This window comes from Myotis daubentonii, chromosome 1 (assembly GCF_963259705.1).
Source record: "Myotis daubentonii chromosome 1, mMyoDau2.1, whole genome shotgun sequence".
In the NCBI taxonomy this organism is placed as follows: domain Eukaryota; kingdom Metazoa; phylum Chordata; class Mammalia; order Chiroptera; family Vespertilionidae; genus Myotis; species Myotis daubentonii.
In genome coordinates this window covers 191,824,799-191,896,887 of record NC_081840.1, presented here as the reverse complement: position 1 = coordinate 191,896,887, position 72,089 = coordinate 191,824,799, and the positions used below count along the sequence as shown (strand labels likewise).

At 38.9% G+C, this 72,089-nt stretch overlaps 1 pseudogene; it reads left to right on the top strand.

Moving 5' to 3' along the window:
- The first annotated feature begins 60,223 nt into the window (after positions 1-60,223).
- On the top strand, positions 60,224-70,586 carry LOC132240151 (nuclear prelamin A recognition factor-like; annotated as a pseudogene).
- Positions 70,587-72,089: the final 1,503 nt, after the last annotated feature.

The following is a 72,089-nucleotide window of genomic DNA, read 5'->3' as shown; positions in this document are numbered from 1 at the left end:
CAAAATGTGATACAAAGTATGAGATACAGAAGGGTTTATGGCATAGAAATTAAACATGGAGGCACAACCCCTTGTGCAATGGTCTTATAAAAGCCATATACTATCCTATTGGCAAAATGAAAATAAAATGCTAATTATTTCATAAAACTGAGCTGAAATTAAATAAGATAATCCATAGAAGGTTTTCAGCATGATTTGTATTATGTACATAATAAAACCTGTGATTATCTGTAGAAAAAGGAGTAGAACATAGCATAAACCTTGATCCCTTGTAGTCAGCCAGGAATAATAGCACCTTCTTGAGAACAGCTAAAGGGGGGAAAAACAAACGAAAAATTCACACCACAAAGAATGCCAATTATCCTGTGGAATATTAATGCTCATTTTATGCTGATGCTGCTTTAACGTTAATTGGAAATCCAGTGCCTTCCCTTATGCACATAATGAATATTCTTTCTCATGCTCTACTTATTCATCCCTGACAATTACTAAATTAATTACTTCAAATCTGAGCTTATACAAGTTTTTAACCCTTTACTCTGTATACACTATGAAATTTAAATTTGGTCCTTTGAATTAGTCTTACTATTGACTTAAGATTGTAAATAAAATGTCTATAAAATATGGTTAAAGGTCTTTCAGACATAATTAGATAGTAGAGATAAAAATATTTGAAAATGTAGGTCCTACCAAAAGCTTAGTTTGATCAAAAGTTGTTAATGTGATTTATTCAATGTTGACATTCCTTGGCCTCTGTATATACAAAACATGCATCCTTGAAATAAAGTATAACTCTAAGAGATATTAAATTTACTATTTAATTGGCTGAAAACTAGTAGGAATCAATTAAATTATTATGAAAATATAAAACAATATACAGACCTAAGTTTTGGTATTACTTAGTGACTTTCATCTTGGATATCAACTAAGCAGAGAGAGATATAAGAATATGCAAATGGCTAATAAAAGTAAAATACCAGGATTTTTGATAGTTGATAATAAAATCAATAGGAAATTTTAATAACCTTGTTAAAAAGGAAAAGTCAAACATCTCTAAAATTGTTAGGTTAATAAATTGAATTGTTATTTTCCAACTACAACACAGATGAATCCTAAAGACATTATATTAAGTGAAATAAGATAGACACAAAAGGACAAAAAATGTATGAATCCAATTTCTATATCTATAGAAGTCAAATTCATAGAGACAGAAAGTAGAGTTGGGGTTACCAGGGGCTGGCATAAAAGAGACATATGGAGTTATCGTTTAGTGAGTACAGATTTTCAGTTCGGGAAGGTGAAAAAAATCCCACATTTTTTGAGGGAGGAAATAAACTCACTAACTTGAAGCAACTTTTGTTTTTTTTAATTAGGAGAACAAAATAAATGTAAAGGCTAATATAAAACTCCTGAAGGAACTTTAGTCCTCACATAAATTCTATTTAAATGTGGTGAGATTAACCAGCCAGTGTGCCTCAGATGTTCAGCATCAACCTAGGAACTAAAAGGTCACAGTTTGATTCCTGGTCAGGGCACATGCCCAGGTGGCAAGCTTGATCCCCAGTAGGGGGCATGAAGGAGGAAGCTGATCAATGATGTTTCTCTCTCATCCATGTTTCTATCTATCCCTCTCCTTTCCTCTCTCTCTAAAATCAATAAGAACATATTGATTTTCAAAATTATATTTTTTCAAAAACAAATAAATATGATCAGTCAATATCTAGAGGACTTTAGTAACAGATATAAAACTGGAACAAAAGTCAACTAATTTCCAGTCTTGTGGTCCTCATTAAAATACTAAACATGTTCTTGATTAGCTCCCATTCCAGATCTACTCAGCATCAACCCAGGAACTAAATATCTTACAATATATATTTGTTAAAATATCCTATATAATAAAAGGGCAATATGCAAATTGACCCTAATGACAGAACAACCAGAATGACCGGTTGCTATGATGCACACTGACCACCAGGAGGCAGACACTCAATGTAGGAGCTGCCCCCTGGTGGTCAGTGTGCTTCCACAGGGGGAGCTCTACTCAGCCACAAGCCGGGCTGATGGCTGCAAGTGCAGTGGTGGTGGCGGAAGCTTCTCCTGCCTCCTGGCAGCACTAAGGATGTCCAACTGCACCTTAGGCCCACTCCCCATGAGGAGCAGCCTAAGCTGTCAGTTGGACATTCCCCGAGGGCTTGCGGGCTGCCAGAGGGATGTCTGACTGCTAGCTTAGCTCCAATCTCCCGGGGAGTGGACCTAAGTCAGCAGGTGGACAACCCCCTAGGGGTCCCAGACTGCGAGAGGGCACAGTCCAGGCTGAGGGCTCAGTGGTTGAACATCACCCTATGAACCAGGAGGCCACAGTTCAATTCCAGGTCAGGGCACATGCCTGGGTTGCAGGCTCGATCCCCAGTGTGGGGTGAGCAGGAGGCAGCCGATCCATGATTCCCTCTCATCATTGATGTTTCTATCTCTCCCTTTCCCTTCCTCTCTGAAGTCAATCAAAATATATTTTTTAAAAAGGTGAGGGCAGAGAAAGGATGCCCTGTCCCTGCCAAATGGCATCTCAGGACTGGTCATCCCCGAGTGCATGAATTTTCATACACTAGACCTCTAGTATATTATAAGTATTAAAATAAATGCAGATTTTAAATCCTTTATCAACAATGCCATTATGAAAATCTCTTGAAATAAAGAGTTTTTTCAGATGTTTACAATAAAAGTTTTGTTACCAAATTCTGATCTGAAATAAAAGAAGATATTTATAGTCACACATATTGTGAATATTTATATCTTCCACTGCATAAATATGATTATGGGGTGTTTTCCCAGTTTCTGATTTGAGTGTAACATTAATAAGTATATACACCACCTTATCTTTGTCAAAGAAAAATGGAATTTTTAAATACATTTGATGCTATGTATTTTGAATAAGAATTTTGGATCTATGCTAAAACCAATTTTTAAATATTAGTGGTTATAAAGAAACAAATAAAAAACAATTATAATCATGGGGATAGACATACAAGTTGTGACTGAGTATGTAAATCATTTCTTTTAGCTTAGAGATGAAATTATGTTCTATTTATTGCATAAATAACATAATTTCTAGGTTGTTGTACTGTTTAGGTAAGTACTCATTTTGTTTTTGTTTTTTGTTTTTTTAATTCTATCACTGCTTTTGGTTTGACAATGTAAGGGAATTCATTTTCTTAGTTCATTTCTTTTCTCAAGTGGCCATCCAATTTAATCCTCATATGTATAAATGACAGAAGTGCAGCCTATTATAGAAGAAGGAAAAGGACTAGTTTGTGTTTCTTACTACAATAATGGCAATAGATTAAAATGAAAAGTGTTATGACATACGGCATGGTATTAACAAAGACTATAATAATCCCCATTTCCTAATAGCTTGAATATAAAAACAGGAGTAACTAAAGTTAATAGGGCCATTATCCTAGAACAACAAAAAACCTCTCAAAATACTTTCTCATGTTTTACATCTCTCCAAACAATACCATCTTTATTATGTAGCATGAGGAAATTGAACAGGTAAATACAAGGAATAATATGCTCAGCTTCACAGAGTCATCCTGAGACCTCTTGGGAAAATGTGCCCTTGTAATAGATATCCCTCCTCCCATTTACTGACAGGCCATCAATTCTCTAAAATTGATTAAATTAAAGAAGCATGTTCCCACATGATGCCTACTAAAATATAATCAAGGAAACTAGGTTGGATATATTAATTATGAATTTTCCCATATTAAAGAAGCAGTAAAATGGCCAATATACTAGCAGTAATCTCTGTGGATTTGAGGAAAGCTTTTGTTCTCTTATACAAACCTATTGATCTGCGAGAACAGCAGCACTGGGGTAGAAGGAGCAGAGACCTATTGAGATGGATGGGAAATAGGCTCAAGTGTGGATATAGACAATGTCAATAAAAGGATTAAAGAGCAAGCAAACAACCTTCGCCCAGCACTGACCTGCCCCCAAAATCTTGATAGCAGAGCACATCCAAGGAGAAGAGGCAATTTTACATAGAATCATCTTCACTATTATTTGCCTTTAAGAATATCTTTAAAAAAGAATGTACTAAATAATTCTATTAAATCAAAACATTGGTTATATATAAATAAAGCCATTTTATATAAAAAATATCAACATATAGTTTTTTTAACTTAGGTAATTTTTCCTAATTGTCTTTATAAGTAAGAAATTAATTGGTGGACTTTTACACTTAAAATCTATTTTTATACGTGACGATATTTTAAACAGAAAAAAATAAGAAAATCCCACTTTAAAACAGCTAAAACACCAGGAAATTTTATTTTCTCCCCAGAAGTTCCCAAATTTACCATGACTCCAGATATAATTTAATCAGCAACCCAACAATATGAGCAAAGACCTAGATCTTTCCCTCTTCCTATTCTAACTTTCTCATCATATTTTCCAAGACTGTTTCCCTTATGGTTGCCCAATATCTGCCATAGTTTCAGGGTCATAACCAGAATCAAGCAGCAGGTGCTATAATGGTCAAGAAGTCATCCCTTCCTGTGTCCTTATATTAAGAATGAAAAAATATCCATGATGCCTTGGACAGAACTAGAACATATGAGCATCCCTACCACAGTCACATTGAGATAAAAGAACTTTATTTGACTGACTACAAATAGCCATCGAAGATTATATGGACTCTGGGAAGTCTACCACCATGGACTCCCCCCTCCCAAGTAAATGTTTTATATGTAGAAACAGCTTTAGATAATTTTAAAATATTTGACCAGCTCCAGATTGATTTATGTAGTTATATGGATATAAAAAACTGGTGATACATTTTATGCTATATTGTTTATATATTTCAGGAAAAAGGCTTAAGCCAGCTAAAAGGATTCAAACATTTCTGATTTGCATGTAGTTTGAATTACTTTATGCATGTAGAACAGTCATTTATTTTTTTCATTTTTCACTGGAAAACTAAAATAGTCTAGGATCCCCATTTTAGATTTCTAACTTCTGTATGCTTACTCTTATTCACCTGAATCATTTATTATTTTTCTACTTTTAATCAACTCTTAATTCTATGATAGTAACTGTGCTGACCCCATAAGCATTCTTTTTTTTTTAAATATATTTTATTGATTTTTTACAGAGAGGAAGGGAGAGAGATAGAGAGTTGGAAACATGGATGAGAGAGAAACATCGATCAGCTGCCTCCTGCACATCTCCTACTGGGGATGTGCCCGCAACCCAGGTACATGCCCTTGACCGGAATCGAACCTGGGACCTTTCAGTCCGCAGGCCGACACTCTATCCACTGAGCCAAACCGGTTTCGGCACCATAAGCATTCTTTAGTCTGACATTTTTCTTTGCAATTATACACTCTAATTTGTCTTTTCATTTATGTAAACCTAAAGTTTCCATATTGCCTTCCTTGAAGAATCATTACTATAAGAATTTTTTAAACTTATACCCAAATAGTAAAGCATTACCTCAAAAAACTACCTTCTTAAAAACAAACCAAAAAAAAACATACACACACAACAAAAACAATTTGTATTTTATCAATATATTCCAAAGTCCAAAAAGTACAGATTTAGTATTATAGCATTTTCCCTAATTATTTTTACTTAAGTTTACTATTTCTGATCTTTTAGAGAAATAAAATGCATTGTATCTGTAGATTAAGCTATTAGCAATGATTAACAAGAGAAATTACCTTACATCTTCAATTACCCTTCCTACTTTCTATGTACTTTTATAGGATCCTCTGAGGTTTCATTTGTTTCTAAGAACTAAAGCTTGTGGAACCTCACATAGCATACAACATAGTCATTATGCACTTTATATGAATTTATTAATAGTCTATAACATTTGCTTTAAAAAAAGTATAAGGGTTTCTCTATAAAAATAGAGAATCTGGGATTATTGCTCAAAAATTCCAGATATCTAGACGTATTCTTCTGGCCTGACATTTCAGTTATTCCTGTGAAGCCGGTAAAGCTGCAATGCAATCTCCTTGTGTCCTTACTTAACGCAAGGCTGACATAGGAAGAAGAGCCACTATTAAACTGTAAAGCAGTGCACTAGGTAAAGGATCTATGAATCTTACGGAGGCCTGTCAAAATTGAGCAGCTAATAATCCGATAGACAGCCTGGATAGCATAGTGCATGTGAGCCCAGGGCGGAGAGTTTATCTTTATTACCCTTTTTAAAGTATCTCTCTATCTTGTTGAACTGCACAAGTCAGATAACCCTGTGGCTACATGATCTATTCTCAGGATAGACAAAAATAAGTAGAATCTGTAAGACTATTTGTTGCTATTGACAAAGCCAAACTTCTCAACAAGACATCACTTATTTTAGTGTAAGGAACACAGAAGCAGAAATTTAAAAACCTGAGTTTTGAGAACAGTCTTTTTCACTTGCTCACGCTGTGAGTGTGGTGTGCATATTTGCTAGGTATTCATTGGTTGGAAGGAATAGAAACCCATGCAGATAAGCTTGTTAAAAGGGAGAGAATAGGTTATTAGTAGAAACCAGAGGTAGTCAAATCTTCTAAACTATTGGGATGATTCCTTTTCTTAATACCTAAAAACTGTAACTCCAGTTTCCTTCTCAAGTCCTGTGGGAAGCCCAACACTAGGGCCACCCTTAGATCGTATGGATTCCTTGGCAAAGTTTTTTGTCGGCCTTGTATTCTTTACCATCAAGTATGTTAGTTCCTGTTTAATCTCATCTCTCTCATTATAAGAAAAAGGGAGCAATGCTGTTGTTATTCACAGGGGCATGGCTTTTTGGATCCTGTTCATAATGAAGCAATATACATCTTCTTGCCTCTAAAATATCCTAATTTTATGTATTCATGCTGACTATATCGCTACTTCTGCTGCTGCTTCCTCCATTGCCGTGAATACTGGCTTCCACTGATGCCTGCAAAGGCTGTTACTGGGCTTCATTATGACGGCCGCAAATACAAGTTTTCTGCAGAGTATGCAGGAAAAATGTGAGTAATCTGTTTTATGGTCATCTTAAATTTATAGTTTCAAAGTTTATAGTGTAAACATAGAACAATTCATCTTCTGACCATGTTGCTCTTGAACTTGTTAAACTTGTTACATATTTTTGTCCACATTTAAGCTCTTATCCTATTATTTAGTTGATTGGGGAAAGCATTAAATCTAAACTAACATGTTATTTAATCTTCAGAATAAAGAGGATAACAATCTTATTGTGTTTGGTATGTTCATTGCTTTTAAGAACTACATCTAATTTAACTTATGAGATAATACTTTATGATATAGGTATGTTATTACCATTTTGTAAAGGAAAAACTGGAACTTAGTGATGCTTAAGGAGAAAATGCAATAAAAATGGAACTATTATTAGCATAATTAAAGTTATCTGAAAATAACTTAAGGTAAAGTATGTGATATTGAGTTTAAAATTTGTCTTGTTCTCCTATACCAAATATCACATGTCAATACCTGTGATCAACAAATTCAGCATATCTCATCAAATATATAAGATTGATAATTAAAAAGAAAAATGTTAAATGTAACAATGTTATGGACTGAAGTATTCCTCCCCAAATTTCATATCTTGAATCTCTAACCCCCATTGTGACTTATTTTGGAGTCAGGTCTTTAAAGAAATCATCAAGGTTAAATAGGGTCATAAGAGTTCAACCCTAATCTAGCATGACTACTGTTCATATAGGAAAAAGAAAGGCCATGTGAGGACATAGCAAGAAGGCAGCCATCTGTAAGCCAGGAAGAGAGATCGCATCAGAAACCAACCCTGCTGGCACACTGATCTTGGACTTCTAGACGTCTGACTGTGAGAAAATATGTTCCTATTAAATATGTTTGGTTATGGCAGCCTGAGCTAATATAAAAAATAAAATGACCTTGCAATATTTCACATATTTTGACATTTTTATTGCTAAAGATTTTTAGACTGTATGTAAATAAATTTAAAGTTTCCAATTTTAGTTAAATAATTCAAATTTGTTGTTTCTATGAGTTTGGTGCTCATTGTTAATTATACCTTAATTCTTGCCCTAACCGGTTTGGCTCAGTGGAGAGAGTGTTGGCCTGCAGACTGAAGAGCCCCAGGTTCGATTCTGGTCAAGGGCATATACCTTGATTGTGGGCACATCCCCAGTGGGGAGTGTGCAGGAGGCAGCTGAATTGATGTTTCTCTCTCATTGATGTTTCTAACTCTCTATCCCTCTCCCTTCCTCTCTGTAAAAAACCAATAAAATATATTTAAAAAAACACACAACAATATTTTTACTTTTAGAGTATTTAATACCTTACCATGTCTAACTAAATTCATGTTTTATCTAATTTTATACTATTATAGGAGGCCCAGTGCACGAATTTGTGCACCAATGGTGTCCCTTGGCCTGACCTGCGGGATTGGCCCAAAACTGGCTCTCTGACATTGGGGTCCCAGATTGTAAGAGGGTGCAGGCCAGGCTGAAGGACCCCACCGGTGCACCATCAGGGCCGGGGCTGGGGAGGAATACGGGAGGTTTGCCAGCCAGGGAGGGACTGTAGGAGGGCTCCAGTGTATGTCTGGCCCATCCTACTTAGTCCCAATCAGCCGGACTCCAGCAGCAAGCTAACCTACCAGTCAGAGCATCTACCCCACCCCACCCCCATCCCCCGGTGGTCAGTGCACATCATAGCGAGCAGTTGAGCGGCCTTAGCATATCATTAGCATATTATGCTTTGATTAGTTGAATGGATGACTGGACACTTAGCATATTAGGCTTTTATTATATAGGCTGTTATAGTAATGGATTTGAAAAAACTTTAGAGATATTTAGTAAATCTGGCCAATATTTTGTATACATTTTTTAAATTTATTCATTTTAGAGAGAGAGAGACATTGATCTGTTGTTCTACCAATCCATGCTTCCATTGGTTGGTTCTTGTATGTGCCCTCATTGGGGATCAAACCTGCAACCTTGGTGTATTGGGATGATGCTCCAACCAACTGAGCTAACTGGCCACCAATCTGGCTAATATTTTTATGAGGACACCAAGGCCTAGAGAAGTTAAGTGATTTCTTAAAGGTTACACTTAAGTCCTGGCAAATATGGGATTATAACCAGCTGGTGTTTCTTTCTACTACTTTCCTAAATACATTCTTTTATATAGAATGTATTTTATATAAGAACTGGAAAAACTGAGTTAATATTTATATAGATTCAAAAATATAAGAAAAAATTATAGCTTCAAAGATGACTTATGGTAAAATAGCAACTAATTTGGTAATATCAAATCTAGATACTTTTTTTTTCTCATGCAATGTATTATACTGTACATGTAATTTACCTACTCTTCTCCTCCAACTTGAACCTCATCATTTGAAATATGTGGCCTTTTGAGTTCACCACAGGAGAGAGATTAAAGAAAAACAATGGCTCTTAATCAACTTTACCACACATCACTTTTGTTCCCACTACATTGCAAGAACCAGCTAAATGACTCAGATCTAACTATAAAGGTGTCTGTGTAAGTGCCCATAGGGGAATTCTATGAACTGAATTGTGTCCTCCAGAATTTGTATGTTGAAGCCCTAACCCCCAATGTGACTATATTCATATATAGGGTCTATAAAAGGTAATTAGGTTAAATAAAGTCCTATAGGTAGGGCCCTGATTCAATAGGACGGGTGTTCTTATAAAACAGACACCAGAGAGCTTGCGCTTTCAATATTTCTCCCTCTACATGCACATAAAGAAGTCATATATACACAATGAGATGGTAGATGCCTACAAGTCAAGAGAAGAGGCTTCAGAATGAAACCTACCTTGCCAGCATGTTGAACTTGGACTTCCCAAACTCCAAAACTATGAGAAATAAATTGATTCTACTGTTACCTAGCCAGTCTGTGGTATCCTGTATTCACAACCCAAGCTCACTAATACAAGTAATAATGAACTCTTGTTAAGTTCTCTCTCTCTCTGTTATTATTTCTGTTTCTGTCATTATTGCTTTAATTTATAGTCTCTTTCTCCAGCTTGGAAATCAGAGGCAAAGCAGGTCATATTTCTTTTACAAGAAGTTTTCCTTTGTTAAGAGCAAATGTGTCATAGATTAGTACACTTCTGCTTTAGAGAAATTTTGGATCACAAGGATGTGATGAGTCAGAAGAGGCAGTACAGTTTGTTGGTTAAGATCATGGATCCTGGCCCTAGCTGGTTTTGCTCAATGGATAGAGTGTTGGCCTGCAGACTGAAGGGTCCCAGGTTTGATTCTGGTCAAGGGCACATGCCCAGGTTGTGGGCTCGATCCCCAGTAGGGGGCATGCAGGAGGCAGCCTATCAATGATTTTCTCTCATCATTGATATTTGTATCTCTCTCTCCCTCTCCCATCATCTCTGAAATCAACAAAAATAAATAAATAAATAAATACATACATACATACATACGTAAAAAGAGATCATGGAACCTGAAAGCAATGTGTCTGAATGTGAATTCTAGCTCTACTGCATTGTGGCTGAATGAACTTGGAAAATCACCTTCTTTGTTGCATCAGTTTGCTCATCTGTAAAGTATGGATAAAAATTCACCTAAGTTATAAGACTATGCAAGATCAATTAGATAGTATTTGTAAAGTGTGTAGAACCATACCCAGCAAAGAGTGCTATTTATGTGTTAGTTACTGAATAAAAATGAATAAGTAATGGATCTATTTGAAATTAGAGTTGGAACACTATTTTATAGATTGACTTAAAACACAAAAGTATTTTTTAATATGATCCTTATTAACTTCATTTTTATAACACCTTAGAGAGTAGTAAAGTCCCATGATATGCTCCCTGTAAAGGTGTTTGATAGCCAAGTAACTTTGAGGAATTCTGCATATTACATCATTTGACAAGTCATTCAGAAGAGAAACTGTTTAAATTTGTTTTTCCAAGAGATTTTCTAACTTATTTTAAATATGGATTCATTTATAAACTCATTTGCACATCCTGGAAAACTAACGTTCTGTAGAAACACAATGGAAAATCCTGTCATAGAAAAATCCTAGCATGTACTAGAAAACAATGAGACATGGCTCAGTTAACTGGAATGTCATAAAGTAGACCATAAATTCTTGGGACCTGAAGCTATACTATCCACTGTGTTAAAAGTGCATGAAAAAGCAGTAGCAAGGCCCAACTAGTGACAGCTGTTTAGAAAAATCTTATTCTGTAGCTTATTATAACTCCAGCACATTGTCAGAAATCGGATTAGATATAAAGGTGACTGGATATTAAGTTGGAAGATTGGGTTACTATATTTTATATACTTTCTGCATTAAGTGAATATTGGCCCTAGGAATCAGAATGAGATCACAAATTAAAGCTTCAAGGCCTTATGCACTAGCACTGTCTAGCAAACTTTTTAAAGGATCAGATCGTAAATATCATTGGCTTTGTGGCTACACGGTTTTTATCACAATTGCCTAACATTGCTGCTGTAGCAGCGAAAGCAGCCCTAGATAATAAATATGTCAATGAATGAGCATGACTGCATTCAAATAAAGCTTTATTTATGATCACTGAAGTTTGAATTTCATATAATTTTCACAGGTCACAAAGCATTATCCCACTTTGATTTTTTTATTCAAAATATATAAATATAACAAATATTCTTAGCTCTCAGAATGTACAAAAAACAAACAGTAAGCAGGATTTATCACATGGTTCACTGACCTTTCTTTTAGAAGATCAATTTGAGTTTTGACATCATCTAATAGTTGTGTTTGTTTTGTTTTTTCATCAGAAACTAATTTTAATATTAAAGGAGATCTCCTTTGGGGTGAATAATGTAACTGACCTAAGATCAGGTTTATTGACCACTGATTTCTCAGGATAAGCATCAGCTATGATTCTGTTATTTTTTAAAGAGGAGATAACGCTTGAGTACGAGGACTATCTTTATGTACAAGTAATGGCTAAATTAAAAATGAATTTAAGAGGAGAATGAAGCAAATGGGATATAAAATGAAAAGGAAACACCAGTTCCTGTATGCATACAGTTTACTGGAACTTTCAGAGAGTGGTATTGCCAACTGGGAGAAGCTTATCCCTTAAGAAAACTTGTTTACGACATGAAAAGTGCTCTATAAATGTCACTTGGGACCACCAAAACACTAACTTGAAATATGCATGGTTGTTGTGCATCTTAATGGGCCTAATCGAAGAGTTTAATAAATCTAGATCCTGCAGAAGTAATTGAAAAAGTGATTGATAAAGCTAATAGTATGTCAAAAACATTAAAGGTTTAGAAGTAGCTAATTCTATGAATACCTTGGGAGGTTGTAAATAATTATGACAGTAGTTAATGTCAGCTCAAAACCAAACATCTGAATGCAAAGCAAAAAGTTCAGTCACTTATTCCAATGCTTTCGCCTACAGGGCAATCACCAGAGTGAGTCAGTGAAATAGTCTCTTTTTATTTAAATTGGCAGTACCTGTGAATTATATTATAATGGAGGGCCTATTCAAGGGTTGAAAATGAGCTCAATTCTCTTAGGTGCCTTTTCTGATATAGTAGACAAACCAAGATTATCCTAAAAAAATATAATAGTTTGTATATTAATAAATAACAATGATGGATATAACATATACCAGAAGTAGCAACATTGATGGAATAAATTGTCACACTGTGATCTGCATGCCCCTGCTCTGTGTTCTCCAACCCACAACCTTGATCTAGGTGGGCAAACAATGCCAGCTGAAAACTGAGCCATCAAGTAGTTCTTTCAATATTACCCTAAATAAGGGGCAGAGTCAGAATTAGTCTTCAATTTTTTGATTCCTAAGTACACCACATTCTTTCAATATTTGCACTTATATCATGGCTTACAAGTGGCTTAAGTCATCATATTATCACCTAGTATTTTGTAGACTTTTTCATACCAAATGACAGATGATTAAATTTAGAGAAATTGAGTAACTCAAGGTTACAGAGGTAGTAAATGACAGGTGCTACACTCAAACACAGGTTTTTAAGACCATTATTTAAAATTTCATGTTATGTAAAATATACAAGAAATTATGTGACAGAATTCATGTGATTAATTAATCTTATTTAAATAAAACTTTGAATTTAAAAGAAAATAAAACTATTCATAACACTTAATATATTTAATAACAGACACTAGAAATTACTTAGTATATAAAGACAAACTATATATGGCCTGTATTTAGAAATAGTGAAAACACTATAAAATGATCATTGTAAGTAGTTTTCAATCAAATACATGATTTCCAATAATTATAGCAGTATTTGTATTTTTTAAAAAATATGATCTTATAAAATTGGTAGTTATTTTATTAGTCAAATATCTATTAAAACTCTTCTTTCGAGTTCAGAATTAATATTAAGCCAGACATTTATTACTGTGTATGTCTTTAAAACATGCTTACTAAAATAAACCAGTATTAAGTCATGCAGTAAACTGTGTCATTTATTAAGCAGTATTGTCCTTTATAAATATGCAGTTATTACTTTTGGAGAACAAACATTTTGATCTAATTCTTGATTCTTACCTTACCTTATTCAATTCAAAATATTACTTGTCGAGTAAGGCTCCTTCCACGTTCCGCGTGGAGTAGGGTTCGGTATCTGAAAGAGGAGCCGCACAACAAATGAGAGAAAAATACACGAGATAATTTTGCAATATTGCGGGACCAGGCGGCCAAGTCCCGAAGGACTTCCCCCACTGCTCAGGCTGCTCCAATCTTTTATTGATCTGGAGTAGCCCTTAGGGTAAGGAAGTTTCAATGACACACAGATCAGCAAACAATGTCCAGGAATAGACAAAGTATCTGATTAGCTCATCAATAGATTTCCAGGAGTAGGCAGAGTATCTGATTAACAATAATCAACAAGGATCTACATAAGTATCTAAGGAATTAAGGGACTAAGGTGGGGATGCTTCAACTATTATTACCTAAATTAACTGGGTGGTTCACAGTTCTGACCTTTGCTAGAACTTCAAAGGTTACTAGCTTTTGGGGGGGTCTCTGTCTAAACTCAGCTAGTTTAGACAATGAATGGACTCTGGCATTACTAAATTGGAATAACAATTATTTTAATGAGAAAAGATTCAGTCTCTAAAACCAATTCCATCTTCACAAAACAAATATTTGCCACCATAAAAAAAGATTTGACTCTTGCAGCCCAAAAAGATGATGTCATTTATGATGACTATTCTGATATAAGAAAAGGAAAAGGCTACCCTCATAGAGGTCGTGTCAGCTACACAAACTCTACTAAAAACTAGTATGGCCGAAACCGGTTTGGCTCAGTGGATAGAGCGTCGGCCTGCGGACTGAAAGGTCCCTGGTTCGATCCCGGTCAAGGGCATGTACCTGGGTTGCAGGCATATCCCCATAGGAGATGTGCAGGAGGCAGCTGGTCGATGTTTCTCTCTCAGATGTTTCTCTCTCATCGATGTTTCTAACTCTCTATCTCTCTCCCTTCCTCTCTGTAAAAAAATCAATAAAATATACTAAAAAAAAAACTAGTATGAAAAATGTCTTTGCTTAGTATTTATTTATTTATTTATTTATTTATTTATTTATTTATTTATATTTTATTTTGGATTGACTGATAGTTCTCAGTCTCATCTTAATTGACCTTTCAAATCATTTGAGACTACTGATTCCTCACTCCTCACAGATATATGTTCTTTAATTGTCTTAAAGGACAGAACTTTCTATTGTGTTCCTCCCTCCCACACACTTTATATGTAACTGACTCATGCTACTAATCAGTATCCTCTGGAGCGTCCCCCTCTTCCCTGAATCTCTTAATGCTGAAGTGCCCCCGACTCAGTTTTTGTGTGGCCTTCTCTTTTCTTTCCACATTCATTCTCTTGATGATCTCATCCAATCCCATATCTTAAAATACCATTAATATGGTAATGTGCCCAACTTTATTTCTCTACAGAATTTACCCCCAATTTTCACTTTTATATGTCCAGCTGCCAAAATGGGCATTATAATTTTCATATGTCCAATCCTGCCCCATTAATATCACCCCAAAATGTTCCTCCAAGAGTCTACCTCACCTCAATTAACGGGATCTGTATTCTTCCAGTTGCCAAGTCTAAAGACCTTTTAGTCATGCTTGATTCTCTTTATTATCTCACATATTACAATTAATTCATCAATAAAGCCACTTAGATCTGTTTTCAAAGTAGGATTTAACTATTTCTCATTAAATCAATGGCTATAACCCTTGCCTGACCTACTATTATTACTCACACAGGTTATGATTTTAGTTTTCTAAAGGTCTCCTTATTTATATTTTCTACCACTACAGTCTAAATTCAACACAGCAGCCAAAGTGATCTCTTAGGATGATGGAGTAAACAATGGCAAAAGATTTTTGTACCTAGTATGGCCAAACAAAACAGCACATTTCAATTTAATTCTGTTATATATTATAATTAATCATGAGATTAATAATAAATAATAAAACATTATGCAATAGGATATGGAAAATCATTTATGAGTAGGAGAAAACACGGCAAGAACAGAACATGGGAATCAGATTATGCATAAGACAAAAATGGACAACCTGGAAGAATCCCATTGACCTACTGATATGGCAAGCTACTATGGTTTTATTGAAATTTTAAAACTATCATTAGGAGAAGAAGAAAGAATGAGGCAATTTGTTCCTTTTCTCAATGTTCTACCCCTGTGACAGCAGGATTCTTTATCAAGCAGGGCTTTTGATCCTACAGAATTGTGTTTTTTTAAACTCCCAGTTTAAAAATAGGAAGTTTTCTTTCAGAAAAGAGAAGGATAATTTAAGTCCAAGAGAAAGGGTTCGTGCTCTGAAACTCTGGAGTCAGGGGATTTAGTACTGAATAACTTGGGAAATTTCTCCAGGACTGAAGGAACGGGTGATTTCTGCAAGTCCAGGGAATTGAGAAAAGTGATTACTTAGTCTGCTAAAGAACACAGGGTAAGCGACAGAAACTCTGGACATTAATTGAAAGTTTAGATAAGAAAAAAAAGTCACCTCACACCTGTCAGAATGGCTATCACCAATAAATCAACAAACAACTGTTAGAGCGGATGTGGGGAGAAAAGTGAACCCTCCTGCGCCATTGGTGGGAATGCAGATCGGTGTAGCCACTTTGACAAACAGTATGGGAGCCCAGAAGTGGAGAAATTCTGATCCTTCTCTTGTAGAAGAACTCTGAAGACTTGGATAAAAATATATATGTGGCCCATTAAATATGGAAAATTAAATTCCCATCTATATGTGAAGTAGAGACTCAGCATAATTTAAATTTGCTTTAAAATAATAAATACAACCTTCAAAATTATAGAACATTGTAAAAACTTCAGTAGATCCTAGCCATGCACATGAGATTAACATCCAAAGCACTACATTAACTTTGAACTTTTGAGGTGGGACCCACCAAAAATAGAAAAAGAAAAAAAAAAACTAAAGTAAGAATGTGTTCCAGGTATAAGAATTCATTTTCTCAATGACTATCTCTGCAACCACAATATCCAGAGTGACAGTTTAGTACGAGTTCTAGAGGAAAAAGATAAGGAAAGCAAGCAAGTATATATAAATATCAGAAAAAATGACATCAGCCTTTCATTAGAAAATTGTCATTAGAAGCAAAAATAACCTTGGAATCTTAATTGTTGAGTTTCCAACCATTTTTTAAAAGTGTATTTCATGGAAAATTTTATCCTAATGTAGAAAGAAGTATTCCAATTGATATAAAACTCAAGTTAAATGAAGCTAACTATCCATTTTCAGCATACTTGAGAATATTCCGACTGACATAAAAGTCAAGTTAAATGAAGCTAAATAATCATTTTCAGCATACTTGACAGCATTCATGTCAAAAAGATATCATTTATCTGAATAGTTAAATGGACTTCACTGCTTCAATTATAAAGAACTTTATTTAAAAACACACTTGCTCAGATTTAATACTATCCTGTGAGGAATCCTTGCATGCAGTCATCATGATGGTTTTGTTTGTGTGTTTTGTACAATTTTCTGTGGCAATACCATCTTGAAAAGCTCTATTACAGGGCTAATAAATACTTATGTCTCTTTTTCCTTAAGGAATTTTGAATTGTATGTCATATCATGAACACAAAACAAAATAATAAACCTAATCCTATATTACATTGCCTTCCAATTAGCCTCAAACTGGTGTAATGTAACACGCAGTGCCAAATAGTAATATTTATTTATTTGCTTGTTATTAATAAAACTAACATTGGTAACATCAGCAAGATAGCAGAATGGGAATCCATGGTCTTCATTCTCCCAAAGAGATACCAACTTAACAACAATATATGCTTTAAAAAAGCCTTCAGAAGAACTCCAGAAACCAGTTAAGGAGTTTCAGTGCTCTAGGCTAGTATATAGCCAAGAATGGATGCATTGAGACAGTTAAGAAAACCCATTTCCTCACAACTGTGATCAACCTTCCCACAAGACAGCACAGAGGATGCAATTGGAAAGAAAAACTCAAGTAGCAGCTCCTCCCTTGGAAGGAAACAATGAAAACAGTGAAATGTACATCTAATGTCCCAGCATTTGGAGGGACTACCTACCCAAGGGACTCGTTTCTGTGTCTCCTGCTTTGGAGGGCTGATGCGGAACTGGCATGCTTTCGATGTATGGGGGCCACTGATAATAAAAGAGAGCTCAGCTTCCTCAGCACCGCAGAACCTGCAGTACAGTGGACAGGTACCAGAAGTAGCAAAAGATGTCAAATTCTTTAAAAAGACATTGGCAAATCTCTCTAATTAGGAAATGACATGCACAAGGCCAGAAAAGACATAGCGTCAGAAAATATTCTATGAGAATATTTATCTGGGCTGATTGGTGAAGGTGTTTTCCTATACAAAGCCAGCCTGTAAAGACTTGGAGGGGTGTCTGTTTTTCAAATGTACATTTAACAGTACAAATTAAAGCTCATGAAGAAAATGAGGAATAAGGCCTGATCAAAGAAACCAAATAAATCTCAAGAAACTAACCCTAAATATACAAAGATCTATATATTGCCTTACAAATAATTCAAAAGTTTTTAAAAAGTTCAGTGTACTAAAAAAAATAGATAGAAAACTAAATGAAAATAGAAAATTAATGCATTAGCAAAATGAGAATAACAACAAAAGTGTAGAAACTATAAAGAAGAAACAAATTCTAGAGCTGATAAATACAATAAATGAACTGAAAAAATTATGAAGGGGTTCAATAGCAAACTTGATCAATCAAAAGTAAGAATCAGCAAATTCAAAGACAGTCCATTTGAAAGTATGCAGTCAAAATAATAAAAAGAAAAAAAAGTTCAGAAAGTCTAAGTGATTAATGGTATATCATCATGTAGACTAATAATAATATTACGGGAGCCCCACAAGGAGAAGAAAAAGAAAAGGGCAAGAGGTTTATCTGAAAAAATATGGCCTTCCAAAGTCAAAGGATCCCAATTAAGATAGGGATCCCAAATAGGCCCACAATGAGACATTATAGCAAACTATCAAAAATCTAAAACCAATCTTGAAACCAGCCAGAAAAAAAGAGCAACTTGTCACATACAAGTTAACACCCATATAATTATCAGTGGATTTCTCAATAGAAATATTTCAGGTCAAAATGTAGTTGGATAATATATTCAAAATGCTGAAACAGAAAAAAGTAAACTGCCAAACAAGGAAGGAATATCTGGCAAAACTATTCTTCAAAGTGAAGAAAATAGAAATGCCTCCCCAGATAAACAAAACTGGCAGATGACCTGAAAATACAGCTCTCCTAAGGAGACATATAAACAGCCAATATGTATATATGAAAACATATTCAATCTCACTAGCAATTAGGGAAATGCAAATAAAAACTACAATGAGATACCACCTCACAACTGTTGGAGTGGCTATTATCAAAAAGACAAATAGTAAGTGCTAGAGAGGTTGTGGGGAGAAAGGAAACCTCATGCACAGCTGGTGGGAATGTAGATTGGTACAACCACTATGGAAAACAGTCTGGCAATTCCTCAAAAAATTAAGAATAGAGTTACCATACGACCCAGCAATCCCTTTCCTGGGTATATACCCGAAAAACTTGAAAGCATGTATTTGCAAAGATATAGACACTCCTATGCTCATTGCAGCATTATTCACAGTGGCCAAGACATGGAAACAAGACAGAGTACTAGATAAAGAAGAAGTGGTATATGTGCACAATGAAATACCACTCAACCATAAGAAAAGATTAAATACTTCCATTTGCAACAACATGGATACACCTCGAGAACATTATGCTGAGTAAAATAAGTCAATCAGAAAGAGCTAAGAACCATATGATTTCACTTATATGTGGGATGTAAAACTGAAACTCATGAGCACAAACAGTAATGTGGTGATTGCCAGAGGGGTGGGGCGAAAAGGAGGTCCTAATGTATGATGACAGATTTGACTTTGGGTGAGAGGCACACAGTGCAATATACAGATCTTGTAACATAGAAACCCACACTTGAAATCATACTAACTAATGTCACCCCAATAAATTTAATTAAAAAAATGAAAAAATTCAAATATATAGCTAAATTCAAAATCCTCTAATATTGTAAAGGTAGTATATTAGTCACTTATAACTCTAGTATAAAGTTACAAAAATAAGTTAAAATAACTATAGCAACAATTTGTTTATGGATATACAATATAAAAATAAACAAATGTGACATCAAAACATAAAATATGGCAGGGCATTAAAAGTGAGCTTTTGTATGAGAACAAAGTTAGGTTGTTATCAGCTTAAAATAGACTTATAATGATAAGATGTTTTATGTAGTTTTCAATGTACTCACAAAGCAAAAACCTAAAATAGATACACAAAACATTTTTAAAAAATGAAATCAAAGCCTACCATTATAGAAAATCATCTCTTCATAAAGAAAGACAGCAAAAAAATAAGAAACAAAGAATCTGCAAAACATTTGGGGGGAAATTTAACAAAATGGCTATAGTAAATCTTTACCTACCAATAATTACTTTAAATGTAAATTTACTAAATTCTTCAATCAAATGACATAGAATGACTAAATAGAGTAAACAAAACATTATATACTGCCTACAAGGATTTCACTGCAACTTTAAAGATACACATAGGCTGAAAGTGAAGTGACAGAAAAGTATATTCCATGTAAATGTAAACCAAAAGATAACAGAGGCAGCATACTTATATCCGACAAAATAGACATTAAGTCAAAACTGTAATAGGAAAAGAGGAAGTCATTATATAATGAATGATAAAGGGGTCAATTCAGCAAGAGGAGAGATATCAATAGTGAAAACATATGTACCCAACATTGGAGCACCTAAATATATAAGGCAAATATTAACAGATATAAAGGGAGTAATGTACAGAATACAATAATAGTAGGAGACTTCCATATCTCACTTTCAACAATGAATAATCATCCAGACAGAAATCAGTGAGCAAACATTGCACCTGTACTAACATTAGACCAAATAGACACATATAACACATTCCACTGGAGCAGCACATACATTCTTTTCAAGTGCACAAAAAGAAACATTTTCCAGGATAGAGTATTATGTTAGACCACAAAACAAGTCTTAATAAATTTAAGATTAAAATCATGTCAATCATCTTTGCTGACCACAATAGTATGAAATGAAGTCAGTAACAGGAGGAAACCTGGAAAATTCACAAATATGTAGAAACTGAACAATACCTTTTTGGAATAACCAATGACTCAAGGAAGAAATCAAAAGAGTAATAAAAAATATCTTTAAAAATAAATAAATATATCAAAATTTATGCTATGAAACAGCAAAAATCCACTAGTGGGATTACATCAATTTAAAAAAAAACTCATGTGAATCAAAGGAAACAATCAACAGTGAAAAGGCAACCTATTGAATGGAAGAAAATATTTGCAAACCATAAAGCTGATAAAAGGTTAATATCCAGAATGCATGTTATACAATTCAACCACAAATATAACATTTTTAAAAATGGGCAAACAACTTAAATAGACATTTCTCCAAATCTATATATATAAAAGCCTAAGCGTCCATTATGACCAGTCAACTGGTCGCTATGACACCACTGACCACCAGAGGACAGATGCTCAATGCAGGAGCTGTCCCCTGCTGGACAGTGAGCTCCCACAGACAACCTCCTGTGGCCTGCCAACCTCCTGCAATCCCTCCCCCTGGACTGGGTGATGCAGCCCCAATCGGCCCCAATGGCCAACCAGGCCAAGGGACCCCACCAGTGCACGAATTTGTGCACCGGGCCTCTACTAATATATATAAATGGCCAAAATGTACATAAAAGATGTTCAGCATGACTAAATATCTGGGAAATGCAAATCAATAGTACTATGAGGTGTCATCTCATTCTTGGTGTGCCAGCCACTATCACAAAAATAGAAAATACAAGTGTCAACATTATGGAGGAATAGGAACTCTTGTGACCTTTTGGCATGTAAGATGGTGCAGCCACCAGGGATATCAATATGAAAGTTCTTCAAAATATTTAAAATTAAAACTATTATGATCCATGAGTCTGACTTCTAGGTCCGATTTCAATTCAAAGGAATTGAAATCAATATCTTTAAAGAAAAAATGTTACTCCCAGGTTCATTGCAGCATTATTCATAATAGGTAAGACATGAAAGCAACCTAAATGCCCATTTATAAACAAATATGTGGGTTAAAAAAGAATGTGGTATATACACACAGTGGAAAATTATTCAGACTTAAAAATTAAGGAAATCCTTTAATATTATATAAAACAGATGAATCTTAACTCTATATTGGTAAGCGAAATAAGCCAATCACAAAAACACAAATGCTGCATGATTTTCTTATGTGAGGGAATCTCAGAGGGAAGGCGGGAGGAGAGAAACAGGAAGAGATTAACCAAAGAATTTATATGCATACTAGAGGCCCAGTGCATGAATTCGTGCACAGGTGGGGTCCCTTTGCTTGGCTAGTGATTGGGGCTGATCAGGGCCATCTTGCCTAGTTTTGATCAGGGCAGATGGGGGCCAGCTGGCTGGGGAGGGACCACAGGAGTACTCCAGGGCATGTCCGGCTGGTCTTGCCCAGTCCTGATCAGCCAGACTCCAGCAGCAAGCTACCTACTGGTTAGAGCATCTGCCCCCCTTGGTGGTCAGAGCACATCATAGCAACTGGTCGAGCCATCAACTGGTCAGACACTTAGAATATTAGGCATATATATATATATATATATATATATATATATATATATATATATCCATAACCCATGGACACAGACAATGGTTTGGTGACAGCCTGGGGGAGGCAGGCTGGGGGATCACTGGAGGCACAGGGAGAAGGGGAACATCTGTAACACTTTCAACAATAAAGGTAAACTATGAAAGAAAGAAGCAAAGTAGTCTAACTCTTGGGAATTTAAAGTAGAATGATGGCTGCCATGAGCTAGGGGGAAAGGAAAAGGGGGAGTTGTTAGTGGGTACAGAGTTTCAGTTTTAAAAGATGAAAAGATTATAGAAATCCATTTCACAACAAGGTGTATATAGTTAACACTACTATTCTATAGGGTATGAATTGTTACTATGGTAAATTTTAGGTTATGTGTGTGTTTTTTGTTGTTGTTTTTTTAACCACAAGAAGACAAGGAATAGAGAGCATTCTATGTAGTCATATGGAAACTTTTGCAACATGTGTACTTTAAGTAAATGTTATAAGGAATAGAACATGCTATCATCCAAGTTAATGATGGGAGAAAGATCATATTTTTGTAGTATATATATTAATAAAAATTTCTGAAATGATTACAAAAAAGATATTAAACATAATTATTACATATTACATTGGAACTAAAAGATTTAGGAAGGCAAATGTTTTTAAAATATATTTTTATTTATTTCAGAGAGAAGAGAGAGGGAGAGAGAGATAGAAACATCAGTTATAAGAGAGAATCATAGATAGGCTGCCTCATGCATGTCCCCCACTGAGGATTAAGCCTGTAACCCAGGACTGTGCCCTGAATGGAAATTGAACCATGACCTCCTCGTTCATAGGTCTATGCTCAAACACTGCGCCATGTCAGGTGGGTGGGAAACAAATATTTTGATACAAGCTAAAATGCTTCTTATACATGGAAATAAGACAATATTTATTTCTTTGTATGAGACACCAAGAGAACTAAATACTGGATCTAAATATCTCAGAGAATGAAACAGCAGCAATTATCTATCTAATCCAGGGGTCCTCAAACTTTTTAAACAGGGGGCCAGTTGACTGCCCCTCAGACTGTTGGAGGGCCGGACTATAGTTTAAAAAAAAAACTATGAACAAATTCCTATACACAATGAAAATATCTTATTTTGAAGTAAAAAAACAAAATGGGAACAAATACAATATTTGTATTTGCATGTGGCCTGCAGGCCATAGTTTGAGGACCCCTGATCTAATCTAATAAAAGAGAAACATGCAAATTGACCGCACTGATGCTATGCCCGAAGCCATGCCCACAAGCCAATCAGAGCAACTATATGCAAATTAACCCAATCAAGATGGCGGCTGGCAGCCATGGAGCTGGAGCAAGCAGAAGGCTTGGTTGCCCCGGCGATGGAGGAAGCCAAGCTTCCCGCCTGCCCTGGCCGGCTATGGCTCTGCTCAAAGCAACAGCATTTCAATTATAGAAAATAAATAAATCCCACATACCTGGTTCCCGCCAGCCTCCACTGGGAGCTTGGGTGGCTGAGGGGCTGTGGCCAGCCTGCAAACAGCCATCAACCCCTCACCCAGGATGGCCACACCATCATGGGGTGAGGGTCCCGCTGGGGGGCTTGGCCAGACTGCAATAGCCTTCAGCCCCTCACCCAGGCTGGCCAGGCACCCCGCTGGGGCCCCCACCCTGAAGTGGCTATGGCCAGTCTGAAAACGGCCCTCAGCCCCTCACCCAGGCTGCCAGGCACTCCAGTGGGACCCCCACCCTGATCCAGGACACTCTTCAGGGCAAACCAGCCGGCCCCCACCCATGCACCAGGCCTTTATCTTATATAATAAAAGGGTACTATGCAAATTGACCCTAACAGCAGAACGAATGGTAATGACTGGTCACTATGACATACACTAACCACCAGGGGGCAGACGCTCAATGCAGGAGCTGCCCCCTGGTGGTCAGTGTGCTCCCACAGGGGGAGCTCTGCTCAGCCACAAGCAAGGCTGATGGCTGGTAGTACAGTGGTGGTGGTGGGAGCCTCTCCCGCCTCCTCAGCAGCACTAAGGATGTCTGACTGCAGCTTAGGCCTGCTCCCCGCTGGCAAGTGGACATCCCCCGAGGGCTCCTGGGCTGCCAGAGTGATGTACGACTGCCAGCTTAGGCCCAATCCCCCAGGGAACAGGCCTAAGCAAGCAGGTGGTCATCTCCTGAGGGTTCCCAGACTGTGAGAAGTCACAGGCCGGGCTGAGGGACCCCCCCCCCTGAGTGCACAAATTTTTGTGCACCAGGCCTCTAGTATCCTATCTAATAAAAGAGAAAAATGGTAATTGGCGTACGACGATACCCTTTTCATTGGCTAATCAGGGCTATATGCAAATTAACTGCCAACTAAGATTGGCAGTTAACTGCCAACAAGATGGCGGTTAATTTGCATATGTAGGCACAATGCAGGGAGGCGAAAGGGAAAGCAGGAAGAAGCCCCCTGCCACTGACAGTGATTGGAAACCCAGGGGGGAACTAAGAGCTGGGGGGCAGGGCAAAGGCGGCCCTGGGGCCGCCTTTGCCCTGCCCCCCAGCCATGATCGGAGAATCAGGTGCCTTTTCCGCCATGGCCAGTGATAGCAGGAAGTAGGGGTGGAGCCAGCGATGGGAGCTGGGCACGGTCGAAGCTGGCAGTCCCGGGAGCTAGGGGTCCCTTGCCTGGGCCTATAGCGGAGCCCACGATCGCGGGGCCGCTGCAGCTGCGGGTCCCCGCTGCCCAGGCCGGACGCCTCAGCCAGAGGTGTTAGGCCTGGGCAAGGGCAGAGCCTGCAACCGCGGGGAGCTGGGGGTCCCCTGCCCAGGCCTGACACCTCTGCCAGAGGCCTCAGGCCTGGTCAAGGGGCCGATCCGGTTATTGGTAATCGGAGGGTGATGAGGGTCAACTCCTCTGGCTGAGGCATCAGGCCTGGGTGGGGGGCAGAGCCGGGGATTGGGGGGATATGATGGTCCCCTTGCCCAGGCCTGAAGCCTGGGTCAGAGGCATCAGGCTTGGGCGGGGGGTGGAGCAAGCGATCAGAGGGAGATGGGGGTCCCCTGCCCAGGCATGATTCCTGGTCCAGAGGCCTCAGGCCTGGGCGGGGGCCAGAGCCAGTGATCAGGGGGAGATGGGGGTCCCCTGTCCAAGCCTGACACCTCTGGCAGAGGCGTCAGGCCTGGGCAAGGGGCCGATCAGGCAATCGGAGGGTGTTGGGTGTCTACGCCTCTGGCCGAGGCATCAGGCCTGGGCTGGGGGCAGAACCAGTGATAGGGGGAAATGAGGGTCCCCTGCCCAGGCCTGACGCCTCTGTCAGAGGCATCAGGCCGGGGCAAGGGGCCGATCCTGCGATTGAAGGGTGATGGGGGTCAACGCCTGAGGGCTCCCAGTATGTGAGAGGGGGCAGGCTGGGCTGAGGGACACTCCCCCCCCCACACACACACACCCAGTGCACGAATTTCGTGCACTGGGCCCCTAGTATATATATAAAAGCCTAAGCAACCGTTATGACCAGTCAACCAAATGACTGGTCACTATGATGCACACTGACCACCAGGGGGCAGATGCTCAATGCAAGAGCTGTCCCGTGGTGGTCAGTGTGCTCCCACAGTGAACCTCTGGTCCGGCCAACCTCCCACAGTCCTTCCCCCTGGCTAGCCAACCTCTTGCAGTTCCTCCCCCTCAGCTGGCCAGCTTCAATGGGCCCTGATTGCCGGCCAGGCCAAGGGACCCCCCCACCCTTGCATGAATTCATGCACTGGGCTTCTAGTATGATTATATAATAACAAAGAAGCAGCAAAAATATAACTCTTGAGGTCAGTTACTTTTGTCTCTTTTAAGCAGTTCCTTATTCAGTTCACCTTTAGGTCATAGTTCCTGAAATCATCTATAATGAAGTCAGTAGTCACAAAAGTATAAAAAGGGGGCATTATCAAGCATACTTGGTATTCTTTCCCACTATTTTATTTTTATTTTCTGTGAATGTATTCTTCAAATATTGCTCTAGATAGAGCACTAAAAATATCACACAAAAAATGGCTTGGCAAAATATCTGGGTTTTGTTCTAGACAAAAAATGGAAAGTTCCAGTGGTCATTAATCTATGAATACAATTTATTGAATACATTTTTCAAGTCACTGCAGTGAGACAGACCAAATAGAAATGAGTCTATATGCATGTCTGTCTTATTCCATTTTATGTGAAAAGGGCCTGCCCTGGACTGGGTCCAAATTGACAGAAAAGCTTTAAAGAGTGATAAATTTTAATACATCTTTTAGCTGATAATGATTAATGGACATATCTCAACCTCTTTAAGAAGCTTGAGATTTAAAGTGTCTCACCATTTCTAAGTAGATTTATCAGAGGCGGTTAACTGATGTTCCCACAAGGAAAATCACGAACACTAAAAAGACTCCCTGGCAGAAAGAGATTGGAGATATAACTAGAAGAATGAAGATTTTTCACATTATCCAGTGCTTATGGAAAATATTCATTTACATGAAATATAATTTTATTAGTTTAACATAATGACCAAGGTTATTAAATTATGCAATTCAAATTTATTTTATCTTGTGAGGTTGTTAAGTATTTTTCTTTTTGAAATTCATCATTGTATTTATAAGAAAGTTTTACATTAACAGACCATCTCCAAAGTAATGGTATATCTTTAGACCAAAATCTCCAACAGGAAATAAAGGTCTATAAATTAATGTTAATTCCATGCAATAATCGATGGCATCTCTTGTCATGTTACATACTTTTCCTCATGTTATATTTGTAGTACTTGGCAGCTACTAAGTTTTCGTAAAAATAATTTATGACTACACAAAAGATCCACTTGTATTGAAATATTAGTAAACATAGAATAACTTAAAAAATGAGAGCATTATTTAATTACAGTTTTATATTCCCAGAGATAATTACATTAGGCTCACCTGAGTGTGAGAACTTTTCTACACTCCAGTTATAATCTTGATTGATCCATATTTTCATCTTGGAAGCACTTGCTAAGTACTTTACATTTCACTGATTATAATTACGTTGATTTTTTTTCACTTAAAAATGTATTTAGGATGGTAAGTTAACTTTTTTGCTAGAAATGTTATAATAACACAATGGCAAAAGTGGGGGGTCTGTTTGGAAAAGAAAAGTGCCTTGATTGTAACAAAAATTCATTATTCTGAATTAAATTCAAAATGATCAAATATTGCCTCTGGCCATGTAATACTAAAATCCTCAGTATTTATGGACTGTTAAGGTTACTGTCACTGTAAAACTATTGAAAGTAATATCAAAATTCTTATCAGTATAGCAACTCATAAATTGAAACTATCTCTCTCAGGTTTACTAGACACTGTTCTCTTCATTCTTGTCTAATTTTTCCTAGTTTCCTTTTTCTGATCTTATTTCTTCAAGGCCTCAACTTTCGTTTTTCTCTGTTGACTTGTTCCCTCAAAAGATTCACTCTTTCATTTAGCTTCTGTTATCTTCTCTCTACTGAGGAATTTGAAGCCAATATTTATTGCAAAATTGATAATTGTTACCAGTTTAGGAAAAAAATTGACAAAAATTGGGGGGTTATTTTAGAATACTAAATATTGCATGTAAGAGATAAATAACTATCTAATGTAAACGTGTGTCTTGAGTCAATAATTTGATTTAATAATGGCATACAAATAGATGCCAGATTGAATCAGGTTTGTCTTTGTAAAATTACCACTAATTCTATACAATAGAGTGAAGACACCTGCATACTTATTAACATGTCAATACAGTAATAATAATTAATTACTATCGTGAAAAAATATATTTCAAATAATTTTAGGAAAGAAATGAAATTTTGTTATTATTGAAATCAGTATGGCTGTCTTAAGATGCAGTACAATATCAAAAAATGCTAATGATGGATCTAATAATAAAAACTTAAATTTTAAATTTTCTCTCCAAGTTTGTAATATAAAGCTCTTTTAGAAAAGAAAAAAAAGTAAATTGAGGTTGAAAATAACCTGAGGCAATAGTTATCACGGCATAATCAATTTTTTTTACTTTGTTGAAATGTTTGCCTATCTCTATTTGTAAGTGAAAATAACGTATTAGTCACAATGTACTTACCCCATGCATCAAAAGTAAAGTTCTTGTTCATTCTTATGCTGAGGGAATCATGAATTTAAAGCTATTAATCTCTTAGGTAAAAAGGAAGCCATTATTATATTTATTTGTAAGAAGCATAAGAATATAATATAAATGTTTATAAACTAGATCAGTGATATTGGAAATATTACATGCTACAGAATGTTTGCTATATAAAAGGAAAAAAAGAAAAGTCTAGAAGGTTCTAAAAAATGAATTGTATGTTCAATATTAAAAAAGAAAATAAATTTTGACCTTAGTTCATTCATAAATGCCAAAATTACTTGTAAATATGTAAAGATATTATTTTTGACATTTAAAATATGATAAATTACAGGCTAACATGTAAAAGGGAAAATGATGTTTGTTATTTGGAGATGGGCGGGGGATGGTAAAGAACTGAGAAGTATGGAAAAAGTCTAAGCTCAAGGATTCAATATTTTTTAATAATTATTAAAGAAAGAGTTTAGAAAATAGAGCTGCAGCTATAACTCAAAAATTCAAATAAAACATTAAAGAAAAAGCAGAGATCTTAGGTTAGCAATTACTTTTTATGTTCATGCATACCAAATCCTCCACAAATTCAAATTTCATCTGTTGCATAGTCTAGTTCTCTTTATACATTCCAGGTTAAGGTGCTAATGAGCTATAAAATGAATAGTTAGTACCAGAGAGAAATAAAGCGCATGAAATATCCCAAACTGGAATAATCAGCTATCAAAATCACTGAGATGATTTTACATAATAAAGAGGCAGAATAACCTTATGTTAAGATTACAAGCTTCAGCAATAGAATGAAAGGGGTTCAAACCTTAGCATTAAAATTATTATCCATTATAGATATAATATTTATATAATAATAATCACTTGGTAACTTTTCTTTCTGCATTTTATAGAAGAAGTAAAGTTCAGAAAGATATACTAATGTAGGTTTCTTTTTAATTAAATGGAGTAATCAAATGTTCCTAGCATAGGTCTAGTATACAGCAAGTATTCAAGGAAACTCTTTTTATTAGGCATGTACATTGTTGCTATATTCATAGTCCAGTATGACTAAGCTCTTTATAATACAGTATCATTTTGCTACTATATGAAATCCCAAAACTTACTTGTCCTTTTCATCATTTCCTTATCTTATTTTTATTGTCTTTCATCTAAAAGTATCTTATTGAGCAAGAGGAATCAATAGTGAAGGGAGGATAAGTCATATTACAAAAATAATTTACCTACCATTGGATATTTGATCTAGTGGATATTTCAGTGCTACTAATCATTACAGTTCTTCATAATACTTGATAGACTGATAGACTTAAATTAGATTTCATAGACTCTGTCATTATATTTTGAAATTTACATTATTAAATCAGATCAATGAAGACTATCATCTCACAATAACTCTATATAGAATTTTTTAAAGTCTACTATTTGAGGGATATAATTTGGAAGCACCAAAACCTTTATTTTTCATGTCCCAGCTTGCTCCATTTTTTTTCTTTTTACACATGGCAAAAATGTTTCTATATTCACCTACAATTAGATTTCAAGTACTTTAAAATTAAAAGATGAGTGTAATGAATGAAAACATTTTTGGTACTGACAAAAAATATAAGGGAGTATAAACAGAGTGTAAATTTACTAATATTTAGTAAAAATGTTATATATATTTTTTAAAAAGCACATGCCAAGGACATTGGCTATCCTCATTTTTTTAAAGAATGAATGTTGTATTCTATCTATTTTTAGATTGGCATCATTAGTATCAGGGGCATAACTTTTAATTTTAAATTAAATCATAGAGATAAATCAGTCATAAAATGTAATATATAATTCCCCCAAATTTAAAGAAAAACTTCACTCTACTGTGAATTTTCTAGGGAAAAATTTAAAGTCCCAAAGAAATAAAGTCCAAACAACATCCTCTAAATCTTATTTATTATTATTTTTGAAAAGGTCTGGAATCCTCCTTACATCTTACTCTGTTTATCCAGTCTTAGTTGTTGGAGAAACCTGACTCCTCAAATAGGTCTAGTCAGGAATATGAATCGATTTACGTTAGAGCTACTCTGCAATTTTTAGCGCCACTAGATTTCCAGTCGGTCAATGCCAAACAAAGGAAAACACTGATGGGGTATTTCTCCCATTGAACAACAGACCATCACATGCTATCTATGTGTGCTGCTTTTCCTTCCTTGTTGGTGCATTGGAAAGCTTGACTTTTATTTGAAAGTAAGTGTACTTCTTGTTGACTTTGACAGTTGGACACTTCACTCACTGGATTACTTCCTTAGGGCCACCATAAGGAAGTGCTACAACTGGGTGGCTTAGAACAACCGAAACGTATCATCCCACAGCTCAGGAGGCCTGAACTCTGGGGTGGGGCCACGGTCCTCTGAGAGCTGCAGAGTCACTACACATTCCATGCCTCTCTCCTAGCTCTGTAGCCCCCGAAGTTCCTTGGCCTACAGATGGAGCCCTCTAATCTTCTGTCTTCATTTGATATCCTCTCTGTGTGTCTCCCTATCATTTCTCCCTTAGTGTCTGTCTCTGTACCAAATTTCCCCTTTTTATAAGAACACCACTCATACAAAAGTAGGGTCTACCCTGATGACCTCATTTTAACTTGATTATATCTGTAAAGGTCTCATTCCCAAATAAGGTCACCTTCTGAGGTACTGAGGTGAGGAGTTCAATATCTCCATTTTCAAGGGATACAATTCAACTCCTAACCTCATCCATCACAAATACAGTAAAATAGTACATGTGAAACTTGTAGAGAACAGAACATATACATATACCATGTGGTAGGTTAGTTCCTAAAACAGAAATAGGTAAGAACCTGGAATACACTTTACCTCCCTATGGAGTAGTAAGGATTGGGGCAAAATGCAAAATATGTTTACTTAAATTAAACTTTTTCTATGAAAACCAATAGAGTGGGACAGAAACATCTTCCACTAATATTCCTATTACTATTTGAAATGCTATTTACTTCTCTACTTTTCTGATGTTTTTCTAACCCACACAATGAGTTAAATATTTTTATGGGAATAAGTAATTATTTAGAATATAAGAAAATTTGTAGACTTGATTGAAAATAAAATATTATCTCTTTGTATAACCATTACAATAAACACAGATATATCCTTCCTAGACATATCTCTTTCTTATGTCACCCTGATTCACAGTCTTCAGTGGCTGTACCTAGAAAAAAAAATGAAACCCCTATTTTTCATTAAAATCAAGTCTTCCATAATTTTGACTTTAAAAAAAAAATATGGTGTCTCTCCAATTCCTTTTTTCTATATGCATCTTCTTTGTATAGGCTTTATAAGCATAGGTCAAACTTTTTTGTCTTTATGATACTGCCCACACATTTCTATGGGATATCCATGTATCCATATACTTCTCCACCATATCTATCTACTGATTTATACCTATCCTGCAAGATCTATCTCAAATCCTACCTCTTTGATGAAATTCTCTATATGGTTCCTCCAACCCCCAGATAAAATTATTTTCCTCTTTCTTTTACAGAAACAAAAATGCATATTTTGAAAATCCATTTCAATAGCATATATCATTTCCTACCTGGTCTTGTTTTTGTTCAATTTTGATGTCAATGTTTCAAGATCAGGAAATATGTGCTATTCAGTTTACATTTTCATAATATGTATTATCTATTAGAAGTCCAGGTATATAAGGCAGGATCAATTAATATTTGTTAAACATATATTTTTTTTAATATATATTTTATTGATTTTTTACAGAGAGGAAGGGAGAGGGATAGAGAGTTAGAAACATCGATGAGAGAGAAACATCGATCAGCCGCCTCCTGCACATCTCCTACTGGGGATGTGCCCGCAACCCAGGTACATGCCCTTGACCGGAATCGAACCCGGGACCCTTCAGTCCGCAGGCCGATGCTCCATCCACTGAGCCAAACCGGCCTCGGCTGTTAAACATATTTTACTACTATACTTAATATGTACTCTCGGTACTTAGAAATAAAATTAATGTTTTCTACAAGATGCAATTCTAACTTCCCCAACATCAGAATATATATCTATACTAATAAAGAGCTTATATGCTAATGGGTGGGACGCCATAACGGGTAATGACCAGACCATTAGCATATTAGCTGGGGAGTTGCTCTGGAGACGGGGTAGAAGTGGGGAGGCACCCAGAGGAGGAAGGACCATCCTGTGCTGAGGAGGACAGGGGTGAACCCATAGCACCCCCTCACCAGTCCTTCGCCACCACTCACTCTCTGAGTGCCCCACGGCCCACCGGCCAGGGGAAGGAGCACAACTCTGCACGGACAGGTTCAGGTGTCAAGGCAGGGCTGCAGGTGCGTGGGCGGCGCCACAGGATCTCGCGCTGGGCTCCTAGTGTGTGTGTGTGTGTGTGTGTGTGTGTGTGTGTGTGTATTAGTTTGAAGGATTTGTTATTCTCCTTTCTTCCATTTTTCTTCCATTATGAAACAATTTTAGAAATAAAATATTCACAGTTTGTCTTAATCCATTGTGACTATATATATAAATATGTAATGTAACACCATGAGAGGAATAATCAACATATGTAACATATCATATAAGTAACTGATTACTAGTTTACAGAAATATGTGGCACATTTTATAGGGTCAATAACTGTCTGTAATATACAAAACTTCCAAGAGTAGTAAAACTGAAAAGGTTCAGGTTTACCAATTAAATTTCTAAGGTCATTTAAATGATTCAGGCTTGAACATCTTTTGAAACTCTTTACCTGTTTGTTCCTGGTAGATTACTTCCTTCAGTGGCATATGAAACTACACAGAATAAGTGACAAAGAATGTTAAATAATGCAAAAGTTTCAGTCACATTCTTTGCAAAATGTCCTGCAATATTCAAATTTCCTCCAGGAAGGAAACTACATTTAGCCCCACACAGCCATCCCCATGTTTTGCTCTCTGTCTGGTATGGTCTTTCTCGGCAGGCAGAAAAGACTGCATTGTCTAGTAAGGGGTGTTAATTTCAGAAGTTTCCAGTAGATTTACCACAATAACTGGAAGAAAGAAAGTCATTCGCTTTCTATAGGCATCTTCCAATATCAGAGCTCTGTGAGTTGAAGCATCGGAGGGTGTCAAGTCGGCTAAATGGGCTTTAGCAGTATGCATCTTTTCATACAAATACAGAGGACAATTATTCCCTCAGGTTATAAACTCTCCTTTTATTTTCACCTTCATTGATTCACCATTAGTTGTGCAAAATCAAGCTATGCATCCTCTGTTCCTATTACACTGTTTTAAAAAAGTTATTCTCTAGAGTACTGTTTGTCTTTAAGGATGTACAAAAAATATAACTTAAACCCCTAAGTATTGAACCATACTTAGTGCAATAATATTATAGTTCCCTGGTGAATTTGATACATTCTGTTGTTGCTATTATTTATAATGTAAAATAATACATTTCATAAATAATAGCTACATAGTTGATATCAGTTATTTCATTAACTATTAAATAGGTCATAAGGAAGAAAAGAAAGTGGTGGCTATGTCTTCAACTCAGATGACAGAAATATTTCATGTTTTTTACTTTTGGTTGAAGCAACTATTAACTTATTGTAGATGTAAGTTGTGTGTATAAATTGAAATACAAAGGATAACCTAAAACTTCTTTTTTACCAAATCTTCACTCTAAGGAGTTTACACATATTAATTCATTAATATAAATGTTAGAATATAGGGCCTATCATCCATATCACCATCATCATGAAATGACAGGACTGTTAAACAGTGTGCCCCCAAATCATACACACAATAGGTGTAGCACTTCAGATGAAAACCCAGTCAGTCTGTCTCCAGTTGTGCTCCTGACCCCTTCTGTTTCTTGAGTCCTTCTGTCTCTTCCTCTCATGCTGCCATTTAGCTACACCGTTTGGTTAACCTTTTCCTTTCATTCTCAGTGATGCCTCCATATGAAAAATTATAAACTGATCAGTTTCATGGCCTTGCAAATAAGAATTCTGTAACTTGACTACCTGGATCAAAGAATTATTAGAACAGGAATTATTAGAGCAGGAAGCATACAATAGTATGTTTTTATTGATTTTTAGAGAAAGAGGTAGAGGGATAGATAGAAACATCAGGGAGAGAGAAATATGATCAATCAGCTGCCTCCTGCACACCCACTACTAGGGGGGTTGGGACCACAATCCAGGCACGTGCCCCAAATGAGGATCCAACTGGTGACCTCCTGGTTCCTGGGTGGATGCTCAACCACTGAGCCACAACAGTTTGGCCGGAAGCTGTTATATATTTAAATGTATATACTGAAGTAAAGACTGAAATTTTATGGACTGAAATAGGAGATAGCTTTACTCCAAAAATAAAATTATTTATTTACCTGTAATAAAAATAAAATCTTTAGTGGTAGATAGTAATATGCACATCATGAAATATATATTGGAGTACTTGAATCTGATATTGGATCAATCTCTTTTTCTGTCATTTACTTGATTCTGCTTTAGTCAGAATTACTACAATACATAGTCATACTTATTTGTATGGCAAATATTTGTTTCACAATGTTATTATTGAAATGGATTTCCTTCCATAGATCCCTAATTGATGCTACACTATCAGGAAGAGCAAAGAATGGAAATCATAACTCAAAAGTTAGGATTAATCTCCATTGATTGTTGGTGTTTTTTTCAATTGCTGGTAGAAGAATTTAGGAAATTACTGTGCAGTATGAACCTCTCTTCTTTGTTGCTAGGAAACAGTCATTTGTGATTATTTCAAGGCACTGTCACCTGGAGTAGAAAACACCTCTCTATGCCAAGATGCTGTATTAGACAGATCACATCACTTCAAGTCCAAACATCTGCTGAGACAAGGTTGAGTGTGCTATAAAGTCCTATTGGCTGCATTTTTTAAGAACATGTGTTTCAAAATTTGTGTGCCAATTAGTCTATAAAATATTTATTGAGTCTCTAATATATTTAGAACACTGTAATTGTCACTGTGGGCCAGCCAAAGATAATAGTTTATAACCCTTCTACCTCTCTAAAGAGTTATTTATAATATAAGACTAGAAATAGCTTCAAACATAAACCATATGTAACCTTCCTTAAGGCACTTCAGAATCACAAGCTGAGTGAAGTACAGAATGAAAGACACACCCAATGCAGTTGTTCCTTCTGCAGTGTTATTTAAATTCTGGTTGAATAAATTCAATAATATCTCTATCTATCTGTTAATTTATCTATCTGTCTATCTATCTATCATCTATCTATTTATCTATCTAATCTATCTAATCTATCCTTCTAAGTATCTATATAGCAACAACCTTATTCTTTTGAAGCAGTCTAATTATTAAGAACTAGGGGCCCGGTGCACGAAATTCGTGCACTGGGTGTGTGTGTGGGGGAGTGTCACTCAGCACAGCCTGCCCCCTCTCACATACTGGTAGCCCTCAGGCGTTGACCCCCATCACTCTCCAATCGCAGGATCGGCCCCTTGCCCAGGCCTGACGCCTCTGGCTGAGGCGTCCGGCCCGGGCAGCGGGGACCCGCAGCTGCAGCGGCCCCGCGATCGTGGGCTTCGCTTTAGGCCCAGGCAAGGGACCCCTAGCTCCCGGGACTGCCAGCTTCGACCGTGCCCAGCTCCCATCGCTGGCTCCACCCCTACTTCCTGCTATCACTGGCCAGGGCGGAAAAGGCACCTGATTCTCCGATCATGGCTGGGGGGCAGGGCAAAGGCGGCCCCAGGGCCGCCTTTGCCCTGCCCCCCAGCTCTTAGCTCCCCCCTGGGTTTCTGATCACTGTCAGTGGCAGGGGGCTTCTTCCTGCTTTCCCTTTCGCCTCCCTGCATTGTGCCTACATATGCAAATTAACCGCCATCTTGTTGGCAGTTAACTGCCAATCTTAGTTGGCAGTTAATTTGCATATAGCCCTGATTAGCCAATGAAAAGGGTAGCTCGGACGCCAATTACCATTTTTCTCTTTTATTAGTGTTGATTCTTTACACCATTTGTCCTGATTGACCCAATCATAGCAAGAAAGGAGAGGTAATATATCTTCAAACCTCTGAATATCCCTCCTCCCTCAAAATGTGGCTTTATCTATTCTGTAAGCTCAGTTCCCTAATTATTTCATACTAGTGGCCCAGTGCACAAAATTCATGCACATTAAAAGGGGATTAATTAGAGGAAATATTTTAATATTGCTATTTGCATTTTCTCTATAATAGAAATGTCAGAGATGAAAGAAAATTAGTAAAATGTATATGAAAATCTTCCTCCTATCAGAGTCTCAGGCATGCCGTGGGACCCAGAGTCAAGTTCCTGCTCACCCGCAATCACGCAAGACCCAGACCTGGCTGGCCCTACCCCCATTGGGCGAGATCCAGACCCAGCCAGCCCCACCCCCGTCAAGCACCACTGGGGGGGGGGGGCACAGCCTTAGGTCCCCTAGCCCAGTTCCAGGCTGGGATGCATCTTCAGGTTCCCCAGCCTGATGCCCAGGGGGGTGCATAGCCTCAGGGCTCCCATCAAACCCTGCTGGGTGAGAGGGGGGGCGCAGCCTCAGGTCCCCTGGTGCACACAAGGCGTGGGGTGCAACCTCAGGTCCCCTGGCACACTCTCAGGTCACCCGGCCTGGTGCCGTGGTTGGGGGTGCGATCTTAGGTCCCCAGGCCTGGGGCAGGGGTGCAGCCTCAGGTCCCCTGGCCCGGAACCAGGGTGGGGGGTATGTCCTGAGGTCCCCCAGCTGGGTCCAGGGTGAAGGGCACGCTTGGAGGTGCCCCGTTAAGCCCTGTCAGCGGGGGTACGGTCTGAGGTCCCCTGTCAAGCCCCGCTGGGCAGGGGCACAGCCTGAGGTCCCCCATCCAGCCCCACCGGGCGGGAGGCACAGCTTCAGGTCCCCTGCCCCAGCCCGGTGCCACGCAGCCTTAGGTCCCTGATGATCACTCATTATGGCTCGTTACGGCTCGTTACGGGATCCCCACCTCCACTGTGGGCGTAGCCATCTTGTGATGGTGTGATGGTGTGAGGGTTAATTTGCATATTGCCTCTTTATTATCCTAATATAGAAAAAATAATTCAGTTATTATAATTTAGACTATTGTACCTAATCTTATATGCTAAATTAGAGCTTATTAGGATCAGACGACCACCACAATGCTAGCCAGGAACAGTGTCAAAGAATTAGACACTTTGCCTCGGTAGGAAAGGAGGTTATTCTCCCTATCTACCTTGCAATGAACAAGTACACACTCCTCCTGGTGTCCTGAAAAATCACTGTCCCAATAATCAACTGCTTTCTGATGCAGTTTGTCATTGCCCTGAACAGACATGGTATGCCAAGTGAGAAAAGAAAACATGAGGCCTAGATCTGTAAATTCATTTTTTTCTATGATGAAATGTTTAACATTTATTGAAGTGATTTTCAAAGATCCACAGAGTCAACAAATTTTGAGTGATTTCTTTTTCATCATATTAAATTCTATAGCTTTCTACTTTAATATTTAAAAACTATTGTTTAAGATTGGAAAATATATTTTCTAAAATGCATTACTTCATCACTGATTCCTAACTGATTCCTGTTTCCAACTTTTAACAGTTTACTTTTTCTAAAGTTTTGTGATGTAGTGTTCCACTTTTAAAAACAATAAAAAACTTTCTCATCATAAAAATGTACTGAGTTTCTTATGGTTTCATTCTGCTTAAGAATGATAGAAAACAACGAATATAGTATTTTGATCTGAATCTATATCTGAAGGTCTGACACTATTTTTATTTTCTGTGAATATGTTTCCTCCTTGAGAAAAGAGACTGACAGGCCTATTTAATCTTATATATCGGCCACAGTGATAACTTCCTAATAAATATTTCGTAGTGTTTTACTGATAAAGAAGATAAACGTTATGCAAAACTTGGCACAAACATGATTCAGGAAAGCATCTTCTGAAAAATAAAACACCTGAGAGCCTGTGCACCTGAGAAGACAAGCCAGACAACTCATTTATTGGGTGATGTTACTCTGGGTTTCTATGATGTTCTGCTCGCTTGTGGCCTTATAGTGAAAGACATTGCTCCATTTATATCTGTTAATAAATAAATAGTTTCTCATACTTAGTCTCAGGACATCAAAGCAAAGTCAACTTTTAAATGTATATCAAGAACTCTTTTTACGGGTCTAACACATCATATTTATATTGCAACAGAAAGAATTTAATTGAGAAAAAAATGTCTGGCTGTATAAATGTGATTATTGGCAAAACTAAAATATAATCTTCGAAATAACTTAGACATTCAAAATAGCATTCCTTCTACCTGGAGATCTAACTACTACTTGAGGATGATTCTTCATCATTGGGAGATGTCAACAGTTAATGATCTAAGTATTTGTTTTAAAAGTTAAAAAGTACTGCAAATCTCTTATGATTGTTATCTTCTAAAATGTTTTATTTCTTAGAACATTTTACAGGTCCTTTTTCTGGAGAAAACCTCCAGCTAAGATAAGCTTATTAGCTCATTCTTTTGGTACAACATCCTCCTATATATGAACACATGATAGATAATAAACTTACCTTTTCCCTTAGAGATATTGAGGTAGGAACAACCTAAATATTTAACTTCATCAGTCTTTCTCAAGAAATTGAATTAAAAAAGTATTAAAAATATTGAACACAGAATATGGCAGAAGAAAATGTGTTGCATAAAGAAAAAAAGTTAAGTATGAAAAAAAAATCCATTGCCAGAATCAGAATAAAAACAATAGAGTGTTGAAATTTAGACTTTTAAAGATAAATGGAACAAACTTGAAACTTATTAGAGTTGAGATAGATTTCTAGAGGTAGTACCCATGTAAGAGGATTATACTTTTTATTCAGGGTTATGCTCAAAATAAGGGATAAGAGAGCCCTCATTCTTTAAAGATCTATTTAGTGATTTTATATATGTACTAGTGGCCTGATGCATGAAATTTGTGCACTTGGGGCGGGAGATGGGGTCCCCCAGCCTGTGCCTTGTCTCAGTGTGGGAGCCTTGTAATCTATTGCCCCAAAGATGTAGGCCTCACCCACACATCTGGGGCTCCTCGATGGATTGCCCCAAAGAGGTAGGCCTCACCCACACATCTGGGGCTCCTCGATGGATTTCCCCAAAGAGGTAAGCTGGAGCCAGAGGAGGCCTGCGGACCTCCCAACTGGGCCCACGGTGGAGGGGCCTCTCCACGTTATATATTTGACAGAATTTTTTTTCCAAAGCACTATATATGGTGCAGAGGTAGGTGGCTATAAATGATAATTACCAAGTGATCATGAACTTCATAGTTTTATATATTTCAACATGAGCTTCTGGCTATTAGCTTTTTTAAATATATATATAAAAAAGATGAAATTATATTACATGATACACATACTCAGCATCCTGTGTATTTCTATTTAAATATGTACAAATGCAATATAGTTTCCCACCAACAAAGATTGAAATAGTGGTTTACAGTGATAGTATTTCAGCAGCATTTAAAAGTTATTAACTCCTCACAGCTTTTCACATTTCCCTCACAGTTTAAATTTCTTAGAAACAGGTAAAAGTTATTTTAATAAGAATAGATATATTTTATGATTATCAGCATTTTTCTTCTAAAGAGTAGATAAATAAAATGACCAACCTCAAGACTTATTAAACTAAATTAACTAAACCCAGTATTGGCCTCTACTGAATATTGAGCTGAGCAAATCTTGTCTTTAAATCCTAGAATTTAAGAAAAAATGCATATGTGTGTATATACATACACACATCAACATATTTCTATTTAATGTCTTGAATTTATTATACATTTTAATTAAAGGTTATCAATTCTAATCACCCAAATTAAGTTTAAACTTGAGAGTGTGGTTAATTTAACCTATGAAGAGGTAAAGAGGACTAGGATCTTATGTGAAAGACAAATTATGTTGTTAGTTTAGATTGAGCAAGTACTCAAATAAATTATTATTAACACAGAAGCTAAGGAAGAAATTAATGAGGCTTGTGCCTATAACACTCTGTTCTAGGAATTAGGATTTTGTAAATAATCCAAAGATAGAAAAACATTTGAAATGGTCAGAAAACAAGAAGGGGGAAAAGGAAAAACAACAGAGGAATTCATACTGATATGGTGGAAAATGAGGAGGATTACTAACGTTGAGAGCTTTGAGGCCTGGCCTCATAGATATGAAAGAGAAATAAAGACATAAGTTGACCAATGGCTCTTTTATTTTTTTATATTTTAAGTATCCATAAATAAAGTTTTATTGACACACAGAACACCCATTTGTTTATGGATTATCTAGGCTTCTGCCTACAGTAGCAGAGTTTATTAGTTAAAACACACACTCTATGGCCCACAGAGCCAAAAACATGTACAATCTAGCCCTTTGCAGGAAAAGTTTGTTAACCTCCACCTTAAATAAATCACAGAATTTTTTCAATATAGTAATATTATAGGTAAACTATGAATAAATGTAATGACTACCTTGGGGGTGTAAACCCACTTTAGGACCAGATAATGGAAAAATAGTTGTGTGTGTTTTTTTCTTAGCCAGAGAGGACTAAACTAAATTAAATTGAACAGAAGAAGAAAACAGAGCTCTCATAAACAAAAAACCCCAGAATTTCCAGAGAAAAACCACATATGAAAAACATGTGAGAGCCTTCCTCTTAAAATTACAGGTAAGCAGTTAATAAATATTTTGGAACCCCCACAAAGGCTGGAACAGCTTATCTCATTAAGGTATAGTTAGGTTTGATGATAAGGGTGAGGAGAGTGAGTAGGGCAGCATAGTTTAATCCAAGCATTATCAGAGGAGTTTCAATATGACAGTGGAGTTGGGGTACTGCAGGTTACTATCTATGAAGAAAAAGGAATGTGCCATGTAATATTGTGAGACTATAACACAGAAGGAATGTTCAAAGAAAGTGAGACTAAATGATGGTGGCCAAGAAAGGAATATAAAGATGAAGTTAAAGGAAGTGTAAGTATTGAACCCATCAAAGGTCATGTTTTAAGTGGCGGTACACAACACTGGGTGAGCTAGGATTGCCATACACACCTTGAGCAGCAAGAGTGACCCTGCCAAGCTCTTTCCTGGGAATTGCATTCAGCATCTCAGCATCAAGCCACCATAGCTTTTTGATCTGTGTCTGTGAGCATCTGTGCTTTATCTTGATTTCTTGTGTTCATCTGTTAACAAGATGTGTCCCAAGTTAATTGCTTCTTTGCTATGGCATTTTAATTTAGGAAAGGTTTCATAGAAACTCTGGAATTTTGCTTGGGGGGGACCTGTATTTCAACTTTATAAAGCATATATTGGAGTGTGTGAAACACACAAATTATTATCTATTTTACTGAGCAGCTGAAGAAATACAGAAGACAAGATCTTCATAGGAGAGGACCTGGTCACAAAGTTGAGAGAGTAAGTGGATTATCCATATAAATATTAAAATCAACAAACTGGGTGCTAAGGAGTTTTAGAGTAGGTGATAGTGATCCAGATGCTAAAACTTCACTAAATGAGGGAGAGTGCTTCCAGGTTTGGAAGATGTCTGCAGCAAGGATAGGGGGTCAGTGGTAGAGTTTGATGAGATGATCAGAATCAGTGCTTCGTAGTAGAAGAAGGGAGATTCATCTAAAAGCAGCAATGGAAAGTAAGGGTGTCATACTCCAACTCCAGCCCCCGGATGGCAGGGGACAAATAACACAACCATCTCTTGAAAGCTGCAAGAGAAGAAGAAAGTTAAAGGAAGAAGAAAGTTAACCAGACTTCAGTTAAAGGAAGAAGTAGAAAGGAACCTCAGAGAGGTTGAGAAAGGAGAGGTATTTGCAGAAGACTATGTATTCCAGTGGGAAATTTTGAAGAGTTTCAGAAAACGGGAAGAAGTTTGTTAGCATTGCTATTATTGACAGAGTGTGTGTCACTATGAAAGTATTTCTATTGTTGCTATCTTCTTTGTAGTTTTCCCTTAATGTTCTTTGGATATACACAGGTTGCATTTCTCTAACAGTTTACGCAAAGGACCTTTGCTATTTGGAATTTTAGCATTCCTGGTTAAGACTAACTTTTTCATCTCATTAAGGTATCATTAACATGAATACATTTATTAATTCAGCAAATGCTTAAGTGCCTCTTCTGTGTCATAATTTATGACATTACTGGTGAATAAGACAGTGTCTACACGCATGGAGTTTATGTTCAAGTAAGGAAGATCATTAGTAATCTGTAAGTTTTTGAAAATAGAATTTGAATTACACACATAATAATGTAGATGCATAAAAACTTAATAATAAGTCAAATGACTGGCATCTTTATTTATTTTTTTAAATTTTGATGGTCAATATTGCCTAAATACTTTATGAAAAAATATCCAATATGGTGATCTTTCTGAATTTGGATTTTAATCAAATTATTATTATTCCATTTAACCAGAACTTACTCTATTAAATTCTCTCCTTGTCCCCTGATCCTTTATTTGGTTCCAAAATTGTCACTGGTCAGTGAACACATGTTGAATAAATAAATGGTTATTTTGCTTGTCTTAGCATTGTGGAGCCTACATTGAAAACAGTATTTAGCTCAATCAATGTTAGAATGAGTCTAACTAAACCAATTTTGTCCATTGCAATTATAGGTCCCAGACTACACAGGATAATTCTAAGGCACTTCCCATATCTGGAAGAGTAAACAGTATTCACTTTTTCTTTGCTGTTTGGGTAGTGATAAGCAACTTAGAGGTGAGATAAGCAATAAAGCTACAACAACACTTATCTGAAGTGGCCATGGGGTGATAAGTGCAGAAGAATTGTCTTTAGTTGCAAAAGTGTCCAGTACATTTACAATATTATAATAAAACAAGAGGCTCAATGCATGAAATTGGTGCAAGAGTAGGCCTTTACAGCTGCAGGGGCTGCTTGGATCCCTCCCTCACATCTGTGGGTGGCTGCCTCTATCCCATGGCTGCAGCCCCAGCTTCGTCCTGGAAGGACGTCTGATCTAATTAGAATATTATACTTTTATTATTGTACTAGAGGCCCAGTGCATGAAATTCATTCATGGGGACAGGGGGTCCCTCAGCCCGGCCTATACCCTCTCCATTCCAGGACCCCTCAGGGGATGTCCGGCGGGATCAGGCCTAAACCAGCCATCAGACATCCCTCTCGCAATCTGGGACCACTGGCTCCTAATCGGTCACCTGCCTGCCTGCCTGATCACCCCTAACCACTCTGCCTTCCTGCCTGGTTGCCCTTAACTGTCCTCCCCTGCCATCCTGGTAGCCCCTAACTGCCTCTGCCTTGGCCCCCGCCACCATGGCTTTGTCCAGAAGGACATCTCGGAGGATGTCCAGTCTAATTAGCATATTACCCTTTTATTAGTATAGCTATTAACACTACACTCTTATATAGCAACACAATGCTGTTTATAATATAACTAGAGTCCCAGTGCACAAAATTCATACACAGGTAGGGTCTCTAGTGGCTGCCGGCTGCCGGCTGTTGGCTGCTAGCCAAGTCTCCCTTCTCCGGCTACTGGCTGCCAGCCAGGGCCTCCCTTCATTCAGTGCCACCCCCTGGTGGTCAGTTATAGTGAGCAATCGAACCTCAAAGGGACACTTTGCATATTAGTCTTATATATATACTAGAGGCCCAGTGCACAAAAATTTGTGCACTGGCGGGGGGGGGTGTCCCTCAGCCCCACTTGTGCCCTCTCACAGTCTGGGACCCCTCGGATCGGGAGGTTGCGATGCCACCCTCAGTCACGCTCAGGGTAGGGCTGATTGGGAGGTTGGGGCGCCGCCCCCTGTCACACTCAAGGCAGGGTCAATGGGGAGGTTGCGGCGCCACCCCCTGTCACATACAGAGCCAGCCGATCAGGGGGTTGGGGTGATGCCCCCTGTCATGCACAGAGCAGGGCCCATCAGGGGGGTTGGGGGTGTGCACCCTGTCACACACAGAGCAGGGCCGATCAGGGCTTTGGGGAGCTCTCCCCTGTCACACACAGAGCAGGGCCGATCAGGGGGTTGAGGAACTCCCCCCTGTCACGCACAGAGCAGGGCCAATCAGGGGTTTGGGGAGCTCTCCCCTGTCACACACAGAGCAGGGCCGATCAGGGGGTTGAGGAACTCCCCCCTGTCACACACAGAGCAGGGCCGATCAGGGGTTTGGGGAGCTCTCCCCTGTCACACACAAAGCAGGGCTGATCAGGGGGTTGTGATGCCACGCTCAGTCACACTGAGGGTAGAGCCAATTGGGGGTTTGGGGTGCCGCCCCCTGTCACACTCAAGGCATGGTTGATGGGGAGGTTGGGGCGCCACCTCATCACCCACAGAGCAGGGCTGATCAGGGGGTTGGGGCACTCCCCCCTGTCACACTCAGGGCAGGGCCGATGGGGAGGTGGCGGCTCCACCCTGTCACACACAGAGCAGGGCCCGGGGGGGTGGGGGGGGGTTGGGGGGCCGCACCCTGTCACACACAGAGCAGGGCCGATCAGGGGGTTGGGGAGCTTCCCCCTATCAGGCACAGAGCAGGGCTGATCAGGGGGCTGGGGCACCTTCCCCTGTCACAAACAGAGCAGGGCGGATAGGGAGGTTGTGGCCCCGTCCCCTGTCACACACAGAGCTGCAGGGTGATCAGGGGGTTTGGGCGCTGCCCCCTGTCATGCTGTTCCAGGGGCCAGGTGGCCTCCCGGCTCCGCTGATCTCGGAGCTGGGAGGCAGTTAATTTGCATATTGCCCTGATTAGCCAATGGGAAGGATAGCGGACGTACAGCTAATTACCATGTTTCTCTTTTATTAGATAGGATAGATTAGCACACATGTAAATCCATGATGTATATGTCACTTTATTTTTTTAAATCTCATTGAAGAACTCACATTCTAAAGAAGAATTTCTAAAAATCTTTGAGGACACATCAAGTGAAAGAAAAAACTCTGAATGTGCAAAATCAATAATGTTAAATACAGTGAAGGATGCTAGCTTGGGAGCTGAAGTTGGAGCTTATGAAGTCTACATAATTTATGTCACAACCAAAAGCTTATTAAGCCATTTGGGGGCAGTCTGGATGTTTCTCTCGACTTCATGATTTCTGTGAAGGAGGTGATATTTTTTAGTATAATTTCAAATGGACACTGATTGCCAAATCCCACATCCATTCCAAAGTCAGATGGAAAAGCCATTCAGCAGCCATAGAAAAAGTCAGAGAGGGACCAAGAAGTGACAAAAAATAATAAATAAGCAGCAAAAAAAATAAGCCAGTGTGATGTAAGGCTGTGGTCATTCTGAAGATGCTGCTCTGGGAAAAACAAACAAAACTTTTCTTTAGAAATACCACTGATGAAGAGAGAAGTTACAATGTGAACTTTAATCAGTTGTGAACTGACTGAATATTTACCAAGCTTGAACTAAAAGCCCAGAGACAAAGAGCATGCTGTCTAGTACAGCAATTGTGGGTGAGCCAGGCAGGGGCTAAAGAAAAGGAAAAATAGCTAGAATCATGATAATGAAGGATTCAATTTAAAGAGTGTTTTTGTATTCAGTTATTTATGCTATAGTCACCATCATAATAAAAGATTGAGTTATAAATAGATGTATTTTCATAAGACAAACATTCACTAATAATACAAATTCTTTCAGTTTTATAATGTTTCACAAACACTACGTTTAAACATTTTAACATCCATATGAAGCTGACAAGCCCTAGCTGGGTAGCTAAGTTGCTTAGAGCGTCATCCTCATATGCCAAAGTTGCGAGTTTGATCCCCAGTCTGGGCACATAGATGAATCAATCTCTCTCTCTCTCTCTCTCTCTCTCTCTCTCTCTCTCTCTCTCCCTCTTCCTTTATCTCTCTGTTTAAAATCAATAAATAATAAAACGTGGAGACAATTGTTTTTTTTGTTTTTTTAAAAAGAAACTGACATTTTGTCATTCTCAAATGAATATCTATTTTTGTTTTGTTTTCTATTTTGCTAAAGAAGCCATAAACCCTCTGCATTTTGTTTCCAGTTCCTTTTATTGGTATTTAAAACATACGGAAAAATAAGTCATCATGTAGCTTCCTGGATATTTCCTCATTTGCACCTTTATGTACTATGCCAAAGACTATTCCAGAGGATGTAGCTAAGGAAAAGAAATTCATATATTGTTTAGATAAAATAAATGTTATATATAGTGTATAAAAGTCACTCTCATAAATGTTTGTATGATTAGGAATTGTTTAAAATGCCAGTTATACATTACTATGAATATTTTCTTGAACTAAAAATATTTTCTCTGATAGTTAAATATTTTTCAATCATAAAATGTATCACTTATTTCTATACTAGAGAGGCCCGGTGAACAAAAATAGTACACTGCCGGAGGTGGGGGGGTCCCTCAGCCTGGCCTGTTCCCTCTTGCAGTTCAGGAGCCCTCGGGAGATGTCAGACTGACAGCCAGACATCCTTGAGCATTGCCGCAGAGGTGGGAGAGGCTCCCGCCACCACCCTGAGCTCACCAGCCATGAGCCCGGCTTCTGGCTAAGTGGAGCTCCTGCATTGAGCATCTGCCCCCTGGTGGTCAGTGTGTGTCATAGTGACCGGTTGTTCCGCATTTGGTCTATTTGCATATTAGCCTTTTATTATATAGGATTTACTGGAGTAGATTTAAAAATTGATTTCAATTCTTACTCCTCACACCTATGCCATGACTTTATCATGAAAAAATGTATACTTTCCTACTTCTTAATTTTGGGTTTGGTCACTGAAAATCTCACTGACCTATTTGGACCAATGGCATATTAGTGGATGCGATATGAACAGAAGTCTGAATTAAAACTGTGGTAGAGTTTGGCTTCTTGAACTTCAGGAATACCATGCATATACCACAGAAGCAGAGAGAGGTTTACCAAGGATAAGTATTCCTCATGAACAAAAAAATATTTTGTTAGACTAAGATTTCAAATAATTACTACAGTTACAGTCAGCCATCAGCACAGCAAACTAAGCTATACACATTAATTTGGAGAGTAAATTAATAATTTCGCAGGATCATTCAACATCACATATGAAGCAGTGTATCTTCAACCTCTCCAGCATCACATATCCCAGCTTCCGTTTAAAAGATAATTTCCTGTGATTCTAAAGATATAGAAACAGAATGTTACCTTACTTTTTCTATTTTGAGTGACTCCTTAGATTTTGTATTTGTGTTCAACAAGTTTTAAAGTGGAAAAAAAAATTTTGATGGGTAAATATTTTGCTTATCAAATACTGTTTAGTTTTAAAATACAAGTTCTTATTAAATGTAAATATTATCCAGTCAATGTATATATTAATATAGTGATGTTACCAATTAATACACGTTTACCTCATAGCTATTACTAAAAATTATTTTGTACTTTAAGGGAAGAAGCATGTTAATAACAAATACTGTTGATTTATCAAACATGGTAATTAGGTTCCTGGGGAAGAATTTCCCCACACAGAGCCCCTTCAGCCTCCCTCAGAAGGAACCAATCTGGTCTGAGTCAATCTGACGGACAGGCAATTCACATAACAGTGAGTGTGAGAACAGAGTCTTGCCTTTACAACCCTCAGTGTTATTTAGAATTATTGTGGCATTAGTATACTGAGACATGTACTGTCTTTTGAGACTTTCATTTATCTATGGCTCAAATTGTTTTATCCTCCATTTCACCTTATACAATGTCTCAATTTAGACAGGTCTGAGTGATTATCTGTTGATTGATTGATTCTCAGTCTTAGACTGAAGGAATTTACAATCTCTCAGAAGAGAAAAAAGCCCACGGGAAAGTTATAGCAATGGAAGATGCTGTGTGATTGTACAGGTGGCGTGCACATGATGAATGCTATACGTGTGTTAAAGGAAGGAAAGAAAATATAGTGTTACTGGTGGCTTTTGTGGAAGAAAGTATAGAATTGGTGAAGTCTATTAAAAAACAAGCTTTGGGCCTGACGAGTATGGCTCAGTGGTTGGGCGTCGACCTATGAACCAGGAGGTCACAGGTCCATTCCTGGTCAGGGCACATGCTTGGGTTACTCAGTGGGGGGCATGAAGAAGGCAGCTGATCAATGATTCTCATTATGAATGTTTCTATTTCTCCCTCATTCTTCCTCTCTTAAATCAATAAAATACATTATAAAGAATTTTTTTGGTTTCTATTTAAAGAATTGATTGAATGCTTACAGAATGGGGGAAGGTATGTGAGAAAATGAAGTCTGTAACAGAGGCATGACTGAGCCTGCATTCTCAGGGATGGGTGTCGTGGAGGAGGTATCTTCAGAAACAGGCTGCACTGGGTTCAAGTCTTGCCTCTTGCCCACTTGAACAATTCAAGGAATATGACTTACCACTCAGGGTCTTTGTTCTATTCTATGTAAGTAAGATAAACAATACTTTCTTAGTGGGACTATCTTGAGGATTTAGAGAGATAGATTACAGGCCTATTGTATACATTAAGAAACTATTAATTTCCACCATTCACTTTATTTTTTCTCTCATGGTCCCATATATTCAATTTTAGCCCTATTGCCTTATTTCCATTTCTGTGCTAAAGCATATGTACATTTCTAATGTTCAGTTTACCTTGGGACTATGAAACTGAGAGAAATGGTGCCATAAAGCTGGGAGATCAGTACAGGCATGCCTTGTTCTATTGTGTGTTGCTTTACTGCGCCTCACAGATACTGTGCTTTGTACAGAGTGAAGGTTTGTGGCCACCCTGCATTGAGCAAGCCTATTGGCACCATTTTTCATACTGCATTTGCTCACTTCATGTCTCTGTGTCCCCTATTGGTAATCCTCCTTATAGTCAAACTTTTTCTTATTTTTTACATTTGTTATAGTGATCCACGACCAGTGATCTTTGATGTTATTATTGTAATTGCTTTACCATAGAAGACAGCAAGCTAGTCCTTAAATGTCATCTGTGTTCTGATTGCTCTACCAACCGACTGTTCCCCCTTCTCTCTCTCTCTCTCCTCAGGCCTCTTTAGAATATGAAACAACAATATTGAAATCAGGCCAATTAATAACCCCGCAGTGGCCTCTAAGTGTTCAAGTGAAAGGAAGACTCACAGGTCTGTCCCTCTAAATCAAAAGCTAGAAATGATTCAGTTTTGTGAGGAAGGTACATCACAAGCTGAGAGAACCCAGAAGGTAGTTCTCTTGCATCAAACAGCCATGTTGTGAATGCAAAAGAAAAGTTCTTGAAGGAAATTAAAAGTACTATTCTAGTGAACACAATAATGATAAAGCAAAATAGCCTTATTGCTGAGAATAGAGAAAGTTTTGGTGATCTGTATAGAAGATAAAATAGCCACATTCCCTTAGCCAAAGCCTAATCCAGGGCCTTAACTCTCTTCAATTCTATGGAGGCTGAGACAGGCGAGGAAGCTGTGAAAGGAAATTCTGAAGCTAGCACAGGTTCATGAGATTTAAGGAAAGAAGCTAGCTCCATAACAATAGTGCAAGATAAAGCAGAAGTGCTGACGTAGAAACTGTAGCAAGTTATCCAGAAGACCTAGCTAAGATATTTAATGAAAGTGGCTACATTAAAAAAGAGATTTTCAATGTAGACAAAAGAGCCCTAGATTGGGAGAAGACGGACTTTCATAACTAGAGAGGAGAAATCAATGTGTGGCTCTAAACCAGTGGTTCTCAACCTTCCTAATGCCCCGACCCTTTAATACAGTTCCTCATGTTGTGGTGACCCCCAATTTCATTGTTACAAATTGAACATAATTAAAGCATAGTGACTAATCACAAAACAATATGTAATTATATATGTGTTTTCCGATGGTCTTAGGCGACCCCTGTGAAAGGGGCGTTCGACCCCCAAAGGGGTCGCGACCCACAGGTTGAGAACCGCTGCTCTAAAGCGTCCAAAGACAGGTTGACTGGCTCTCTTGTTAGGGGCTAATACAACTGGTGACTTTCAGTTGAAGTCAATGCTCATGTACCATTCCAAAATCCCTAGCTCAGTGGTTCTCAAAATGTGGGTCACGACCCCTTTGGGGGTCAAACGACCCTTTCACAGGGGTCGCCTAAGACCATCGGAAAACACATATATAATTACATATTGTTTTTGTGATTAATCACTATGCTTTAATTACGTTCAATTTGTAACAATGAAATTGGGGGTCACCACAACATGAGGAACTGTATTAAAGGGTCGCAGCATTAGGAAGGTTGAGAACCACTGCCCTAGCTAGTGCCCTTAAGAATTATGCTAAATCTACTCTGTGTGCTCTCTAAAAGCAACAAAGGCTGCATGAAAGCACCTCTGTTTAGGACACGAATCACTGAATATTTTAAGCCCACTTTTGAGACCTGCTCAGAAAAAAAAGATTATTTTCAAAATATTTCTGCTCACTGACAATGCACTTGGTCATCCAAGATGGAGAAGTACAATGAGATTCATGTTGTTTCCATGCCTGCTAGTGCAACATCCCTAGCAGTGTCCCTGAGATAGAATCTACTCCTGGGGAAAATGCTATGAAGAGTGTTGAAATAACAAGTGATTTAGAATATTTCATAAACCTGGTAGATACAACAGTGGCCGGGTTTAAGAAAATTAACTCCAATTTAGAAAGAAGTTCTACTGTGAGTAAAATGCTATCAAATAACATTGCCTGCTATGGAGATGTGGATCCTGAAAGGAACTGTCAATCATTGCAGCAAACTTCACCACTGTCTTATTTTAAGAAACTGCCACATCCAACCTTCAGCAACTGCCACTCTGATCAGTCAGCAGCCATCAACATGGAGGCAAGATTCTCCACCAAAAGAAAGATTATAACTTAATGAAGGCTCAGATGATGGTTAGCGATTTTTAGCAATAAAATATTTTAATAAAGTTACATATATTGTTTTTATACATAATGCAATTACACATTTAATAGATGATAGTATAGTGTAAACCTAACTTTTTATGCCCTAAGATAGCAAAAAATTCACGTGACTTTGTTTTATTGCTATGTGATATTTACTATTTGTAGTGGTCTAGAACTAATTCCGCAATATCTCTGAGGTATGCCTATATATTGAATGAGATTCTATGATTCTCTTAGAAAAATGTGACCAATGTACCTAATAACTGTACTCTAAACAGTCATACCCAGCAAGTCAGAGTCTATGGAATTTTCATGTTTCCTCAAGTGTGAATGATTCAGAGTGGTTACTCACAGGCAAGAAATGGAGAAGCCCTCTGTGTGTCAAAATATTTCTTCTTGAGCAGCTCAGTAAACTAAGAGAGGTGGAAGCAAAGGGAAGCAGTAGAGAGTTAACAAAGACTAGGCAACAGATGCAAGCAGACACATGCACCCTCACACTGGAACAGTATCTTATCACAAGATTTTCTTTGAGGTTTAAAGGCACTGAGATACATTCAATGTTGCACTGAAAATAATTCTGTTGTGCAGAATGTGTTCTTAGAGACAGACACATTTACAGCATGATTTCTAGGTCAAGACCAAATGCTTTGAAAGAAGATAATTTCTGCATCTATATTTTCAGTTATTGTAATTGTTGCTTTGCCTCTCTATAAATATATTTATAAAATATTTTATAATAAAATAACATTTAAAAGTTCTTAACTTGTGTCTCAGAAAAGCATTAATTTTATTTTGGAAGACACTGAATTCAGAAATAATTTTTAATCAAAATTATTAACACTTGTTCAGAGGGTAGAGGTTTGTCACATACACAGGGTTACTTCCTATATTGGTCCAAAATGATCACACAGATTAGAGTATGAACAAGAAATATGCTAGAAAATCACTAAGAGTAACTACCCATATCATATTTGATTTGGGGTCTTCTGAAAAATTAAGATAAAAGCACAATATAATTAAATCAAAATAAAAACATAAAACACTAAGCTGAATTCAATACCACAGATCTACAAATAGCATAGTTTCATTCAACATCTATTTGTTATAACAGTGATGATTTGTGGGAGGAACTCAACTCTTGCTTATATTAATTAATCTATGATAAAATTTTTGTTATATGTTGTTCCACCACAGCTCCAAGAAAGAATATATGCACCCCCATGTTCATAGCATTGCAATTTACAATAGCTAAGATCTGGAAACAGCCCAGATGCCCATCAGTAGATGAGTGGATAAAAAGCTGTGGTACATCTACTCCATGGTTATCTTACCCTTTGAGACAGCATTGAGGGACTTGAAGAGTATTGTGCTAAGCAAAATAAGCCAGTCAGAGAAAGACAAGTATCACATGATTTCACTCATATATAGAATGTAATGAACAAAATAGACTGATGAACAAACTAGATCCAGAGACATAGAATCATGGCACAGACTGTGGAATCTCAGATGGAAGGTGGAGGTGGGTGGGTGGGTGGGTGGGTGGGGAAGAGATCAACCAAAGAATTTGTATGCATATATGCATCACCCATGGACACAGACAATAGGGTGGTGAAAGCCTGGGGTAGGGGTAGGTCAATGCGGTGGGGGGCGTGGGGAAGGGGACATATGTAATGCTTTTAACAATAAATCCTATATAATAAAGAAGTGATATGCAAATTGACTGTCACACCCTTACACAATATGGCTGCCCCCATGTGGTCAAAGATGGCTGCCACAAGATGGCCAGAAGGGGAGGGTAGTTATGGGTAATCAGGCCAGCAGGGGAGGGCAGTTAGGGCCAACCAGGCCGGCAGGGGAGGGCAGTTAGGGACAACCAGGCTGGCAGGGGAGGGCAGTTGGGGGAGATTGGGCCAGCAGGGGAGCAGTTAGGCATCAATAAGGCTGACAGGGGAGTTGTTAGGGGGTGATCAGGCTGCAGGCAGAAACAGTTAGGGGCAATCAAGCAGGCAGACAGGCGAGTGGTTAGGAGCCAGCAGTACCAGATTGTGAAAGGTATGTCCTACTGCCCGTCACAGTCGGACATCCATCGAGGGGTTCCAGACTGGAGAGGGTGCAGGCTGGGCTGAGGGACAACAACCCCCCCAAGTGCATGAATTTCGTGCACCAGGTCTCTAGTATTTAATAAAGAAATTAAAAAATCAGTTGTTGAAATGAAAATAAAAAGTTTTCTAAGTCACTAAATTACGTGAAAATCTCCCTGAAGGCAGGAACTTTTTCACCAGCACCTATTACAAAACCCAGCACATAGTTACATATAGGCAGAATTTAGCACATATTTCACTCATTGACTGACTTACTGACTGATATAATGAATGAATGAATGAATGAATGAATGAAACCAAATATATTTTGGAATATCTTAAACAGTGCATATGAAGCATCTAACCCAGAGTGAGTAGAGGTCATAGAAGTTGGGTGACAGTAATACATGTGCCATTAAACTGCTCCAGAGAAGTTTTGTGAAATCCAACTCTATTGAACTTTGACTGTATTTTATCCTAATTCTCTTCAATACAGGCATTTCTTTTGACAGAGATACTCCATAGATACTAAAGAATAATTGAAAAGAGATATTAACATGTACCCTCTGAAATGTTAACATTGCATTTCTTATAGAAAGTTGCATTTAAAACCATAACACTTTAAGAATGAATATGTAGCAGTTGATAATGTTGAGTGTTCCAATCTGTCTTCCTCCCTGGAATTCTAACCATTGAACAAGCAACCCTAATTTACCACTGACACCATTTATTACAAGCCTCCACCTAACAATCCATTCCCTTTTAGTGTCCTTTCTTTTTACTTACTTACCTTGACGGCCTGTTTAGTTCTGAGTTTGCCTTATAGTCCCCATTTGCCATTCAGCCAAGTGGCTAGTGTTGCCTGAAGGGGGATCATCATCCATCACCATCAGCAGACTGCACACTATGCTTTCCAAATGCACAGTGCACTTCAGTTTTTACATCCCCGATGTCTGTGGACTCTCTGCCAATAATTCCTCTAATATTTAAGGAAGCACCCAAAAGTTGGGATGTTTAAATATCTGGCTTCACAAGAAAGCAGGTGCAACAAGAGAACAAATTCTAACTTTGTGTCTTTTCTCCTTTTGGTGGATGAGTACAGTAATAAGCTGGAAATTCTTTGTCCTTCAGTAGTAAATTACCAACCCTGTACTGACATTAATCTCCTTAGTGTGAAAAATTGTATTTTTTTCTAAAGATGCAAAGTTTTAAATCTTTCTGGTGAAAGGAGTTTTAGGTCCTATTAATTACTCTGATCACTTATATGCAACATAGTTGAAGTGCAAGCTATTCTCACAATGGGGTCTTATTTTGTATCTAGAATAGAGTTCATATTGTTAAATAAGCATTAATTATTTTAAACATATGGTGCTTTCTATTTTTATTTTTGCTACAAATACCTGACCTGAATCTATGTACATTGTTGCAGTCTCAGTTGACAAAGATAAATTCAAAGAGAAGAAAGTAGCAGTTTTTGTATAGGCTAAGTTACAATGCTTATAAAGAAAAGTGTACTAATCTGAAGGGAGTATGCATTGAATATTGGGAGATTAGTTTTAATTGGCAAAGCTTGCCAGGTAATATGTGCTTCCTAATAGTTCCATATGATGAAATATTAAAGTGCAAGAAAAATTATTTTCAAATACATTTGTAGATGCCACTTTTTAGAGTTGCTTGTATATGGCCTAAATAAACGGAGTAATTGCCCGATTTATTGTAAAACAAAACAAAACAAAACAAAAAATAACTTTAAATAATGGAAAAAACACCACAAATATTTTTTCTAAATATTTATTTATTTGGTTGATTGATTATAAAGGTAATCTAAGAAATAACTCTATTTCAAAACTGTTTTATAAAAGATAGTAATTTTCTTAATATCCATGTACATTAAATAAATTTTTATTAAATGTTCATGTAAGTTGTTCAGAGCATTAAAAATAATCTAGAACAAAAAATATTCTAGTTACATATTCACAAACTTTAATTTCTTGGTCATAGTTGTCTCTAATGCTATTAGTTTTAAAAGAAAGTTTCTGAAAAATATAGTGTATTTTTTGGTAAATGGGTTCTTATTTTTTTTTCCAAAACATGTCTAAATCTTTAAAGTTGCATCTAATGGGTAACCAAATGTATACATCTTCAATTATCATTTTTCTGTTATCATAACATTGTAAATAGAAAACATTGCTTACCTAAGAGCTAACATATCTGATAACCTCAGAGCAAACTAGGCTAAATGGAGAATTTTATGAAAGTCTAATTTATTGCAAATAAAATATTTAAATATTTTATCTCAAATACTATGCAAGTACTGTATTCTGTCTAAATTAAGAGCATATTTATTTGGTAAATAATCCTATCTAATAAAATAGTAATATGCAAATTGACCATCATTCTAATGCAAAAGATGGCCGCCCAGATGGCCGCCCCCATGTGGTCAAAGATGGCCTACAGGGGAGGGCAGTTGTGGGAGATCAGGCCTGTAGGGGAGGGCAGTTAGGGGTGACTGGGCAAGTAGGGGCGGACAGTTGGGGGTGACCAGGCCTGCAGGGGAGGGCAGTTAGGGGTGACTAGGCCTCCAGGGAAGGGCAGTTGGGGGCAACCAGGCCTGCAGGGGAGGGCAGTTGGGGGTGACCAGGCCGGCAGGGGAGGGCAGTTAGGGGCAATCAGGCCAGCAGGGGAGCAGTTAGGCATTGATCAGGCTGGCAGGGGAGTGATTAGGGGGTGATCAGGAAGGCAGGCAGGTGAGCGTTTGGGAGCCAGCAGTCCTGGATTGTGAGAGGGATGTCCCTCGAGAGGTCCCAGATTGGAGAGGGTGCAGGTTGGGCTGAGGGACACCCCCTCATGCATGAATTTTGTGCACCGGGCCTCTAGGTTACAAATAAAAGTCTCCAAAATCATATCTGTGTTTATGATACATTTATTAATACATGAAATTTCAATGCTGCCAAACTATAGACCTTCTTAATTTATTACATTTTAATTTAGTAAAAACTATTTACTTGTGCCTCTCCAAAAAGTTTTTATACCACTGGGTAAAGAAACACTTTTTATTTAGGTTGTAAGATGTCTTCTTAATTAATTTCATATATATTCATTTCAAAGGACATACTAACTATTAATTCACTGATTCCATTAGCAGATAAGAAACTTCACAAAGTTTCAAATGATACCAATGTTACATAAGTTTTTCAGAGCTTTGAAGTAGAAATTTACCAATAATAGTCTGTTTTGTTTTTTTTCCTTGCCTCCAATTCATGAGCTCAAAGTAAAGCTCTGGAATTTGTTCCCACCCCCTTTTGTCTTCTTATATCACCAGAGGGTTGCAGGAGAGCTAAGAAATACTAGTGATGATACAGACCAGGAACATAAGCCCACTAAAAGACTGATATTTAATTACAAAAATACAGAACACTGCCTTTTCTCTACACTTCATCAATCACACCAATAAAACTACAGTATAAGAACAGTAGACTTCAGCTGAAAAAGTTACAAGACATGGATGATCCCTGAGGAGTATTTAAGGAAGCCTTTATTTATATTTTAAGATGAATCAATTATTAATAACTTAGAAAAAAACATAAAGCATTGCTCCCAAATGATTTTACAACTAAATTCTACCAAACTTTTAAGAGACGATACCAATTCTCCATAGTCTCTTCTAAATATCAAAGCAGAGGAAACACTTCCTAACTCTTTTATGAGGCTATAATTGCCCTAATATCAAATCAGATAAACATATCACAGAAAAGGAAATCCATAGACAAATATTTCTCATGAACATAGAAACAACAATCCTGAAAAAACAATCAAACAAACGACAGACAACAAAAAAACATCAAACAGATCCGACAATGTGTAAAAGGAAGTATATACTATGACCAAGTACCAAGTGGAATTGTTTCCAGGTATGCAAGTCCGGTTCAACATTCAAAAACAAGTCAATGTAATACAATCTTGCCAACCAAGTAAGGATTTTTTTTTTCTTAAATGATCACATCAATTTATGGGGAAAGAGCATCTACCAAAATCCAATACCCACTTTTGATAAAAATTCATCAATCTTAGAAATTAAAGAGTACTTTTTCAACTTGTTAAAGAACATCTGAAAAAAATTGACAACTAAAGTCACATGTGACACTGAGAGAGAGACTTACGTTTTTCTTGGAGACTTGGAAGAGGCAAGGATGTCTCTTACTACTCATGTTCAACATATAAGTAGTCCTTTGTAACTGAAACAAGACAAGGAAAGAAAATAAACATTACACATCTTGGAAAGAAAGAAATTACAGTGTATTTGTAGGATGACATAATTATCTATGTACAAAAACCCTTAAAAAATTACAAAAGAACTCATACTAATAAGCAAGTATGGTTGTAAGCTAAAAAGTTGATATAGAAAAATCAGTCATTTTATTATATGCCAACAATGAAAAATTAGAATTGGGAATAAAAATAACACATATAAGAGCATCAAAAAATAAGTAATTGGGTATAAATCCAACAAAACATAGGAACTTTATGCAGAAAACTATAAAACATTGATGGAAGAAAGCAATGATCTAGATAAAAAGGGAGATATTCTCTGTTCATGGGTTGGAAGACTTAATATTGTTAATATGTTGCCTCTTCCAACTTGATCTATAGATTCAATCAAAACACCAACAAGTGATTTTATACATATCAACAAAATTTATATGAAAGGCCAAAAATTTAAGAATAGCTAACACAACACTGTATAAGTAGAACAAAATTCTTCATACTGCCCAATTTCAAGACTTACTACTAAGGTAAAGCAATCTAGACAGAATGCTCTTGACAAAAGAATAGATACACATTGAAGTAACAGAATAAAAGTCTAGTAAATTCACACAAATACAATCAACTGATTTTTGACATAAGGGCAAAAGCAATTCAATGGAATAAAAGAGTCTTTTTACAAAATGGTGATGGAATAATTGTATGTCTATAAACAAAAGACATGAACCTAGACACAGACTTTACTCCTTAATAAAACTGAATTAAAAATAGATCATAGATATAAACTAAAATGCAAAACTATAAAACTTTGAAAACAAAATATAGGGGAAAAAATCTAAGTGATCTTGGATTTTGTGATGAGTTTTTAGAGATGACACCAGAAGCATGATGCATAAAGAAAAAAATCAATAGGTTGAACTTTATTAAAATTAAGTATATTCTGTTAGAGTATAAAAAGATAAGCCACAGATTGGGAGAATGTTTACAAAACACATACCTAATAATAGAATTACATCCAAAATATTCAGAGAACTCTTCAAATTCAACAATAGAAAAGCAATCCAATCGAAATTAAGCAAAAGAGCTGAATATCTCAACAAAAAGATATACAGATGGCAAATAAGAATATAAAAACCTGCTCAATATAATTTGGTGCTAGAAAAATGCAAATTAAAACAATGAGATATCACTACACATCTATTAGAATGGCTAAAATCCAAAAACTTGACAATCCAATTGCTGGGAAGAATGCAGGGCAATATAAATTCTCACTCATTGCTGATGAGACTGCAAAATTGTTTATGCTCTGGGAGACAGTTTGGCAGTTTCATACGTTGTCTTACTGTATGATTTAGCAATCACACATATTTATCCAATTGATTTTAAATTTTATATCCCTACAAAAATACATGTGAATGTTTATAGCAGCTTTACTTGTAGTCTCCAAGATATTCTTAATAGGTGAATGGAAAAATAAGCTGCTGTTCCTCTATACCAGCAATTGTAACTTTTTTTTTTCATCTCAGAGCACACATAAATGAGTTGCTAAAAATCTGTTGCACACCAAAAACATTTTTTTTTTGTTGATCTGAAAAAAGGGTATACTTTTTATTTATTTACATAGAGTGCTATTGTTATGTTAGATGCTGTCATTTTTAATTTGAAAATCTAAGGGAAAAGAGGTCAATGTCCATGACTAAAATAGTCAAGTATTGTATGTTGTAAAAATTTTTATGGCACACCAGTTGAAAATTGCTGTTCTATACAATGGAAGACTATTCACTATACAAAGGAATTGAGCTATCAAGCCATATAGATGCAACTTAAATACATATTGCTAAGTGAAAGAAGCCTGTTTGAATAAACTACTGACAAAGGAAAAACTATAGAGACAATAAACAGAGAGTGTTTGTCAGGTGGGGAGTGAGGAATGGGTTGAATTGGTGAAGCATAGGAGAAACTTTATGAAACTATTCTGTATGATATTGTAATGGTGGACACATGACACTATGCATGTGTCAAAACCCACAGCATTTTACAACAGAAAGAGGAAACCCTAATGTATACAAATTTAAAAAGTCATTTAGGAGGTCAGGTTATCCCAGGATTTAAATCAGACTCTGATAAAAGAATTTGACTATATCATGAATATAGGAAACTAGAGGTCCGGCGCATGAAATTCGTGTATGGATACAGTCCCTAAGTCTGCCCTGTGAACAGGGCCATCTTTCCCGCTCCCCAACATGACCCACCCCCAGTTCCCCATTCGCCGTCGGATGATCGGAGCCTGACGGCCAGGGGAAGGGACCGAAAGGTCGGCCATTTCCGCCTGCTCACCATCCCCACCCCATCCGCGGATTGCCCTATGTGTGTGGGGCGACTGGTGGGGTGGGGGCCTTGGCCTGGCACCACCTGCTTCCCTTGCCACCCACCTCTGGTTCCCCATTTGCCATAGGGCATCAGAGCCTTCAGGACAGGAGAGGGACCGAGAGGTGGTCAGTGCGTCTCATAGTGATTGGTCAAGCGGTCGTTCTGGTCATTTTGCCGTTAGGGTCAATTCGCATAGTACACTTTTACTATATGGGATAGAGGCCAGGTGCACAGATGGGGGCTGGCTGGCCTATCCTGATGGGGGCCCTGGATCAAGGTAAGGGTCCCTGCTTGGGGCAGGACCAGCCGGGGCGAGGGACCACAGGTGGTTTTCAGGCCAGTTATGCCCCCGATCAGGGTGGGGGGTTCCCACTGGGGGACAGGGATAGCAGGGGGTTTGCAGGTCGGCCCCGCTCCCAATTGCAGTAGGGGCCCTGCTGGGTGGCGGGGCTGGCCGGGGCGAGGGGTCACAGTTGTTCTGGTCTCTGGTCATTCTGGTTGTTCTGCTGTTCTGGTCGCTGGGCTTTTATTACATAGGACAGTCTTACTGGAGCGGTGAGGAGCAAAAGCACTAAACCAAGTAACTTTGGAAATGGGTAGAGTCTATAAGACTAAAGGCAAAAGGAGTTTTACATAAGAAATGTATTCTGGTTGATAAAGTTTTTCCCATAGGGGTATCCTATCTAATAAAGAGGTGATATGAAAATTGACCATCACTCTAACACACAAGATGCCCTCCCCCATGTGGTTAAAGATGGCTGCACCCATGTGGCCACAAGATGGCCTGCAGGGGAGGGCAGTTGGAGGTGACCAGGCTGGCGGGGGGGCAGTTGGGGGTGGCCAGGCTGGCAGGGGAGGGCAGTTGGGAGCAACCAGGATGTCAGGGCAGGGCCACTGGGGGCAATCTAGATGGCAGGGGAGCTGTTAGGCATTGATTGGACTGGCAGGGGAGTGGTTAGGGGCAATCAAGCAGGCAGGCAGGCGAGCAGTTGGGAGCCAGCAGTCCTAAATTGTGAGAGGGATGTCTGACTGCCCGTTTAGGCCACAGGGATCAGGCGTAAATGGGCAGTTGGACATCCCTCGAGGGGTCCAGACTGGAGCAGGTGCAGGCTGGGCTGAGGGACACCCCCCTCCCCAGTGCACAAATTTTGTGCACCGGGCCTCTAGTGAACTAATAATTTGAAGTCACTATATCTGTATAATGAACTTAAAATTAAGTAAATTCATGGTGAATGGTGGGAGCCAGATGTTGTACTGCTAAATTGGGAAGTTAGAGACAATCAAGGAGAATGATCTATATGGTTATGGATTAGAGTTAAAAACATCAATATGTATCCATGTTTATCTTAGTATAGATTCAGATGAAAACACACACACACACACACACACACACAAAATTTTATAATGTTTATAAGTACTTACAGATATGTATATGTGTATATGTTAGTATCCAAACATATATTTCCTTGTTCTGTCCTCTGAGAATGCCTAAAAGCAGTGATACTGCAGTAGGAATGAACACACGTAGCACCTAGATCTCGGTTTCTAATACTATTTTCCAACATAAGGAATCAGAACACTTTGATTCCAATACTGGCCTAGGAAATAATATATACAATGACCTTGTAGTGCCAGAAAGTAAGGAAACACTCAAAATAAACAAAATGAGAGTGATATCCATAGGGGGGAAAGATATCAATGGCCAAAGATAGAATTCAACACAACTATGGTAAGTAAAAAAAGTAGTGTTGAATTATAAGTCATCATATAAATTGAATATTCATGAGCTAATACTGACTTAAATGAATAAATAATAACTAAGTGGGGGAAAACTGATGAATCTCCCATGCAGAAGAATCACCCAGAATTGATATACTCTGTCATCAAGATGGTAGAACATAGCTTTTCACTTTTTAAGTGTGTACTGTACATAGTACTTTTTTCCACAGAGAACAGAATACAAAGGGAGAAAGAAGAGAAACTGTACAATGGATAAACCTGACATAAGCTATCTCATGATTATAATTAACAGAAAAAAGTCATGTTGATAATACATAATCTATATGATGTTATGAAAATACCACATTACAGTATTCATCTTACAATCCCATACCCCTGATCTAATCAGGAGAAAATGACATCAAATACATTCCAATTAAGGAACATTCTACAGAATATTAGTACCTGGTACTTTTGAAAAAAACATCATGGCCATCAAAACAAAAACAGTACAAGAAACCATCACAGCCAAGAAAAGACTGAGACAGGATGATAATGTATAATGATATCCCAGAAAGGATCTTGGGGGCGGGGGGGAGGGGGGAAGACATTATTTAAAAACTAAGAAAATACTAAAGTATAGATTTTAATTAAAACATAGTGTTAATATGAGTTCATTAATTGTGAGAAATGTCTTATATAAAATACAACTTGTTGATAATAGGGGTAACTTGAGTTGGTTGTATCTACCTGCAAACTTTCTGTACTAACTTTACAACTTTTCTATAAATGTAAGTCTACCTTAAAATAAATGTTTACTTAAAAATAAAATATAACAAAACCAAGATAGTATAGTGTCACCAAACAAGAAAATGAACAGCCTTGAGACTTTCACCATGTAAAAACTGGTAAAAGCACTGTAGCAAAAGCTTTCAGACAATGCATTCTAGGGCAAGACTGCTTAGCCTCTATTTCACTCACATATTTTATGCACCCTTAACATAACTATGTTTCCACTGACCCTGCCAAGAAGCACCCTGGTAGCTTTTGTGTCTGGCAGGTCTTAGCAGATAGCACAGCTGGCTTGCACTTCAAGTGGATGACAGAGGGTGTGTTATCCTACTACTAGCCAAGACTTCACACAAATCAGAAAGCACTTATTTAAAAGGTGAGCAAGCTCCTGCACTGCTGGTCAAAAGAAAAGGGTTCCATTGCCTTGCCTATAGTTCTCTTGGGAAAATAGACAGGTTATTGTTGGTTCTTTTTCATATTTATTTATGCAACAAAAGTGAAATCTCTCCCCAGAGCACAGGTATCATACACACTACCAGATAAGACTGTGCAGAAGCTATAATGGAGATATACTTCATTTGCTAATTAAATAAATTAAAACAAATGCAGGCAAAATGCTAAACCAGATGAGACACCACGATTGAGGCATAAATGAGAACTGTCTGTGGTCATTTAATTAGATAAATTTCCCCAGAAATCTCAGTTGCAAAAGGTTTTGTTGCTGTAACTTTGTTAACATATTAAGGGTTTAAAAGTCACATGTTTTGGGGTTTTCCTATTCATAACTAAAACTGCCAAATAGGGGCTGAGCAAGACTTTGGCACATGACTCATCCATTGTCCTAATTTTACCAAGAAGACACACAACCCGAGGCAGGGTAAGTGATTGGAGACATCCACAACGATCACTATTTTAGAGCCATAATTCCAACCTAAGCTCCCGACCCCAGGCTTGCTCTTTTATTTAACTGCCCTGATGGTTCATGCTGCAGTTTCATTTCTCTTTATCTTAATACTAATGTCCCGTTGGTTCTTTATTTCAGAGCAGCCTTAATGATAGCTACAAAAGTAAGGTTATTTATGGCATAACTTTTAAAAACTTATTATATTATTTAGGCTGTGCTTTTACAAGACTAACATACTGAATCTATATATATAAAAGGCTCAGTATCCGTCCTTCCCTCTGACCGGTAGCTATGACAGGCACTGACCATCAGGGGATCAGATCTCAACACAGGAGCTGCCATGATGCACACTGGCCATTTAAAAATAAACGGCACCACAGACCTGGTGCCAACAAACCAACACTCGGCTTCCCTCAAGTGGGACACAGGCCCCGCCACCACCCTGGAGCGGCTCCCCACCAAATCACAGCCAATGCTGCCAAGACCTCATGGCACAAAAGGTGGACCACAGCCAAGCCCTGCCCAGAAACAGTTGCTATCGGTGCCTGGTAATGATGTCATACAGCAACTCCCAGCTTCCTCTCCCTAGTCGAGTGACTAGCCTCCTTGGAGTTTCTTCACCCCAGGAATATGACTTTCTTTATAGCCAGATGCAAACATTTTACAGTTTAACCAAATGTTTGTGAAGCGTTTTCCCTTGCCTCATCTCATTTGATCCTCACAGATGTCCTGGAGTAGGTAGGTAGGAGACTTGGTAGGATTCTATTTTCTTTTCATTAGCAAGACAATGGAGATTTAGAAAGTTTAGAAACTTGATCCGACTGAAAAGAGGTAAGAAGTTGTGGAACTTGAAAATGACTTCAGGTTTTCTCACTGTGCAGAATATACTCAAGCACTGCTGCAGCTAAATATTTTACCCTATGTTCTCCCTGCATGATCTATAATAAAAATCTGCTTTGTGTTGATATTTACTTCTGTGTTGCTGACAGTTACCTGAAAGAGAAGTTGGGGTGTATCACTGGGCTGAAAAAGTTTAGCTAAATCAGAAAGCAAGTCTAATTAAACAAATATATACACACACACACACACACACACACACACACACACACACACACACACACACACACTAGAGGCCCAGTGCACAAAAATTTGTGCACTGGCCGGGGCGGGGAGGGGGTGGGTCCCTCAGCCCTCTCGCAGTCTGGGGCCCCTCGGGGATGTCCACTTGCTGACTTAGGTCCACTCCCTGGGGGATTGGGCCTAAGCTGGAAATCAGACATCCCTCTAGGAGCCCGGGAGCCCTTGGGGGATGTCCACTTGCCAGCAGGGAGCAGGCCTAAGCTGCAGTTGGACATCCTTATCGCTGCTAAGGAGGCGGGAGAGTTTTCCGCCACCAACGCTGTGCTGGCAGCCATCAGCCTGGCTTGTGGCTGAGCAGAGCTCCCCCTGTGGGAGTGCACTGACCACCAGGGGGCAGCTCCTGCATTGAGCGTCTGGCCCCTGGTGGTCAGTGTGTGTCATAGTGACCAGTCATTCCCAGTGGTTCTGCTGTTAGGGTCAGTTTGCTTATTACTTTTTTATTACATACTAGGGGCCCGGTGCACGAAATTCGTGCACTGGGTGTGTGTGGGGGGGAGTGTCCCTCAGCCCAGCCTGCCCCCTCTCACATACTGGGAGCCCTCAGGCGTTGACCCCCATCACCCTCCGATCGCCTGATCGGCCCCTTGTCCAGGCCTGACACCTCTGACAGAGGTGTCAGGCTTGGACAGGGGACCCCCATCTCCCCCTGATCACTGGCTCTGGCCCCCGCCCAGGCCTGAGGCCTCTGGCCCAGGAATCATGCCTGGGCAGGGGACCCCCATCTCCCTCTGATCGCTTGCTCCACCCCCCGCCCAAGCCTGACGCCTCTGACCCAGGCTTCAGGCCTGGGCAAGGGGACCATCATATCCCCCCAATCCCTACCTCCGCCACCCACCCAGGCCTGACGCCTCGGCCAGAGGAGTTGACCCTCATCACCCTCCGATCACCAATCACCGGATCGGCCCCTTGACCAGGCCTGAGGCCTCTGGCCTAGGCGTCCGGCCCGGGCAGCGGGGACCTGCAGCTGCAGCGGCCCCGCGATCGTGGGCTCCGCTTTAGGCCCAGGCAAGGGACCCCTAGCTCCCGGGACTGCCAGCTTCGACCGTGCCCAGCTCCCATCGCTGGCTCCACCCCTACTTCCTGCTATCACTGGCCAGGGCGGCAAAGGCGCCTGATTCTCTGATCATGGCTGGGGGGCAGGGCAAAGGCGGCCCCAGGACCGCCTTTGCCCTGCCCCCCAGCTCTTAGCTCCCCCCTGGGTTTCCGATCACTGTCAGTGGCAGGGGGCTTCTTCCTGCTTTCCCTTTCGCCTCCCTGCATTGTGCCTACATATGCAAATTAACCGCCATCTTGTTGGCAGTTAACTGCCAATCTTAGTTGGCAGTTAACTGTCAATCATAGTTGGCAGTTAACTGCCAATCATAGTTGGCAGTTAACTGCCAATCATAGTTGGCAGTTAATTTGCATATAGCCCTGATTAGCCAATGAAAAGGGTATCGTCGTACGCCAATTACCATTTTTCTCTTTTATTAGATAGGATAATAGAGGCCTGGTGCATGGGTGTGGGCTGACTGGTTTGCCCTGAAGAGTGTCCCAGATCAGGGTGGGGGTCCCACTGGGGTGCCTGGCCAGCCTGGGTGAGGGGCTGATGGCTGTTTGCAGGCTGGTCACACCCCCTTCAGGGTGGGGGGGGGGTCCCCACTGGGGTGCCTGGCAAGTCTAGGTGAGGGGCTGAGGGCCGTTTTCAGGCTGGCCAACCCCCCCCCCCCCTTGGAGATGGAAGTTCCCAGCCTCTCCTTTGTTTCTTTTTTTTATTCGGGAATTTATTTACTTTCTATAATTGAAACTTTTTGCTTTGAGTGGCGCTCAGAGCCGCCGCATCAGGTGGGAAGTTGGCTTCCTCCATCATTGGAGCTACCAAGCCTCCTACTCGCTCCAGCTCCATGGCTGCCAGCTTCCAACTTGGTTGGGTTAATCTGCATATAGTCACTCTGATTGGCTGGTGGACATGGCTTAAGGTGTAGCGAAGGTACGGTCAATTTGCATGTTTGTCTTTTATTAGTGTGTGTATGTGTGTATGTATATATATATATATATATATGGCTAAGTTGAGTCGCGCATGCCAATACATAGTAAGCTCTCACTGGCACCAATCACAAGCATGTGTTTTGACCTGTCATTGTTGATCATGAATTTGGTTGAGACTTCTATCATAGAGAATGGCGAATAGTGATATTAAAATATTTCTTCTAATTAATTTCCTTTCAATGTACACGAATCTGTGCACCAGGACACTAGTAAGAAATAAAAGGAATGATTTAATCTGGTCAACCTCCTTCTCTCTTATGAGATGATCACCCATGATATAATTATTTGAACAATTCAATCAACATCTCTTTAAGGAGCATCTACCACTGTGCTAGGTATCAGAATAAGGGGATCAGAGGGAGGTGGAGAATTAGATGTCCACTCAGCTTACCTAGACTGGAAAATTCACAAGTGCATGTAATTCAAGGCAACATATGTTATAGTGTTTTTATGGGAAACACCTACTTGGATACTATTTTTGACATATAATTTGGTTATATTTTATTACAGTTAGCAACACTACTAAAAATTGCTACCATTTATTAAGAAACCTATGAAATGAAATGTAACTTTACAATGACTTCACACTTAAATCTCAAAAACTATGAAATAAGAAGTTTTATCACATTTTACAGATGGGTAAATAGGGCTAGGACAGTGGTCGGCAAACTCATTAGTCAACAGAGCCAAATATCAACAGTATAATGATTGAAATTTCTTTTGAGAGCCAAATTTTTTAAACTTAAACTATATAGGTAGGTACATTGTTATTAACTTAATTAGGACACTCCTAAGGCTTAGGAAGAGCCACACTCAAGTGGCCAAAGAGCTGCATGTGGCTCGCGAGCCGCAGTTTGCCAACCATGGGGCTAAGAGATTTCTGTGAGTTAAGACCTATTAGAATTAAGACGACACAGGCCTCATTATTTCACAACTAGAAAGTGATAGAACTGGGATTTGAGTTTCATTTGTCCTCTCTGGCACTTATTTTGTGTGTGTGTGTGTGTTTTTTTCCTCAAGTTAAAGTTGAAAGAATTGAATGGACCTGCCTCAATTATAATCTCCCAAGATGATTATTAATAATTCATATTCCAGCTTCCCAGATAACTTTGGGAAACCTTCAAAAATCAAACAAGTAGAACATAAAGAATAATATCTCAATTTGAAAGAGTTGTCTAAGTCATTTAAAGATCAATCAAAATAGTAATTATCACTGTTTCTTTATCATTAGGGTTTGTAAATAAGTTGATGATTATGATTAATTCTGAATTTTGGGTTAGGTAAAGAATCATGAACACTAATATTTGAACTTTCTAGTTGGGAGTCATGAAAGAAAAACCATGGGTGATACTGGTGACTGCAGAATGACAATTGTCCTTATTGTTTGTCAGTTAAGATTTTTTAAGACAATTAGTTAGGATTTTATAAAAAGGTATATTAGAGCCAAATAATACAGTTTTCCCAAAGTCATCTAAGAGTGGAGACATATTCATTGAATGCCACTTAACTACTCTGTAACAAATATTATATTGTTATAAATACCATCTCAGAAGTAAGAAATATTAACTTTTATCCATGATGCTCTGTATCAAAGCATCATAGGCCAGTACGAAGGTTGAAAGTAAAAGTAAGCAATGGTGAGCACTGGAAATGTTCCACCTGGTAGAACAGCATGGTGAAGACAGCCACTGAGCCCACATCCTGGGAGTTGCGGAAAGGCTTTCATACCAATGATGGGATGTCTCTGGCCCTGATTAGTTTTACCATTTAGGCCATTGCCGAAATTGTGTGGTCCTGCCTCCATGTGCCCAATGAACTGTCTAACACAGGCTTTTTATTTAAGCAACTTTATTTAACAAACACTGAAATGAATGTTTCATATAAACTAAAATTTATTAGCTATAACATCTATGAAAATTTTATTTCAAGGATAAGAATTTGTCCTATTAAAAATATAAAGCTTAGGTGACAGGGAAGATCATATATATAAATATCACTTACATATGATTCCTGAGAAGATTTGGTCAATGTATATTGTTTTATTTTTATATATCTATAGTAATACCAATCTACACATAGATTTTTAAGCCTTGCTAATTTTCTAGAACTAGCAAGAAATATTGATTTTAATCAACCAGCTAAGCTATTCAAAATACTGTTTTAAGGAGAAAAATTGCACAGAAGCAATTTATTGCTTTTAAATGCAATTAACCAATAATGTAAAATTTTATTATTCAGTTATAATAGTAAATTCACAGAGTAAATCAGCCAAAGAAAATTGAAATTTTAAAGTAATTATAAGTGATGTAAACTTAACAATTGTTTATAATGCATAAAAAATGTGTTAAACATTTGAATTATCTATCCTATATAATAAAAGCCCAGCATCTGAACATCAGAATGTTCAGAACGGCTGGTGGACCAGTTGCTCTGAAGTGCACTGACCACCAGGGGCCAGCCAGACACTCAATGCAGGACCTGCCCCCTGGTGGTCATTGTGTACCCACATCAGGAGCATGGGTCCTGACCACCCCCGGGGCAGCCACTCACTCCCGCTGTAGTCCTGCAGGTTCAATCTCCAGAGAACGGGCCAGGCACCAACGGACCAGTGCCGCTGGCACAATCCTGACAGCGCTGATGACCTCCTGGAACTCGGCCTTGGGCACCTCGGCCGCTTCCCCTCCCTAGATGCTCCACAAGGAAGAAAGGATATAAAAGCATCCGCCAGCAGCGCCAGGGGCGACCAGTAAAGAAACAAAAAACGATGACCAAGAGAATGCCGCAGTCAATGTCCAGAATCGGGCTCAGGAAAACGGAGAGAAGGGAGAATTCCATAAGTTGGCCAATGCCAATAGATTTCTGAGTGACTGCCTAGCATGTGACAGTGGTGTGACTGCAGAGGAAGGAGTCCAAGTTTCTCAACAGAACACCAAGGACTTCTTCCGTGTTCTGAACCTTAATAAGAAATGTGATACCTCACAGCACAAGGTGCTGGCAGTGTCCGTGTGTCCTCAGTCTCTGCCTTATTTTGCTGCTAAATTCAGCCTCAGTGTCACTGATGCATCCAGAAGGCTCTGTGGCTCACTCAAAAGCCTTGGGCGCACTGTCTTTGACATGAAGATAGCTGTGGACTTCAGCATCCTGGAGAGTCAGAAGGAATTTGTGCGTCGGTACTGCCGGCACCGTGAGGAAGAGCCCCGGCTACCCATGCTGACCTCCACCTGCCCCGGCTGAGACAGATATGCAGAGTGCGTGCTGGGTCACCCCATCACCCCCCACCTCTGCACAGCCAAGTCTCCCCAGCAGATCATGGGCTCTCTCGTGAAGGATTACTTCACCAGATGGCAGAACCTGTCCTCAGACAAGACTTTCCACGTCATTGTGGCCCCGTGTTATGACAAGAAACTGGAGGCCCTTTGAGAAGATGGCCCCACAGCTTTGCAGAGTTCCCGGGGGCTGACTGCGTGTTAGCCTCAGGTGAAACTGTCCAGATAATGGAGCAAAGTGACCTGGCCTCGAATGACGCCACCGTGGACACTCTGCTTGGAGACATGAAAGAGGAGGAGGTGAGGCTCCACGAGGGTGCCAGCTCCAACGGGTACCTGGCACACATCTTCAGGCACATGGCCAAGGAGCTGTTCAGCAAGGACGTGGGGGTGCTCTCCCACCGCACCCTGAGGAACAAAGACTTCCAGGAAGTCACCCTTGAAAGGGATGGAGAGGTTCTGCTACTCTTTGCGGTTGCTTACGGCTTTCGGAACATCCAGAACGTGGTCATGAAGCTGAAGAGTGGCAAGATCCCCTGCCACTTCGTGGAGGTCCTGGCCTGTGCCAGGGATGCCTAAGCATCAGGGGCCAGGCCCAGGTGGATGATGGGTGTGAAGACAGGGCACTGCTGCGGCAGATGTAAGGCATCTGTGCTGCCATCCTGGGGTGGTCCCGGAGGCCAGCGCCCATGTGCAGGAGCTGTACCAGGAGTGGCTGGGGGGTGGGGGGCAGGCAGGGCAGCCAGCCAGCAGCGAGGACTTCAAGTGGTAAAGGTCAGCAGATGCCTGGCCTGCAGGCCACCTGAGGAGGGGTGTCAGTATCGTGAAGAAAAGGCTTAGCATCTCTGTCATCGCTTTGGTTTTCAGAATTCCCTGCTCCCCATCTGTCGGCTCCCTCCCTGAGGGGCACTGTCATCATCACATGGATGCAAATAGAATATTGTATCTCGAAAAGATTGCCCCAATGTACGTATCCTTTTATCCGATGATGAAAAAGTCCCAAATAACAAGAATGGAGACAGACTACTGTCCTTTAGGCTGAGACTTGGTTCTGTCCACATGCCTCAGAGAGATCGGATGAGGAAATGGCCCAGTTTGGCCCTGACTTTACCCACTTATGTTACTCTTGAAGGAGTCTTTGCCACAATGTGAATAAACTGCAACCTTTTGGAATAGGGGCTCACACAAAAATCTGCATTCCCAACTTTTCTTAAAACAGATCTATGTTTTGCAGCTGTGGCCACCGTCCTGAGATCAGGTCCTGTCCACCAGTTCCTGTCACTGGGAGTCAGGGGGCATTGGAGTGGAGGGTTCCCCCCCCCCATGCCCTTTCACATTCAGGGATTGAGCTGAACTCACTTTGGGGGAGGCCTGGCAAGGGTGACAGGTGTCCCAGATGGAAGGATGGAAAATAGAGAGACAGACGCCCTGCTCAGTCCCACCCTGTATGGGGTCAGGAAGATGAAGGCCGACCAGCCCGCCCCACAATTGGGTGAGATAGAGTCCTCTGTGTCCATCTCTCATCTAGTGGGCCCGGCCACTCCCCTCACCTCTGGGAAACCCTCTGCCTTCCACTACAGCCTGCTCTGCCCTCACATGCTGCTCGCCCTCAATGAGAAGGAAGAGGGCAGTTGGCCCACAGACAACTACACAGAAAGATACACAGCCATCACAGAGCCTAGCACCACATGCATGTTAGGGCCATCCTATGAAGTGAGGCCTGTGGCCGGCCTGGTGTTGGTTTTCAGAGCACTTGGATTTTGTTACCATGTGGGTGACATTCTTCTTGAACCCCTCAGCCTGTTAGATTTCCCTCATTCATGTGTTATTGTACCTGTACATCCACCTGGGTTGATAACTGGGACATGGTATGAAATTACCTATCTTCTGCTTTCAATCTATTTACAGTGGGGTTTCATCCTCTGTGGTAACGAAGATTCATTTCTGATTATGGAACAGTTGAAGTGTCAAAAAAAAAAAAAAGAAAGAAAAGTGGCTGCCAAGTGGCTTCTGACAACTGGCGGGAACATTTGCGGGATGGATCCGGATCCCAGGCCAGCAAGGATGTCCCACTGCCCACCCAGAGAGCTGATCAGGTCCTGGATCCCCCACCCCAGCTTAGGACTCTACTTGTGCATGAATTTGTGCACCAACCCCCTAGAGCAGCCATGGGCAAACTACGGCCCGCGGGCCAGATCCGGCCTGTTTGAAATGAATAAAACTAAAAAAAGAGAAGACCGTACCCTTTTATGTAATGATGTTTACTTTGAATTTA